Source organism: Cololabis saira, chromosome 23 (assembly GCF_033807715.1).
Source record: "Cololabis saira isolate AMF1-May2022 chromosome 23, fColSai1.1, whole genome shotgun sequence".
NCBI lineage: Eukaryota > Metazoa > Chordata > Actinopteri > Beloniformes > Belonidae > Cololabis > Cololabis saira.
In genome coordinates, this window is record NC_084609.1 from 21,573,179 (window position 1) to 21,645,267 (window position 72,089).

Here is a 72,089-nt window from a genome sequence, read left to right on the forward strand (position 1 = left end):
CACCATCTTTTATAAACCCATCTCTGTTTCCGAGCCATCTCTCTCCGTTGTGCTTTCTTTTTTTTTGCAATTGCAATTTTGAAACAACTCAACTCAGCGCTGCGTCAATCTTTCACGTGAAGGCGGGATCAGGATCAATACGATTGAATTGATGCCATAGTAACTTGAATTAATCTTCCATCAAAAATTATTAAAATCAGCAGTGGTTTATTTCCCAATTTAAAAACAAACATTTGCAAGTTCAGCATCAAATTTAATTTCAGTCAGACAACTCAACTCAACTAAGATTTGTTTACACTTTATTGTAACATATATTTGGCTTTAGCGTTTAGGCTCCATTCAAGCAAATTTTATCAGGCTTCCACATAAATACGGGGGTGTAGGACTAAACCCCCCCTTTTGAATCAGAACCCACAGGTGGAAGCCGGGGTGGAGTTGGGATTGACAGCAAGCTATGTTGAGACTTCCGAAGGCATCTAAGGCCCCGTTTACACGGAGCAAAAACGGAGGCGTTTTCATGCGTTTTGGCCGTTCGTTTACACGAAAACGGTGAAAATATAAGTGAACTGCTAAACTAAAGTCACCAAAAACAATCATTTCTGAAAACTCCGGCCAAAGTGGAGATTTTCAAAAACTCAGTTTTCACGTTTGCGTCTAAACAGAGGAAAACGGAGATTTAGGCTTCAGAACGTCACATTATGCAACAGAAACGTCACCAGCGTCATGAGTGTGACCTGTGTTTACAATTAGTTTGGCCACCGTCAATATTTTCTTGTATTTTACCTGTTTTATATTCTAAAGTCACACTTAAAAGTAACTCCACTTCTCTGTCACTCCAAACGAAAGACTCTCGTTCCGTCTTGGAAGTAAAGCCTGAATTATGGTCCCACGTTCAATTGACGCAGAGCCTACGGCGTAGGGTACGCGGCGATGCGCGCCGTACGGTGTGCGTCGCCGTGTCCCCTACGCCGTAGGCTCTGCGTTGGTGTAACGCTGAACCATAAATCAGCCTTAACTGGAAGTTACACGTGTCATTTGTTGATGTTTTTTCCAGGATTCTGATTGGCTGGCATGACGTTAACAGCGTATTTATGCGGATTCGTGTAAACGAAGAGATTTTGAAAACGATCTCGTGTAAACGATGGAATTTTTCAAAACGTAGAGGGGGAAATATCCATTTTTGTAAATACCCGGCTATGTGTAAACGGGGCCTCAGAATGCATACTTTGTTCTCCTTAAATAGGTCAAGGAACAAATTGAGTAATTGGAACAAACCATTCAGAGGGGTGAATAAGAAGGTGCACGCACTGCAGAGATGTCCTGCCTGAAATAACTCCCGGGGTCGTATCATTTTGTTTGCTGTTGATGAGTTGTCTCCATCAGGGGATAGAACTGCAGATATTTACTCTAGTCTTAACCGTGTTTTTTAGTTGTTCTCATGTCTGCATCTGAATGAAGCTTTCTCTCTGTACCGGATGGTTGTGGTGGTTGCACAGTTCTGTTCCCGAGAGCTTTAGATATCCTTCGGGGCTTCTTCTTTGTTTCATGTTTTAATGTTGCCACCATGTTGCTCTTTACCATAACACATGATAGAAACTGGTATCATCGGACTGGACGGAGCAAAGCTGGCTATTTAGCACGCTAACTAAGTAGATAGCTCAGCAGACGAATACATATAATAATTTTTGTGACCTGACTGCACCTATTTCTTCTCATTCTGTTCCTTTTTCTCGGTTACTAAGGAATATTATAACCAACAATCTTACACATTACTCCTTTAACATTGAATTACTACCTATAGACTGTTTTGAGGTGAAAATTGGACTCTGCTTATTCAAAGGATGGACGGTTGCCGTTCAGAGGTGTCAGTGGTTTCTCTGAGTGAATTACTACATATTATGGTTAATGTAATGCTAGTCAATTGTGGGTCTTCATGACCTGACAGATTTGGCAATAAGCAAAATGCAGGCTCTGGCCTGAGTGGAGCTGAGATGCTTTTTACATTTACAAGAACATGTTAGGAGTCTGTGATGCTGTGATCTTGGTACTTTTCAATAATCTGCTGTGAACTCAGTCTTAATGTCAAAATTACTGATGGTAATATCATCTTGGTGTTCACTTTTCTGTCCTCCACCTTGTTGTAAAGCTCTGATCACCTGCATGCAATGGAAATAAATCACATCCGGTCCTTATCAGAGTCAAGTCTTTCTTTTATCAGTCTCTTATAGTTTAGTCTGGAGGACATTTTTCCACAACAGTTTCATCTTTGCTTCATCTTTTTTTTTTAATCAATGCTTTACACTCAACTGTGAACTGGAGTGGTTGGAAGCCAAGTGTGAAGTAGCTGGAATGAGAATAAGCAACTCCAACCCTGAGAACGTTGTTCTCAGTTGAAAAAGGGTGGAATGCCCTCTCAGAGTCAAGTGTGAGGTAAAGCCTCAAGTGGAAGAGTTTAAGTATCTCAGGGTTTTGTTCAAGGAAGGTATTTCAGGGGAAGTCTTTGAAGCAGATCAAGGACATAGTGTAGAGCAGGGGTCGGCAACCTTTTTGACATGGAGTGCCAGTGTGAAAATTTCTTGGCAATGAATGTGCCATAATCAACAGTAGGCTAAAACAAAGTTACATTACGGTATGACACAAAATACAAAAACATTTCCAACACACCTGGAATTATATTCTATACAGGCCACATGCAAGCATATTTTACAGGCATCAGAACAGCTTGTCCTAAAAAAAGAGGAAAATTCTTGACGCGGACGAGTGAGGGCGCAACGCGCCCGAACCCTCTAGGGGGGTCCGGGGGCATGCCCCCCCGAAAAATTTTGAAAAATAGACTCAAAATGGTGCATTCTGGTGGTCTCAAAGCTCCATAATCACATCTTTTATCAATGCAAGAATACACACAAAAAATCTGAATTTTTGCAAAGAATGATGCATTTTGATAACATAATAACACGTTCATCATCATGGCTAATGCTTCATGCATGAATAAATCTTGAAATCAAGATAATCATATCTTAAACTTCTACAATGGCCAGAATCCCCCTTTCACACCTAAATTAATTGACAAAACGACAAAAGACAAGCAGCTCCTTGTCTTTCAGAACTGTGGTGTGGAACTCCGAACAGGTCTGCTCAAAGTTCAGTGCGAGGAGCTCCACTGAACTATTTGTTATAATTTTGATTATTTAATTCTTTATTGATTTCATAAAATATTCAAATTTTTTGAGATTTTTTATTTGGGGTTTTCATAAGCTGTGGGCCATAATCATTAAAATTATAACAAATAAAGGCTTGAAATATCTCACTTTGCATGTAGTGGGAAATAATATATTTGTTTCACCTTTAGTTGAATTTACTGAAACTAATTAAGTTTAGCAATATATTCTTATTTTCCGACCTTCACTTGTATATTATGACCAATAAATAAGAGCATAATATATGTCCCGTATCACACCACATCAAGCTCAGGGGATGATTCAGGTATGAAGAACTGTGCAACAGATGCCTGGTTCCTCTGGGATGTTATATTACGTTTATGGAGGTTCCTGCAGCATGCTGCCTGACACACCTCAGAGAGACCTGTTTCCTCTTTAGGACGAGGTGGGGTGTCTGGAGCCTCTGGAGACATCTTGACTTGACTTTTTTTTTTGTTTAAAGTCGCGCGTGTCTGTGCAGTTAGCAGCAGTGAGAGGTAACGGCTGATTTATGGTTCTGCGTCAGACCAACGCAGAACCTACGCCGTACATTGCGGGTCGCCGCGTACCCTACGGCGTCGATTTAACGCGGAACCGCGGAACGCAACTTTTAATTCCCAATTACGTAACAATTCCGTATTTCAAGGGGCGGGTGGCAAGCCCATACTCATCTCTGCACAGCCTACCTGCAACACTTTTTGTCCCGCTGCAAAAATGTATTTTAAACTGAGCTGCCGGCTCCTCTTCATTTCTGCTGCTGCCGCGTCCTGGCTGTCTGTCTGTGAAGGCTGATTTATGGTACTGCGTTAAATCGACGTTTTTTTCCCCACTTACAGGACCTTTTCTCTCCCTCCCGATGTTCCGGGACCTATATGATAATAGGATAGTATTTCTTTCTGCCACTTTATTGAGGTTTTTGTGCTGAAATGAGGAGGAATCATAGAGATAACTTCTCATTTCCACTAACTGGATCAGCCGTTCCTCATCATGACTGTTTCCTACAGCGCTTTCCCCCGGCTTTCAATGCGAGCGGCAGGATGAAAATAGAAGAACATTTAAATATCACAATATCAAGCTTGTTTTCTGTTTAGAAACTACAAACGTAGGAAATTACAAGTAATCCCCCATCTTTTACTTGTCTTTTTACTCTTTATTTTAGGAGTTTCTTTCATGAGCGCACGGGCGGATGGTGCGGTGAATAAAGGCTGATTTAGTGTGCCAATGATTATGCCGCCGCGTGCCAATCATGGCACGCGTGCCTGAGGTTGCCGACCCCTGGTGTAGAGAGTCCAAGCAGAGAGGACACCTTGAACCTGGATTAGGGGAAATGGATGGATGCATGGATGCATGGATGCATGGATGGATGGATGGATGGATGGATGCATGGATGCATGGATGCATGGATGGATGGATGGATGGATGGATGGATGGGGTCATGAATATTATGCTATATTTATACTGTATTACAGAACATATACTTCATACACACATGGTGTCTTAATCCATTTACTGTACACTTATATTGCATGTGATTGTACAGCTTATTTGGGGCTTAATGGATATTTCCACTCAAGGAATGTCTGTATTCCAATATAGGCCACAAACCTCCCCGCTGCAGAGAGATATGTTTAAAGCCTGTGCCTGTCGCAGAACAACCCTGTCCAAAATCAATACCTCAAAGGTCATTGCTATTCCTATCATATCCAAGCCTCGTCTCTCTTTATACTCTGTGTGCTGTCTCCGCAAAATACGCACACTTTAAGTGCTCCTTCTGTGGCACATCACATCAGTGAAAACCGGGCACAGTTTCGTAAGTAAGGTAATGCACATATTTACATATCTTCTCTTGATACAGTACATTAAAAGATCCAGAGAGAGTGAGAACAGTGTAAGGGTTTGGTGTTTATGAGGTCAGTTTCTGCTTGTGCGAAAGATTCCCTTTGTGCCCGAGCGCGGCTAAATTGAAACCCAGAATTCAACGAGCTATGTTAAGATTTTTTACAGAGTAGAGTCATCGTGTTGTCGTCAGTCAAGTCCAAACTTTCACCAACTTTTCTCCACACTTGCTTTCAGTTGTCATGGCAGTGATGGAGGAGGTGAGAACATCTGTGGTGTTGAACTGTGGGGCCTGTTTTTTTTTTCTCCTTTCCCTCTTATCTTATGATTCCTCAGGACACAGCACAAATGTCAGGCTTCAGATCCAAATCTAAAATGCTGCAGCGAGCCAGTAAAATCGCTAGGTGTCCACCATCTGTGTGCGTGACCTGCCAAGTGTCATGGCATCTTCCTCCCCATCAGTTAACTTCGCCTAAGCCTCTGTGTGATTGTGTTAGTGTGGGGCTGAAGGTGGCACCTAAGGTCTTTCTTGTGTGTCAAGTTATTACTTAATTCCACTGAGGAAACTTGTCCTTTGCTTTTGTAAGATTCATTCTCTGGCGATCCACTCCAACTTAAGTTCCTTGGTCAAAAGTGATGGCAAGTGAAAGGAGAGATGGATCGTGTCATTTTTCCCTGATAAGGTTATTGTTTTTGGACTAAAATACTTTTGGACTAATTACTTATATATCAGTTAGCAGCATCAAGCCTCACTGGAAAGCTACTCTTCTGTCATAGGTGATAGAAACAAAGAACATTCTATGGAGAAAATCCAGTAAAGTGTGGCTGCAAAATGGAGACAAACACCGATCAGGATGTTTGTTTTAACCAAATAGAGGAATATCATGGGCAAATTTCCAAGCAGAGTGTGCATTTTGTCATGATGGCTCTCTGATGGAACCATAAAGTTGTTGAAATCATACTATGAATCTTTTGATGTTCACAAAGTTGTAATGGTGATGGAAACAACCTTCTTTTAATCCATGTTTTGAAGCAAAGTATAACATTTTCAGTTGAGACTATGACTACGTTCACACTGCAGTCCTTAATGCTCAATTCCGATTTTTTCCCATATCCGATTTTGTTGTGTGCCTGTTCACATTATCTTTTAAAATGTGTCCTATATCCGACTCGAGTGTGAACGCATCGCGGCCCTGAACTGACCCGCATGCGCAGAGGCGTGTGATGATGACAATGATGGATTTGCATCCAACAGGTGCCTATGAACTGCCAATTATCCATCAAGCTCCACAATTATCATGTTAACATTAAATCAGATAGATTTGTCAAGGACGTTTCTCTTGCATCTCTATCATTGTGCGGGCATGAATTCTCAGAGTTTTGCGGGAGTGGATGTAAACACTGCGGGAGGGGCGGGAGTGGAAAACACACGTTGTGGGTGCGGGCGGTAATGGTCAGAAATGCAGCGGGAGCGGGATGAAGAAAACAGTCCCGCTATAGCAGGGCTCTAGCACCGCTCCCCGGAGTGTCAGCTCTGCTCTCCGGCGTTCAGCTGGGTTTATCACCTAACACACGGTCCAGCTCGCTGTAAAACGGGCAGGTTATGCGACCACGACCGCTTCGCTGATTTGAATCCTTAGGTTCTTTATTTAGTAATATGCTTTTTCAGCGGGTTGTCTCGTCTGATCTGAGGTCGTAGGTGAAAAAGAGGTGAGCGCGGGGGAGGGGAGGAGGAGAGGCGGAGGCGGCCCGGAGGGACCCCCGCCATCTCCCGTGTCTCCCGTGTCTCCCCCGCGGCTCGGGGCTCTGCGTGTGACGTCAAAGTCGCATTAATTCCGACCTGGCTGTTCACACTGAGGTCGCCTTGCAAAACATCAGACCTGTATCCGATTTAGAACCACATATGGAAGCGACCTGAATCTGATTTGAAAAGATCAGATTCCATGTGACTTGTGCTGTTCACACTGTCATAAACAAATCGGATCTGAGTCACATATGAGCAAAAGATCGGATTTGGGTCACTTGGGAACTGCAATGTGAACGTAGCCTATGTATAGTTTCTGCCAGATACAAACATTTTCCAGTGCTAAATCTTCATTTTTTGGGAAATAAGGTGAAGTCAGATGACCACAACTATTTACTTTCAGTTCTGTTGTGAACAAGACTTTATTCAAGGTCCAAGTAGGGTGGAGTTCATACTTGATTGGTTACATTTTTCTAAAAGCCTACCAAATAACAGAACAGTAAAATTAAGAAAAAAGCAACGCATAAAACATATTTTTTTTACGTCACATTTGAAGTTATTGTGGTTTTCTCCCCATTCTACTAGATATGAATCAAACCTTTTTCATCTACAGTAACACATTACTTTAAGTAAGTTTACTAAAGCTGCCAAGTGGTGAATGCAAATACACTAGTTGTAAAAACTGCCTTGACTTTACATGAGAAAGTGTAGTAAGACCAGTTATTTCAGAGATTGCTTGATATGAATGTTACAAAATCAGTCAGATATTATTTCCAGTTATTTGCTTGCAGATCCGCTAAAATCCAGCATGTTACTTTCTTGTTAATCTCTTTTTTGTGTCTTCAGAAATACTTTCGTTCTCTATAATGGCAGTTTTTCTACATTGTCTATTTACTGGTGTTGTATTTTTAGTGCAGGTTTTCAGTTGCGGATGAAGATGTTTTCTTCCCTTCTTTGTGTTTCAATGCGTTTCACTCTGTTGTACTGTACAAAGATAAATTATGATGTATAAATGTCATCTTTATTTGACAGGGGTGCTGTGTATGTATAGGTTTATACATGTTAGTTTTTGCTCTGTGTATGAGGGCGTACATTTTGCCTCGTGTCTGCCTCCGTGAGGAGGCTTGTGTTTGTCAGTACACGTCACCTGACCATCACACACCAGCCCATCTGTTGTGGAGGATTTCACAGGCTCAGACTGTTTGCTCTGTCAGATGGCAGATTTGATGCAGAGCTCATATCCTGCAGTCTTACATCTTCAGCATCCTCACGAATGGTGCCTGTAAGAAATACTTCTCTACCTCAGTAATGTTAAAGACCATACATTTGATTTAAACCAAACCAGAATACATGGATATGAAATCAAACACACACAGAAATGAAATATTTTGGTCAATGTCCAGATGTGTATCTTAATTACCATTAGATTTAAACTGTGAAACTCTCATTACCATGTCCTACCAACAATAAAGCCAGTATTGACACAACAGGAGAACCAGCTATAGCTAGCAAGGAGGGTGAGGGTCAATCCAATGTGTCTATTGATCCGAGCTGTCTTTGGTTAAACTTGAGGGAGCGCTGATCGGAACAAAACTGCATCTGCAAACTGGATCTCAGCACTTCTGCTCAGGGGTTTCTCCTGTAATTTGCTTTTTGAGTGAGTTTGCAGACCTATGACCTATCCAGTGGTGCATGTATATACTTAACGCAGATCTTCTTAATACTGTACACCTATGATTAAATCAGATGAAAAAGTTTAAATTCTGACATCCAGGGAAGAGTGACTTTTCATGACTAAATTAAAGTTAAGAAAGCTGCAGTTACTTGGTGGACCACTGGGGGCTGGTTCCGAAAGTGAGTCAGTCTCCATTGATCCTAAGTTTAAACTATCCAACTTAAAGTACAAAGAAACATATTTCCAACATGGCACAAAAAATGGTTTTGGTCTCCATAACTGGACTTCACATCCAAGACAACTCTATTGGGTGTGAATTTTTATATATTTAAGTATAACCAGTAGTGTGGTCTTTTAATTAAGGCTTAGTCTATGGTGTCTAAGGAGATGTTAAGCTTTCACTATAGCTACTTAAAACTTTCGGTAGCTTGAGTTCTGAGCACTTAAGACCTGACTTAGCGTCATCATTCTTGTTTTAAGATAATGTGGTTTATTGTGCTGTTAACTGCATGAAGAGTCTGCTGTAATTGGTTCTACATTGGCTTGATATGATTCTGGGTTCAAAGCTTATTGTCCTAAGTTTCGCCTTTTTGACGGCCGTTAGCCAGGATAGCTTCTACCTCTCACAGCAACTGGGTGCTCTGGTCACGTGACCTTTGCCTCACACAATTTCAGGGCCGTTTCAAGTTGACGAACCAGTTGTTCAGTAACCTGTGAGCAGCTTGCATAGCAACTGACTTAAGGTGAATCTATACTCCACTTTCATCTGCTGCAACTGTTTGCTGTTCAAGTTCATTCAAATTTAAGTAAAAACCTTACTATATACTGTATATATAATGGCCATATAAAGGGATGAGGTGGCTATGGAGGCCGTTGGAGAACAATTAACTCAATCATGTTCAATGTTTTATTTGCGCTACGTCGGAGGAAACAAAATAGCGGTGTGAATGGCGGTGGTTTAACACTGAACCAAACTGATGACAAACATTCTGCTTCATTGTGATCAGGTGGAGAGGACCATACTGAACACCTGGGAGTGAGTATAAGTGGCTTCATTGTTTTCCTGTTTTGTTTTCTCATTTTACGATTGAGTCACTCTGCTTAATACGGCACCCATGATGTCCGGTGATAATGCTCCATTTCATCTGTTATATTAAGCATCAGTACCAAAATACGGACAAAATCCACTTCTTTTTTTTATTTGTTTACACTCATCACTCATGGTTGTTAATAAGTGGTTGTGAGTGATGTCTAATTATAGACAAATGGTACATTTAAAAACACAAAACACATGTATTTTCCTTCCATGTTACTCTTCTGCTATTAAAAAACACAATTTATGTTATGTACTGTACAATTTTAATCTGATAAAAAAACAATAGATAATATTTTTGATTAAATTTATTGATATAAGTATGTTATTCACCACTGCTTACATAAAGTGCTAGAGAAGTAATGGACATCAAAAGTGCTTAAATTTGACCTGAGAAAAAGTGTGTGAACCCTGATATTGACATTATGCAAGAGGTTGTGCACAGAGAGTACTTTAAATATACTGTATGTGTAATAAGTGCTAGTGAATATGTATTTTAAGATTCACTGAGTATAAAACACTATCATGTGAAAAGTGCAAAAAGATGCTTAAACATTACTCTAACTTCAATGCTTTAAACTTAGAGTACTTATTTCCCCATTTCTTACAACAAAAAAGGGAAAAGACAAAGCAAGTTTCAGTCAGTCTTGATCAATTTGACCTTTGTTCACTGTCACATCTTATAAACGCTGTCACAAGTCTTACAGTTCAACCCCTCAGAGGTCAGTCCTCAGATTTTTAATTATGTTTGTATTGAGGGACTGTGAGGGCCATGGCAAGACCTTCAGCTGTCCTCCTCCTCAGATGGTCCATTAGGAATTCCATGCCGCTTGTTGTTAAGAACGTCCGCTTTTTATCTTCATTTTTGTTCCATAATTTCCTTGTTTGATTGAATCAATTCTGTCTTCAGTAAAACGTTGGCGCTGTTGGTAAGCCTGCCAGTCATCCTATTTATTATCATCACTGATACAAAGAATTAGTCTTGTTGCTCTGAATTTGACTCTGTTATCCAAGCTCAATATCAACGGACACAGAAGAAATTGGCTCTCAATGTCATTGGATAGGAGTATGACCAGTCAGAGAAACTAAGCATGTGACATAGGCAGAGCAACAACCACACCGGTATCGGCAGAGCTGCCTGGGAGATTTGAGAGGCCCTGTGCGAAAAGGCGGGGGGGGGCCCGCAAAATTTTTGGGTTTTTCGGGTCGGATTGAGTGTCTATATGTGCAATTTTAACTCTCCAATTAGCAAAATACTGGATACCTTCCCCTGCCTCATCATCATCTCTTGCCTCGACGCGGGGCCCCACGGCTGCTTGAGACCCGGTCGGATCGCTGATTTTTGTAACAAATTTATCAAACGAGCCTTTCCGAGAGGCATTAAACTCTTCCATTTTCTTTAGTTTTTTTCTTTTTTCATCCCCTGATGGAAATTTTCTGAATCTGTCTCGTTCTCTCGACATTGTGTGGCAGTTTGTTCCAACTCCACCCGTCTGGATCAGACTAGCTTGTGTCTGCACTTGGTCTGATCAGTTATATTGAACAACAGACATGCGCATCATTGCACATATATTTATTGATATGCACAGACTAGTACACATTTAGGTCTGTAATGGAACGTGTCTGTTGATATTTATAAGGGAAAAAACGAAAAACAAAAACGGAAAAAAAAAAAAAAAAATTGAAAAAAAAAACGCCCATAGCGCGAGGCCCCTTGGGGCGCGAGGCCCCGTGCGGTCGCACGGTTCGCACACCCCTTGCGGCGGCCCTGGTTATCGGTAACAGACACCAAAGTAATAAGAACACCTATGAAAGTCTGTTTGCAGTAAAAACTTGTTGATCCAAGGTGTTATTTATAATTCTGCAGCCATGCTGGTTGCTTTGAACAGCGGCTCTTGAACACTATTGTTTAAGTCGTAATTTTGTGCCAACGTCACAGGAGAGGATTTCTGCTATCTGAACAGCTATGGCTGCTCAGCCTAGCGGTTGGTTGCAACTCAATTCTAAGCCAAAGTCAATCCCCATGCTGAACTCTCTCTCTCTCTCTCTCTTTTTTTTCCCACCATAAAATCTAATTCTATATTGACCTCATGGCTGTCTATCTTGAAGTTTGGAAAAAGTTTTCAATCTAACTTATTTGATCAAACCAACCAACCAAAAAACTGAAGACAGGAACAGGGGGGGGGAAACACTTCACTCTATTTCTGTTTATTGATGCCACCACAGAAAACGACAACCTAGTAAATCTTCTAAATGCAAATCAAGTAAGATTCAGTCATGTATGACGTTTTCGTTTTCTACTCTGTGTTTTGATCTGATCTTTTTTATTTGTTCTTACAGAATCTGAAGTGAGTTACAGGAAGACACAGGCTGCCAGCCGGTGCAGGCAGTATTCAAAATTAATCCTTGAGCAACTCGATCATCTCAATCTATGGAGTCTTCTGTGATGAGGGTCCTGGCCTTCTGGCTCCATTATTCCATTATAGTGCAGCTCATGAAAAAAACAACTTCCTCTCTGCTCGTCCCCAAAATAAGATTTCAATTGATTAAATGCCACCGTTTGAAGGAAGCGTCATCAGATTTGACAAAAGTCTCTCAGCATGTTGCCGCTGCTCCAAATAGGTGGAGTTCTGAGGAGGTTAAAGAACAGGATGATAAATGTTTAGACAGAGAGAAGTCAATGGATGTACGGTGGAGTGGTGGGGAAATGAAAAAAAGAGAAGGCGGTGGACAGGAGAGGGAAATTCAGTGGGGAGATGGATTGTGCGAAAGATGGGCCAGAGATGGAGGGGTGCAGAAAGAAAAAGCAAGTCTGAGAGATATTTCCCTGATCTGCAGTATAATCATCGAGTATGTCTCCGTCTGGCTTGGGAAGACATCATTAAGAAAACCTGAGGTCAACACGGTTCATGGAGCAGCCAAGGCTCAGCCAAGCTCCCTTCCTTCCTGCCACTCAATTTGTTTAATTTACCTCCATTCTGAGTCTCTTTTGAAAAGGGCCTCTTTGACCTCTTATGTGGGGGAGTCAAAAAGTTGCTTCTAAATGTAATGGATGGCTGAGAGACTCCCTGTAAGTGTGAGACCAGTCAATAGCCTGCTGACGGTGATTCTGGAAGAAGGCTGCACTTGTTAAGCTATGCAGGAAGAGCAGGAGAGGGAAATGAGAGAGAGCCAGGAGAGGTGGTGATGAGAAGAAGATGAAAGGCTGAAGGGGGCCCTTCCCTGAGATAATTTGTAGATTGAGCCCCATGCTGAAGGGATGCTCAGTGGCGTTCTTGCTCGTCCAACACTTCTGCAAAAAAAAACAACAGCAACAGCCCAAAAAAGTCAGCCGTTCTGTATATGTTTTACACTCTGTCATGATGAGGTGTCGGTGGAGGATGGAGGGGCTGAGTAGTGCAGTGGAGGAATGATTACCCGCTGTGGAGCTGAGGGATGAGTGCCGAACGGGTATTTTATTTTGTCAATTGGACTGTGCAAATGGAAATGTCAGAGCGGCTGGGAAACTAATGAATCTGATGGGAGAGATGCCACCTCTCTTGCCGAACGCCTGATCAATTGCCATTGTCTTTTCTGAGCGCTGATGTTTTTCGTTGTTATTTTTTGATTGTTTTCTCCGCCTGGCCTGGCTGTTTGCGGTTAAGAGTTTGATGGTGAACTTTGAGTTGAGGAAATGAAGGAATCGATCCAAGACAGGAATCAATGGTTTCATCTGTTACTTACAAGTCAGGGCTTGTGAAAAGTAAATTTGGATTAGTGCTTTCTATTTCAATCGGCACACATAAACAAAATAGGGTGTGTCAGCCTCCAAATGATTTGGCTGCCTCTGCATGGATCGCAGTTAAAAACATCAACTTTTAGTGTTTACTGAAATTCCCCATTGGCAATAACAGAGAACAACTTGTCTCGCTTCAATTAAGCAACTAACTTCCATAGCGTTGGAGGCATTTTTTTGCATCAGTGAGACAAAGTGACAGATGTGCTTAGTTTAAATTTAGACTGACAATGATCCAGTGTGTCAGGGCTTTGTGCTTGTTCAGACACAATTTCTCATTACTTGATGAGAAGCTGCGAGCACTTGTTCTTGATGAAAAGCAAAACCCTGCATTTGCGCTCTTCTGTTTTGACAAGCAGGCTTATTTCTGCCCAAGGTCATCAATATTTCTGACACTTCAGTGTTGGCATAAATATAGAATGAATGTCCCTTTGTTGTGCTGCAGGGAGCCACATGTCTCCAAGCATCAACAAAAATCACTCAGATCTGTTTGTTAGCTCGCTAAGTTGGTTGACGAGACCGTCACTGGTCCCTCTGGAGTCTGCTTGTTTTTGGTATAACACATTATAAGCAATTTCCACTTTGGACGATTGAACTATGAAAGTAGGCTACATGAACGAGATGGGGGAGAAGACAGGAACACAGCCATCTGTGTGTGTGATGAGCAGAACATTTCAAATCTACAATGCAGTGTGATATTTATTTCCTTTGATTATTTATCTATTCTTCTATACATTATCAACTAATCCGAGTTTAGGTCGCAGTGGAAGCAGCATCAGCAGGGAGGCCCAGACCTCCGCCCCCCAGCCACCTCCACTAGCCATTCTGGGGAAATGCTTACCGTATTTTCGCGACCATAAGGCGCACATAATTTTTTTAAATTTTTTTTTTAAATGTGCCGGGCGCCTTATGAAACGGTGCGCCGTGTCTATTACCTGAATTACGGTAATGTAAGGCCGGCCACCATGAGAACGGTAAAAAGAGAAGGGGGCGGGTGAAGCCTTGAGTTGCGGTTTGAATGAGACCATCCACTGAGCTTTTTAATGCGGAAACAGAAGATGAAGACTTTTAAGGATTTGCTTGATGTGTAAAGTGAAATAAAATACAATCAAACTAAGTTTTGCTCCCGCTCTATTTAGATAAGCACACTTGTGTGTGTGGGTTGAAGCCGCGGTGATGCGCGCTGCTCCAGCCCGACTTCCTGGTTCCCCAAGCGGGGTCCGATCGACTTGGTTCCCGCCCGCTTTGGGAGCAGAGATTTCTGGGGTACGTCCCAGGTCGGATCAGCTTCACCCTCCGAGATTTCCAGCAAAATCTGTCGATTACAAACCCGGTACCGGATCTCCGACATGCGCGTGTGTGTGTGTCGCGGCGCGAAACACACACATACTTATTTATGTGGTGCTTGCCTGCCGCGCTGATGGAAAGAAACTGTATGGTGATTTTTAAAAGAAAAACTTTGCATAAGACGTTTCCAGCCGGAGTCATTATAAGGGCGAATGAAAAGGGTGACTGGATGAAGGGATGATGATCAAGTGGCTGAGACAGGTCTGGAAATTCGGACTGGCGCAGCTGAATTAGCGGAGCGGAGCTCCTGTCGGATACAACCCGGTACCGACATGCGCGTGTGTGAGAGCGGGACCGGAGCGGGACCCGGGACGCGGGACGCGGGACCCGGGACGCGGGACCCGGGACCGCCGCGGTCGGGATCCGCAGCACAACGGGGTATGAAAAGTTTATTTACTCTTGTGCTTGCCTGCCACGCTGATGGACAGAAACTGCCGGCTATGGTGATTTTTAAAAGAAAAGCGTTGCCTAAACAGACTTTTCCAGCCAGAGTGAAATGAAAAGGGCTGGTGGCTGAGACAGGTTTATGCGCGGCGACCCGGTGTTTTTTTTTAATTCTTTAATGCGGAAACAGAAGATGAACCTTTGAAGGGTTTGATTGATGTGAAAAGTGAAATAAAATATCAAACTAAGTTTTGCTCCTGCTCTACTTTTAAATAAGCACTCTTGTGTGTGTGTTCTGCAGCGCGTGTGTGTGTTTTGCAGCGCGCGTGTGTGCAGCTCCGTGTCTGTAGACGGCGCCTTTTGGGTTGATGCGCCGTATGTGTGTTTTAAAACCAAAAATGACACACAAAACTGAGGGTGCGCCTTTTCACACGGTGCGCCGTATGGTCGTGAAAATACGGTAGGTGTTCCCAGCCCAGCAGAGAGATATAATCTGTACAGAGTGTCTTCATTCTGGTTGGACATGGCGGAAACACCTCCACAGGGTGGCACCCCAACCAGATACCAGAACCACCTCAATGTGATGTAGCAGCAACTAGACTCCAAGTCCCTCCCAGATGGCTTTGCACTCCTTGTCTTAAGAAGGGTCAAGCCACTCTTTGGAATAAAGTCATTTAAGTCGCTTATATCCACAATCTTTTAGGCACAATGCACAGTTCTTGACCAAAAGTGAGGATAGGAACATAGCTTAACCAGTAAACAGAGAATATTGCCTTTTGACTCAGCTCTTCTTTTCCCACAATGGACCAGCCCTCGTGCTGATCTCCTGCTCCATTCGTCCGTCACCCATCTCTCACTTAAAGTCCTCCACTTGAGCCACCACTGCACCCCCAACCCTGATGACATTCCATCATTTCCCAGCTGAGAACCATGGTCTCAGATTTTCAACGTGCTGATTCTCGTCCCCACCATTTCACACTTACCTGTAATCTGTTCCAGTGAGAGCTGAAGGTCTTGGTTTAATGGTGCAAGCAGGACTACATCATCTGCAAAAAGAAATGATGAAACTCCCTTGATAATTTAATCTAAGAAGAATTAGTTGATGTCATCAGGAAAACCTATATAAGAGTCCTTTGGCTGCCTATCAGAACCCCAAGCCAATGTGGCTTGGTAACAGGAGGCTGAAGGTCTCCTTCTTCTAAGAATGGCCTCACTCCTTTGATTGAATCTCCCCCATTGTGTTTGATTCCCTTTCATTTCGATCAGGCTCAGCAGCTCTTTTAACATGATATATCCTTGCTAAACCTTTGTCAAAGTTGCAAACCAGGGTATTTTACCCTCCGTTTGAAGCCATTGGACCAGACTGGGCAACCAGCGTTTTCCAGCTCAAAAGGGAAAGCCAGTAATTGTGTTTCCTTTGAATGGATATCTAGAGTCATGTCTTTCCTGCTAATGGCCGGCAGGACTAAGAGAGATGAACCAGGCCCTCGTTAGCACCCATGTTCTTTTGGATGCACTTCAGAGCACAGAGGAAAGCTCTTTCTTTGACAGGGCCAACAAATAGCGCAAATCTTTATAGCTAGTCACAAAGAGAGGGCTTTTAGTCTTATTCATTTATTTTTCAGAGGTTTTTTTCATACATTTTTCTCTGCAGATCTCAAAAAATGCAGTAGTGAATCCTCACAAAACCATCAGAGAGCTTTTCATTTCCCATTGAGAGTTGGATGTTTTCATATTCCCTCTGGAAAAAAATAATTTGTAATAGGGACAATAATGAATGTGTTGGTATTCCACAGCCTGCTGCTAATTCCACAATTAAGATAATACAATTTAATAGGTCACTAAGTTTCTTTTATTTCATAGATGAACAGCTTTCAGTCAGTGGAAACGTCATTGTGGGTGCGTACATTATGGGGAAAGGCAGATTGCCTGTCTGTTATTACCCCACTTTCATTTCAGCAAATAATCTAGGCAGATAATTTGAGAAAAACACAATCATCATCAATATAAAACAGTAATTTTCCTTTGCTATGAACTAATCAACACTGGTGGATTTGTCTTATCTGGAGATGAGAAGATGAGAAAGAAAAACACAAATATTAGCAGGGAGGAAGGGGAGTGAGAGTAAAGGAAATTTATCAAAAAGATAATGAAGATCAAACATATAGCCTTGGTTACTGTTGTTGTAGTTTCCAGGGAAGCGTGTAATGAACTGAAGGAAGATGGTTGTTTTTGTATAACCTTATTTCAAGCTGCATGCAGCTCCACAGTGTATGGAATCACACAGAGCTGCCATCCACACATACCAGGGGGTTGGGGGGATGATTGATAGTAGACTGGAGCCATTTGTGTGTTCATTTCGGGAGCAGGTTTAAAATGTTGGCGTAAACAACGCTGACAGGCAGCAGGAGAACGTGCTGTCTCTTCCTTCCTCTTGCTTCATCAGCAGTAAGACTTGAGCATAAGGCAAAAGTGATGAGTATCATATGTATAAATCTGCTGTCCACTCAGTCAGCTTGCACAGGTATGAACAGTAATTTGAAACATGCTTGGCGTAAAATTCACAGTGCTGCAGTTTAGCCGCCATAGCTGCCATTGCAGACACTGGTGTCTAGGTTAAATGGTCCCCATAAGCCTTGAACGTTTTTAACAAAATCTACACCTCCATCCTCAATTGCAAACAAACCACATAACAGTAGGAGGTATTGCATCTCTATGAAATAAGTGTGAGGCAAAGTCAACTAAAATATCTTAACAGTCTTGATAGCAGTTCCACGTTACTTGGTTGGGTTTACAGATTAAAACAATTTATAAAGGGTTAGGACATGTGTCATGGATATAACTAAAGCCCATTCTTTTTTCAAAACACCAGTGGATGGATTCCATTTTGATGGTTATCTTGGTGACACAAATCATTTACAGCAATGGTATATCCTCATTCTGGTTGAGTTTAGGCAGTAAAAAAGTTTGGTCGCAATTGGAAATCAAAACTACTTAGCCAGGGTTAGATATGGACAACATTTAGATATTTAAAATGCAGTGGCTCTCATGAACCCAAGAGGTGGCATATTATTTTCAACATAACGAAGCAACTTTTTCAAGATACCCGTGGTAATAAAACCTACTCGGGAGCAGGAGTAGGATATTGTCAAAATAATTTCAAAATAAGGCCACCCTATAATGGATTAGGTTCGTCATAATATCGCAGGTAGCAATTTAAATTTTTGAGGCCACGCTGTGTAGCAGTGCTACTTTTAAGAAAGTTTTTGTGTCAGGCCCTGGCGTAAAACACGAAGTGCAGGACCGACCTTACTCAATAACAAAACATTGTAAGTGGCTTTTTCATCACCTCAGCAAATGTATATGCCCCCATGTGGTCATATATGGTATTGCTCCATGGAGTGGCTTTAAATATGGAGGTATTTAAAATACAGTATGCCCAGGACTGTCACTTAGGTAGGAGCACAGGGTAATAAAATGGGAAAAAATTGAGATAAAAATATATTTAAAAAAAGAGAAAAATACAGTATGTCAATGGTTGTTTTTGAGACAATGGGTGGATTTGATTAAGGTGGTGTAAACATTAGATTGTCAATCATAAATGACAGAAAATCAATAAATAAGTGTTATCTAAAAAAGCTACTTGTTATACCTAATTTAAGCAGTGTTATCATATTAATTTCCCAAACCTAACTGTAAGACTGTTAATTCAGTGACATCTTTTCAGTATTTAATAGATTAGATGAATAAACCTCCAGACTGTTATTGTGTGAGTTTCGCCACCAAGAAAGCTTTGTTGCACAGACATAAAACAAGCATTTCTAGCTAATCATTAGCTTACCTATATAAGGCTCATTATTCAAAAATGAATTCGGCCAGGTTTGATAAATCAAACCTTTAACTGCACTAAAAAAGAACCGAGTTATATGAGAATAAATCAAGCCATGTTGAAAACTAATCCGGAAGACAGATGAGATAAAGGTTTTGTTAGAAGCAAACACTGGCGCAGCAAATTTTAATGTGCTTTGTTCACTTTAACTGTAGTTCTTGTTTTATTTTTGCGTTCATTGCTGTCAGCTTGTGTTGACACCTCACTTACTCCTCAACAGAAGCACAAAACTAGCAATCTTAAAAACAAAGCTCTGCTTCCATGCACATTTTTTGACTGCATTTTAACATCACTGGCATTTTTGTTTTTATGCCATTCCCTGTTGGGATGAAAAAAAATGAAATTAAGCTTTTGTTTTATTTTCCTTCTTATTCTGCAGTCTGAAAGCTGCAATTTGGGGCTTTGTAATTGCTGGAAGAGAAATATTCCTTCTCTTTTTGTGCGGGTTGAGACAAAAGATCTTGTGTATTGCATGTTAGATGCATTCCCCTGAATCTTTCTCTATTGGAAACTGAATCGCACAAAAGACCAACAACATTTAAACCCATTGAGGTTAAAGTTTCAGATATCTCCATCATTTCCATCTCCTCTCCATAAATGCTATTGTGCTTACATGAAATATGGTGACATCTGGCGCAGGCGCTCTATCAATTTAGCCAGTGCATAATTACAAGAGAGTAAATTGCCTTTTATACATGCTTTGGCAAATAGCTGTTCTGTAGGTATTCATTACTTAAATTACAAATTCATGGAAACTGGTCTGCTGTACTTCAAAGCTCTGTCGTAACTCGCATGAAAAACGATTACCCCAACTTCCCTTCAAACCTTCCATCTGCATAATGGAGTACAAAAACTGCAGTTCTGACAAATGAATCCAAATGAAACGTGCGTTAAATGCACAGACGGTAGAAAGGCTTTACTTGCAGAGGGACCTTAACTGTAGGTGGCTCTTTTACCATTTCAGAACAGGACTGTAATGTTTGTGGATGAGTAATAAGGGCTACTGTAAATATTGATGTCCTCTGTAATGCTAATGAATGTGATGGGAGAGACGGCATGTCTGTGCCTTAAGGCATAAATTGCTTTATAAACCCACTTAAGAAAAAAGGATATTCCTCTAAGTCCGAGCATGTTTGTTTACGAGCGTGCTCCCTTTCCTTTTCATCCAAACCAATCCATCATTAATGTGAGGACATGCATGTGAATAACTCATTAGTTCCCGGATCGATCCGGCTCAGACACAGATGGCGTGACCACACAAAGAGGAAGCTACAGCGGGACAAAGGGAGACACTCATCAATCAGCAGCCCAGGAAAGCAATCATATGGTTGAGAAAGAGTCTTCCAATTAGGAAGAAAGCTCTCTGAGGGGGTCATTACTTTTCAATGTTCAAACCAGATTCTTTTCAGTTTTTTTTCACTTTAAAGCAGTTCCTGCTTAAATTATAATTCTATATTTATCAAAACCTTTAGTTTGCAGAGCTTCCAGAATTAAATGCACCTTTAAAAGGAAAACTATATATACTCTATTTGGAGGTGGTAAAATGCAAATGACCATGTTGTGCTTATTTTCAGCTATGTCCTTTTTTTTGATTGATTGATTGATTGATTGATGTTTTTATTCCGAAGACAAGTACAAAAAATGATATAATAAATAAAGCAGCAAAACAATAAAATCAATGAGATAAAGATTCCCCAAGTGGATGGGAGCTCCGCCTCCGCCGGCCCTCGCAGGCGCAGTGGTGCGCGGCCAGCGCGGATCCAGAGTCCCCCGGCAGCCGCGACGGCACTCCCTTTTTCCTCTCACCCCGCGGGTGAGAGCTGCTGTTTGGGGGGTGGCGGTTTTCTGCGAGGGGTGCGGAGGTCCCCGGGCGGGTCCCGCACGTCGCGACCGGGCGTCCCGACATGTCACTCACAACACTCCCCCCTTTTTCCAAACTTTATGCGAAAATGTGCGGCGATGATGCGGTGAAATCAAGCGAGCCCCGCATAATTCGCATATTCAGCGCGGACATATGCAATATTAACCCCAGTAAAAGTGATTTTTCTGCACCAGACATTGAAATCCACGGAAGGTCTGTAAATCCACGGACAGCCGTGAAATCCGCGAAAAATTCCGCGATTACGGAATCGCGGATTCCTGGAGGGTCTAATATATATATATATATATACATATACATATACATAACCCCAAAAGCTGGTTATAATTGAAGAGAAGATTTCAAGGAGAGACTCTTCATGAAAAAAAGCTGATTTTAACTTGTGTTTTCTGATTGGTCGAGCTCCTGGAGGCGCAGTGATGGGCAACGTTAACATCTCTTGAACTGGTGGTAAGCGCTGTGAAATACGGAATGAGTCGGAAAAGGTCTGCAGCGATGACAACAAATTAAGGCCATTTTGGTGTCACTATGAGATTATATTAAACTGAACTATTTTTTTCCTGCTATCTTGAAACCTAGCAAGATTGGGCAACTGTGACCACTGTACCCATGTTTGCCCTGAGAATGGACATGCAGTCCAGTTGCCAAGAAAACAGAGATCGTTACTTACCACTTTTGGGTTAGATTCAGGAGGTTCTAGCATTGGAAAAGTACTGATATTTAGCTACACTCCTGCAAATCCAGCAGTGAGTGGGCCTGGCTTTTAAAACCAGCCCACAGTAAAGTGATACGAAAAATAGTCCTTTGCTCTGCTGCTGGCCTGGGAAAAAAAATCTGTAAACACTAAACCAAGATTACTTTTATTTCCTTTTTTTGGTGGAAAGATCCTGGAGGCGTAATAAAAATCCTTCAGAACTACCAGCAGATGCAAAAGACACTCAATATTTGCTGCTCTCATGAACCTACACCTTTTTTTCTGAAGTTAGAGAAGGGAAATTCCACCCTTTATGGAAAAAGGAATAAACTCCAGAAGACAGCAACTAGTGAAAAATGTAATAATAGAAGAATAGGTAAATAATACGACCGCTTTGTCATAGATGATAAGATTACCATAAATAGATCAATCAAGTCCCAATTAATCAGTTAACAAGGGTTTGACTGCATATCCTGCTCAGTTATGTGAATTTTTCTTGCGAATGTCCCAATAAATTGGCTGATTGTCTTATGTTGTATTGTTGTGGCCATGGTGGCAATGAAGTTTCCCCTTTGGGGATTATTAAAGTTGAATCCAATTAAAGTTGAATCCAATCCTAAAACAGCGGCCTGCATCATTACCATTATGTCTTAATGCCCTATAAATCGTGTATATGACAACCAGCTTTCAGGATCTTTATTCAGTTTAGAGATTTGTAACACATTAGGTAGAATTAACTAATCTCTTCAAGAATGCTTTAGCTGTTAAGGAGGCATAACTCCAATATAAGACTTCCTAAACAAATTGAGTGTAAATTGGTTCAGAAATGTTTTCACAGTTTTGTGATGTTACTGTTTCTTGTGGCATTGAGGTTAAAAAGTCACTGAATGTTTCAGATTATATTTTTTAGGCCTTTATTCTTACACACATGTTTTTAGCTTTGTAAAAGTAATGGGTCACTGGTGAAATTAAATTTCTTCACACATTCCCTGTTAGGGACAGATCAGCACTGCAGGCAGGTCATCACATACTGCCCTCATTCAAGCACAAATTACTTTTGCATAGAGCAGCATTGCAACCCATTACCATCAAAGATCCTGACTTTTATACTTTGCTGATAAATGTCTGGATGGTCCTTTTTGTTTTTGGTCTGGAGCACATGGCACACATTTCTTTCAAAAACAATGATTAAAATCCATCCATCCATCCATCGTCCGCCACTTGTCCGTTCCCGGGTCGCGGGGGCAGCAGCCTCAACAGGGATGCCCAGACTTCCTTCACCCCAGACACTTCCGAGGGGAGTCCGAGGCGTTTCCAGGCCAGCCGAGAGACATAGTCTCTCCAGCGTGTCCTGGGTCTTCCCCGGGGTCTCCTCCTGGTGGGACATGCCTGGAACACCTCCCTAGGGAGGCGTCCAGGAGGATCCGATACAGATGCCCGAGCCACCTCAGCTGGCTCCTCTCAATGTGGAGGAGTAGCGGCTCGACACCGAGCTCCTCCCGGGTGACCGAACTCCTCACCCTATCTCTAAGGGAGCGTCCAGCCACCCTGCGGAGGAAACTCATCTCGGCCGCTTGTATCCGCGATCTTGTCCTTTTGGTCACTACCCAAAGTTCATGACCATATGTGAGGGTAGGAGCGTAGATTGACCGGTAAATCGAGAGCTTCGCCTTTCGACTCAGCTCCTTCTTCACCACGACGGTCCGGTACATCGACCGCATAACTGCGGACGCTGCACTGATCCGTCTGTCAATCTCACGCTCCATTGTTCCCTCACTCGTGAACAAGATCCCGAGATACTTGAACTCCTCCACCTGAGGCAGGACTTCTCCACCCAGAAGGCATGCCACCCTTTCCCAGTGGAGAACCATGGCCTCGGTCTTGGAGGTGCTGATTCTCATCCCTGCCGCGTCGCACTCGGCCGCAAACCGCCCCAGCACATGCTGAAGGTCCCGGTCCAATGAAACCAACAGGACAACGTCATCCGCAAAAAGCAGAGACGAAATCCTGTGGTTCCCAAACCGGATCCCCTCCGGCCCCTGGCTGCGCCTAGAAATCCTGTCCATAAAAATTATGAACAGGACCGGTGACAAAGGGCAGCCCTGCCGGAGTCCAACATGCACCGGGAACAAGTCTGACCAATGCGAACCAGACTCCTGCTCCGATCATACAGAGACCGGACAGCCCTTAATAGAGGGCCCCGGACTCCATACTCACCGAGCACCCCCCACAGAATGGCACGAGGGACACGGTCAAATGCCTTCTCCAGATCCACAAAACACATGTAGACTGGTTGGGCAAATTCCCATGAACCCTCGAGCACCCTGCGGAGGGTGTAGAGCTGGTCCAGTGTTCCACGACCGGGACGAAAACCGCATTGTTCCTCCTGAATCCGAGGTTCAACTATGTGATACTATATGATTAAAATAATAAAAGCAATTATGGAAGTGATTTATTTCACCACAGTACACATTTCCTAATTTCTGAATAGTGAGGGTCCATCCCACTGTCCTGACGTGGATGTTGCACCTGGAAAAATTTAAAGGGACCTATTATGGCATCTAATACCTATTTAAAACAGGCCTTGAATGTCTTAAAAACACGCTTTTTATTGTTTTTGCTAAATAAATTAAAAATTCAGCCTCTGAGCCATGTCTTTATCTTCCCCATTCTCTAACCTCATTATCTATGCGGGATTCTGAGTGGGCGGGGAGGCTATGATAATGAGGCTCTGTGCTGATTGGCTGCCTGAATGACTGATACACCGCTACGAAAAAATGGCGTAAGCTCCGGCCGCCAGAGTTAGTTGTGGGCGTGGTTCCACGCATTGGAGGCCAACCTATGTAAATTGCATTTTGGTTACGTAACGACGGGAGCAGAATCTGAACGGCTCGTAGATCCACATCACACTGGACGGCTCATCCGGGCGGCTGTGCAGACACTGCAGACACTTTCCTCCTTCTCTGAGTTGGCAGGCTGAGGGGAGACCACTTTATATATGTTAAAGCAAGAGAAGATATGTTTTTCACAATAGGTCACCTATAACTAACAATGCTTATTCTTGCATGCTGTATTGGCTGTTGATAAGAGATGGTTCCTGATGCAGGGCTGTCACTGTTGACAGGTAACCATTGAGGGATTGTACTGTATCCTTATATACAGTATGTATATGTATGTCTAATTCAATTAATCACACAGGCCCTCCCAGAGTTTTGGTTGGGTTTTTTGTTTGTTTTTTCCCCAGGTATGACATCAATTTTTATTTAATAGCCTCTTCACAGCAGAAAAAATAAGAAAAAAAAGAAAGAAAAGAGACCTGGCTCTCTTAAACCTAAACAAAATGAAATCCTAATGAATACTGCAGACATTTGTTTGGCCCAGAACCCTTTAAAGGAGTGAATCTGTGCTTGGTTTCAAGTACGTTCAGAACAAACTGACTTTTGCTTGCAGAGTCATGTTGTTCTGAATTTTGTCGTTTTATCCATGTGCATATTATCTTGCCGCTAACAAATTTTTGTCATAGATTATGCCCATTTTTCCAAAATGGCCCGTAATCAGCCAACCGATTAATTGACAAACATATTAATCAGTCTAGCTCTGATATTTTCACTTCCTGTTGAAGGAAGAGACTGAAAAACAAATGTGCTAAAACTTTGAAACAAGACAAGGGGCTGCCTGAGACTTTTACACAACTCTGCATATCTGTATTTTGTCATGTTCATATTCTTTGGTTCCATTATTCAGTTTTATTTGCAATTTCTGAAGTCTGTGAAAGGACTATTTAATATCTAGAGAACATTAACAAGAGCTTTTGACATAATTTGGTAATCGACATCATCATCTTGGTAAAAATCTCATACCTCTTCCCAGCTTCTCTGCCTTGAAGTGCACACAGCCTAGTTGAAGACAAACAACAATTACATTGTCTAACCTCATGAACTTTGATAATACAGTACTGGATTATTTGAAGGCTTTTTTTTCATCCCTTTTTTTCCATTTTCTGGAAAGTGACGCCTTTGCACGACAGAGCTTGCATCTGACAGCCACAATTTGCTTGTATGTGGATGTTTTCACGCTGGTGTGGTTTAACGGTAATTGCAATTCAATGCAGACCGGAGGTGAAAGCACATCAATTTTAGAAGGGACATGCTGGAAGCGCGTACAGGAATAGGTCTAGCCAAACACTCACATGAATCACTTTTAACTATTTCCTCTGACTATCCTAACCAAATCTACTGCAAGCTTCTATCTGCACTTTTCTGTAAACTCATGTTCAGAATAATGATGCAAAGGGACCCATTCTGCCTGAAACGGCTCTGCGTGTTTGAAAAATTAATTTATCGATGGCATTCACATCACCTTCACTGTAAAAACATCAACAAGACTGTGAGACACAAAACAATTTAGTCTACTGCAGCAAAACTGTCGTTTTAATTAAGAAAAGGTCACCATGATAGGCAAAAAAGTGCTCGACATGATTTTCGAGTTAAATCCATTTTTATTCCGTCATGAAAGCAATCAGTACTTTGTTATTCCTCTCTATAGGTCACCCGTTTATTTCTCCCAATAGCTGCCTATAAAGGGCCTCTTAAAAGCCAGCTTTGGCATTAAATATGTGTGTTAGCGGCAGGATTGTAAAATGCATGTTGACATTTTCAGCGGAACATGGCTGCCTGTCGGTGCGGTGGCTGACCTGCACGGAAGTTTGTAATTTTAATAACCTGATAATTCAAACATATAAAAACGCCTGTAGCAAACTGGACACTGTTTTCTGCAGCGTGTGCGGCGCTGTCACTTATGTATGTATATATGTATGTATGTATGTATATGTGTGTGTGTGTATATATATATATATATATATATATATATATATACATATATTGTATATATATACTGTATGTATGTGTGTGTGTTATATATATTTTATATTATCTCAGATAGAGGGGGAAATGGAATACTTCTTTGCAGCTTTCAAAAAATAGAAAGAGAAAAACAATCATTCAGGCTAATGTCTGAAATTGAAAGGAGATACTTTGGGAACTATTAAATAGAAAATGTTTGAGCAGTACCTTAATACTTGCATACTTCCCACAGGAAATTAATCATGGAGCTCTTGTATGCATATTAATTTAGGAGAAGATATAACTAAAGTGAATAATGCCATAAGATTTAAATAGGCTCAGAAATTCACATTTGTTAATTAAAGACAAAAATAATTTGCCGGGCCCTGGTCGCTACACGTTGAAAATGAAATGAACAAACATTGTTGAACTTTTGGCTCCCGCCAGAGGACTTTACCATAAAATTCCAGGCTGCCCGACAATGATCCTCACTAAATTAAAATTAATACATAACCAGCAGCAGGAGCCCTCATCTATAAGCCTTTACAGAGAACGCTTTAATATCTTCTTCAGCGCAGATGGCATTTTTTTTACTTTTTTTTTTAATAGAACAAGGTGGTTTTACTATTTGAAATATTTGAAGATTCAGCAAGAATCATTTCTCTTTTCCTGACTGTGGATTAAATTGTGACGGCTCCCTTGTTCTTTTCATGTGGGATTTAAAGTTAAATCCACCGGGGGTTTTTTTTCCCCCTCATATAGGGTACTTTGAATGTATAAATTCAGAAGAAAGAGGCCCATCTGTCTCACCGAACCCGTATACCTGTCAGAGGAGGAGTGACAACAGCTACACGTAGAAAGAGGCTGAGAGAAAACAAAGAGATCATGGAAATGCATGAGATTGGGACAGACAGCGGGAAAGATGAGAATCGGGAAAACACTCTGCTCATTCAGCCATGTATGTATAGTAATAAAATCATGAGCTGTGGAGGTAAACAGTAATAATGAAACACGAACAGTATGGCTAATATCTCTGAGCTGCTTTAATCTAAAAGAACATGTGGGCAGGTGAGCTAATTTAATGTCTTTGCTGGCTGTCATGTTGTGTTCCTCTGAGTGTGTACTGAAAGACCCTGAAGCTGCAACACCTCTGAGCATGAACAGTGACTTGATTTGTGATTTTGGTGTGTGTGTGTGTGTGTGTGTGTGTGTGTGTGTGTGTGTGTGTGTGTGTGTGTGTGTGTGTGTGTGTGTGTGTGTGTGTGTGTGTGTGTGTGTGTGTGTGTGTGTGTGTGTGTGTGTGTGTGTGTGTCAGAGAGAGAGATAGATTATTCAGGGTACTTTCACCCACAGGCTGCAGTTAACTTTCCTGCATTCGGTAGCGCTGCAACCCTAAAAAGTGGTAAAGAATGGTCTCAATTTTAGTCAAATGGTGAACTCTGCTGCTGTGAGAATGTATTTTGAAAGCAAAAATAATAAAAAATTTGAGACACTAAAATGAGTGATGATTTTTGTTAAATCACATAGTTTTAAAGTTCTGTTTGATTAATGCTCATAAAATCTTGTACCTTTTATATTACTGTGTATTGGATGAGATTGGTGCATTAAAATATTCTTTCCAGCCTTAACTGTCCAACATTTTGAAATGATCATAATTTGAAATATTGAGGGCGATTTCAAGTAACATACAAGAAATCACTCGTATGACTAGTCCATGTGGGTTCAATCATCTCATAGGAAAAGCAGTGTATTGTAATCTACAACACAGGATCTTCTTCATGTATTAAAATGTTCATGTTGCAGCGAAGACATCTGATCAATAAGCAGCAAGAATGTTATCGAGTGGCTTGAACTGTGATGGTAGTAAGTAGCACTGTTACAGAAATGAATAACATTTTTGCTGTAATGTCAGAATATAACACATTATGTGTAAAGTTTTGATACATTACAATCTCAGTAACACATATTACAGTTTATCTTAAACTGAAATGAAGTATTTTGGTTATTTAAGAATTCAAAAAGCTGCGAGACACCGTAAACAAACAAAACCTGTAGGTAAAAGAGTTGATTACTTCCCCTTGCTGGAATTTGATGGTTGAGATGAAAGGGTTAAATAGATTAAACATGTATCCCAGTTCTTAAAGGCTCTTTCATACCAAACAGATTTGCTAGTTGCAGAGCTCATTGACTCAGTGGCAAATTGGCACGAGGCTGCTGTTCGGGGTTGGAACTAGATCCTTAAGTATGAACAACTCAAAGACTCTTGCAAATGCATCTCAAAGCTCTTCCTGATCTTCAGCAGTAAGAGGAACCCATTTTGGGGCTATGACCAATGCAAAAATAAGCCATTGGCTGAGGGCACAGTGAGGAACGGACTCCCAAAGGAGACACACAGCCTTGGCCACATCCATTCATTACATTTCTCTCGCAGCTTGCATGTGATTACGCCTCATTTCCCACCTGTGTTTTGATAAAGTGATAAATGTGGTTTAAGAATCCATTCATATTCTGTAAAGTATGACCCTCTCTCTGCAATCAATCATAGGGACATTACTTTAAGATGACTGATTAAACTGTATAACACTGAGTCCTGTAATCTCAACAGACCAACATGTTGTTTTGAGCCATTTGAACCACAGCACCCTCCTCTGAGTATATGTTGACCTGCACTGCATTTGAAAAATGCCTAGTCATACTTCTGTAGCCACTTTGGCGAAAGTAGTAACGCAAAATATTGCAAAATATTCAATACATCACGTTTTGGAAGTAACTTATCTAACACAGGCTTTAAAGTGATCTATTTTGATACAGGTATTTTCCTCCATGTCGAAAAGTGATTCCGAGCAGAGGAAACTAAAAAGGGGGTGTGAAAGCACTTCTGGTCTCCTGAGTCTCTTCTTGTCAGTCGATTTCGATGAGAATGGTTCTTTATCTTTGAATGTGGATTTTTAACTCCTATGAACTTGTTTGCATGTGTTTGGGCCTGTGTTTGCAACAGAGAAACTAACTTGACCCGAGCATTACCTGAAGAGACCGGCATGTCAGATTTTAACTCCCTTTGTCTTTGACAGATGGCTCAGCTCTAAAAGCCTCTGTCCGTGGTGCTGAAGGCTGGCCTGATGCATGAGTGTTCGGCTCCAGTTGATAAATCCGCCATGTCACTCTGCTTCTGACAGCCATTCATCATGCCTGGCTTTCTCATGTGAATTGTTCAGTGTGCTGGATAATTCAGTGAGACAAATAAAATGCAGGTCCTGAAGCTCCGACTCGGCTTTATCCAGCTCTGCGTGACTTTTTCCTGGACTGTACTTTATCTCTGTGTCAAAGGGACGCCGTGTCCCTGTCTGAGCATGAGCTGCAGCAGCTGCAGCCGTAGCGCAGCGACAACATTCAGACCAGCTGAAGGACAAACATGTTCCTAATGAGGCGGCTAATGAGCTCCCTTCCTTTGGTGTGTGTTCTTCTTCTTCTTCTTCAGGGTTAAGATGACAGCTCAGCTCAAGTCCCTTGACTTTTCGCCCGTGTTCAGACTTAAAAGAGTTTTCTGTTCTGTACTGCTGTTGTCATTAGCACTGTTTTGTTTATTTACAGTATGGCAGTTGAAATGCCATACAGAAGTCATGACACACGACTGTTGATGACAAAAAGCATGTGTTTTATATAAAAACACAACAAAAGACAAAAAGTGGACAATCATTTGTAAAAGAAACAATGACATTTATTTTTTTCTTAGCGCTTTTCTTAATTAGTCTGTTGTGCCCATTGATCACATGTAATACAGTTAATATAAAAATGGCTTTTTAACTTTACACCCAAAGCAATAACAAAATGTTTTCTTAAAATATGTATGCTAAAAATACTGAGAAAGTATTTCCACTAAACATATTAATATGAAGTATAGCTTGTGATTCTGCAATGATGACGTGACCGTGTTTTGCTGTCGAATCCTTCCAGTTCCTTTTCCGCTTATTTCATGTAGTTCTTGTTGTAGGCACTTACCAAGTTTTAACAAACCACTTCATCAAGAGACAACACATCACTCACCTCAGTTTTAATCAACCTCTTATATTAGTTTTAGTCAAATGTATCCACGTTTCTTCCCAGACACCGTTGCAATTAGAACTACAAAGCATAAACAGCCATTTTGCAAATCTCCTCTCTAGATACCCATTTTGTAGCTGAATTTCATTAAGCTTAATGTAATGCTGTAATCAAAAGTAGTCTGCTCCTCGCCGCAATTTAAAACCCATTTAGACTGTTCACATACAGAGGATTTGTCATTACACCAACATAATAGAATATATAACAAGATTTCCAAGAAAAATCAAGAATCCATTTTTAAATAGAAAAAAGGGGCGTATAGTTCATCAAAAGGCTTACACCATAGTAACTGTTATTTGTCTACTCTACTAAATCTCCTTTCCCATAATAGACAGGTGTTATTACTGTTTCTCTAACTCGTCTATGGATGTTTGACAAAGCACAGACGGTATTGCTTGGGACCACACGGACAGTTCCACAACTCTGAACACATTTAACAGTCAATTACAAGAGAGCTGACCACCATCATCTTCTTCACGTCCTTTTCTCTGCCTGCGTTTTGGGATGAGTGGTACTGAAGAATATCTGATTGCAGTAAATATCCCTTCCTGTTGATGTAAGCTTGGTTTGATGTTTACAAAGCCGCCGATTCAACTGGGATGGCACGGAGTCTAGTTCAAAGTATTCCCTCCCAGTCACAATCATAGTTTTTCCAGTGTATCTGAGCTGGGGATTAGCAATGTGTATGCCTTTTGAAAACAGTACAGCATATCTCGCCCCAGCTTATGGCCTTGTCCATTAACTGTAGTTGGAGTGAGGTGTTCTACACAGCTGGGCTTCTTAAAGAGCATTGTCAGATACATTTATAACTGTGGCTTTAACTTCCACTCCACTCGGCAGTCCCTTACCCGAAACCCACAGCTTTGTAAAGAAAGAAGAGTGTATACCAGTAACTTCCACTGGTGTCAGCAAAGCTTTGGAGTCGCCTTTCCGTATATCCCCATAAATGTGGTGGTTCCTCAGAGACACATAAATAAACAGGCAGGACACTGAAATCACAGCCAAGAGTACTCCAAAGACTGTGATTACTGCTGCATCCCATTTTTCTGTGTCCTTGGCTGTCAGCTTTAATCCCTTAGTGGTGACATTGATGCATTTGTTGTCATGGTTGCAATGAACGCTGCGGATCTCCACACACACTTTGTACTGAGTGGCAGGACTAAGATGAGTGAGGTTGTACACCTTGACATCTGAGGGAACCCGGGTGGTAAACGCCATAGTAGGATGGTTAGCATCTGATACAGTGTACCACTTAATGCTTGGGGCCAATGTGCCAGGAGTGGTTTTCCAAGAAACGAGAATGGAGTTTGTCCCCACTGAGTTGACTGCGACATTCAGAGACCCATTCATGGGTTGGGGAAAATATCCATTCACCTCCACTGAAACTGATTTAAGATCTGCTCCCACCAGATTATGGGCAACACAGGTGTAAACGCCAGCTTCTCTTTCAGTTATATCATAGATGTCAAATGTCCCCTCTGGGTGCATGTAGAACTTGTCAGAAACGGTGTTAGGCAGGATTCTGGTGCCAGATGGGGTGATCCAGTAGATGTCAGGTTCTGGTTCTCCAAAGGCTCGGCAATGAAGCGACACAGAGCTCCCGTTCTCTGCTTTGATGTGCCCCGGCATGCTCTCAGGCGATATTAGTGGCAGACAAATCTCCATCATCTCTCTGAAGTGGACCTGACGAACATGCTGGCCCTCATACTCTGGCGGCTCTACGCAGTACAGCGAATCAGGCTCCATGAAGCGAAGGTTGGTCTTATTCATGTTCATCCAGCGGACTACACAATCGCACCGGATGGGGTTGCTATGCATGCTGACCTCTCTGAGATTTGGGAGAGATTCAACGGTAATCCTGTGGAGGGCGCTGAGAGCATTACCATTCAGCATAAGGGTTTCGAGCCGTGGTAGCTTGTAGAAAGCGTTAGGATGAATATAGGAGAGTTTGGGATTGTTGGTGGCTTCTATTTTGGTCAGTTCAGGGAGGTTATTAAGGGCAAAGCTGTCAATAGAAACCAGCTCAGGCATGCTATTGATCCCCAACTCTTTCAAATGGAGCATATCCACAAAGTCTCCTCTCTGTATCCTGGAAATGGGGTTTTTGTTAAGATCCAAAAACTTAAGATTTTTGACATTTCTCAGGGCAGAATGTGGCACCTCGGGGAAAATATTATCATAGAAAGAGATGCTTTCCAAGTTGTCAAGACCAGTCAGTGCATTGTCAGGAAGTTGAGACAGGTTCATTCTGGTAAGAACAAGACTGCGGAGGTTTCTTAGAGGTTTGAAGTTCATTTCATCAATCGAAAGAACTGGATTTTCACCAATCATGAGGATCTCCAGACTTGGCATGGGATCGAACCACTCTCTTTTAATAACTTTCAGCTTGTTGGAGTTGAGATGGAGTCGCACAAGGTTGCTGAGGCCCTGGAAAGCCAGTGGAGAGATGGATGAGATAAGGTTGTGATTCATGTAGAGCTCCTGAAGGGTAGCCATTTCTGCCAGACACTGCTCAGGCAGTTGTTTTATCCCGTTCTCCTCCATATGAAGTGATATCAGCTGAGAAAGATTGCCCAAATGGATGTCATGAAGAGAAGATATGTTGTTTTGAGATAAATCAATCTCTGTGATGTTCATCAGGTAATCCAAAGGTCTGTCGATCTTGACAATGTTGTTTGTTTGCAATAATAGTACTTGTGTGTCCAATGGAAATCTTTCTGGCAGGCTAAATAGTCCCAAGTCATTACAGTCAACTGTCTGAACCTCCATGTATGCTGAACTTGGTGAAAACCAAGGTCTGATTTCACATACGCAGAGCTTTGGGCAAAAAGGCCTCACCTCAGTGGCCACAACAAAAGAGGCCATGGCCAAGCCAAGAAAGAGACAATCCATAAATGACACGTCCTTCATATTGGACCGATTCCTTTCAATAAGAAATTGGTCTTTCGTAGATCAATGGGTCGCAACTGTTAAGTTCACAGATAATGATTCATCTGCAGCAGCTGCAAAGGCGTCTGACTCACCGCCTTTTCCACCACCACCGCACCCGCCAACCACCACCACAGGGCTCCCACGGGTGTTTTTTGTCTTGCTGTGTGGATGCCCTTGACGGTAATGGCCAATCAGTCAATGAGGCTCCAGGTTTGAGGATAAGGGGGGCACGATTGTATTCAGGCAGGGACAAAAAATAAAAAGCAAGGGTGAGGGAAAGAAAAGCGAGGGACTAATATTACACCTTAAGTGCTTCTATTAAGCACTTTTCTTATCCACGGAAAGCTTGTTTTCTTCTTAAACAAAAATGTCCTTAGTGATTGTCTTCATTAGCTTCCAGAGTCCACAGCCCAGTCCATTCCCACCTGTGTAAGACAAACATGAGAGAAAGAAGCATTGTGAGTATCACACAACAATAGCGGTGGTTAGAGAATCTCATGATAAAAGGTTTTAGGCATATTGAGATTTGTTATAGACACATTGGTGCATCCTGACTTTCATTCATGCTCCTTTCAAGACAGAGAACAAAGTATTCATTATGTATCTGCTTGACCTTCTAGACATCATATGAGAGTTAGTCCACATTTGCCCTGATAAAATGGCATTGAATTCTGACGTAAGCAGTTTTAGTCTGTTATTGGCTAATGAGAAATCTTTATTAAGATTCTTAAATGACACACATTGCAGGGCTTAAGCACCAGCCTTTAGAGGAAGCTGGCTGAAGACAATGAAAAATGTCAGTAACTATAGCAACAAGTAAATGGGCATCTATTCAAGCACAACATGTGACAGTTGGGCTGCACATGCAAACAAAGTGTTTGACCCAAATGCAGTATGCACCTGTTTTTAGTAGAGGACACAGATTTCAAAGTCATGAAATGCAGTTACGCAGTGATATTTCAGTAATAAACAAATCTGTTTTCTGATAGTCTAATGTAGTCTTAGGTAAATTATTTGAAGAAGTCAGAGCTTTGTGTTAATAACAGCTAAAAACACATTTGCTGTCTCTGATATGAATTATCTCATTTTCTCATTTACTACTATTTAAGCTTTTTTTGGCAAATTATTTTCATCACAAGAATGTCAGTAATCCTAAAAAAGTCCAAAGGAATTGTTGCACTAGCCCAGCAGCTCTTACAGGAGTGGAGGTTAAGTGCTTTGAAGATACTCATAGCCCCATAAATGTCAGGATATCTATAAGATTTAATTTTGTTTTGTCTTTGGCTCGGTCAGTCTCCCATTTTCTCTTCTGTCATTACTTCCTTGAGTCTCTTAGTCACCTCGGCCATGGTGTGAACAGTAGTACTGTGAGTTATTTTCATCGCTGTTGATGTGTGACATAGCACCATAAAGCGACTGCAAGGGGGTCCAAAGTTACCTTGGCAGCTTTTTACCAAAATAAAGGGCAGCAACGTTTTTTATTTCTTAAAAGTAACCAAAAACTACATCAGATCAAATTGAAACTAATATTTTAACATTTAAAAAATGGTGCTGTTTCAATGACAATTTGTTGGACTGTGTGTGGATATCATTCCATTGACTTTTGCACCCTTTGAAACTGTTTCACAGCTAATCCCACCAGAGTGAGCAGTTCAAGGCCCAAACTAATTCTTCACATCACTCTTATTGTTAAGGTTACCAGGCTGGCTTTTAGATATATGCCCAACTGCTTCCCTAAACAAAATAAAAAATAAAAATGAAGCCATTGTGGAAATGCCTGTAACAGCCTCTTTCAGTGCACTTCAACCAAAAAGATCTGGAACTGAAATACTCAATGCACTTTTTTTCAGATAGCTAAAATCCATAAACCCATTCTGTCCTGGATCTTTTGCAGTTGAGGTTCAAAGTGCAGACATAGTAAGTTTTTGTAAGTATGAAAGGGATGTCTACTCGCTCTTGTGGAGCTCTGCAACACTAACAGTTTGTGGACGGCACGGTGAACGTAGGAGGTGCATTCAACCAATGTGAATGCTAATAATTGGCCATTTATGCAAAATTATTACTTTTTATTTTCTCTTTCAATGTGTATCAGATGATGTAACAATCACAGTTTCAAATCGAATTCATTCAATTCATTCCTCTCTTCATTAATTCTCAAATCCTTTGGAATACTACTGCTCATTCTTCACGCTGCATCCTCCCAGCTTATTGAAGCAAAGATGAATGGCTGAAATTGAATATTGTGTTTACGCACAAAGACAACAATTTCCGTAGTTCAACAGACAGCTTTATGAATTTTTGTGAAGAGTAAATCTGAGATGAATCCGACAGAAATGTTGGAACTAAGACACTCTGAATACTTGGACAATCAGAGTTATTCAGTCATGCAAACGCCTCCCTGAAAATAGCATGGTCATTTTGAGAAGTCAAGTGTCTCGCTTGGGACTTTTTTCCTGACCAGGAAATAGAGTGGAGCCAAGGAAATGGCAATTCAAAATTCACTGGATCTTGTAAAAGGTTTTTGCACTTGAAAAGCATCTTTAAAGAGAATCCCTATAGACATCTCGCTTGGTTTGCCCAACGTCTCGGCAGAAATAAACATGTTTACAGGCTGTTTTGGTCTCCAAAGCTCTTCTTTCACTTATACATTATTTATCTACTTTCGGTGACAGGTGAGTACCAGGGTCCCTTCCCAACGGATGTGATGTCAGTGTCCAATTTTTTTTATACAAAAGTAGAATATTCTGGAGCATGCGAGGATCATCTGTTTGTTTTCTAGGCACACTTAAGGACACCTTATTTTAATAAGGTTTTAATAAGGTGTGCCCTTTACTGTCCACTTCAAAAACCCATCTTAAAACCCATTTTTATTCTTTGGCTTTCAAACTCACCGAGACTTAATTTCTTTATTTTTTTCTTAAGTATTTTAATTGGTCTTAGTGTGTTAAATTTAAATTGGTTTTTACATCTTTTTTTTAGGTCTTTTTTTAAGTCTCTTATAGTTAGTATTCACCCACGTGCAGTACTTTGTTCCAGCTGTGGTTGCTTTATAAATAAAGTTAGTTAATTTGTAATAAACTCAAACATATCTTTCTTTTTCCAAGTCTCCCTTTTTAAGTCTCAGATCATCATATTCTGAGTGTTGATGTCAGAATCTGTTCCTGACACAACCTTCCTTATTTATTTGGATTTGGGACTGGCACTGAGAACATTGGTTCCGACTTCTAAAATGTGAAATGAAACAATTATATGATTCTTTATTGCTAAAGTCAAGGTTGGACATTTGCTAATCAGACTCGTATAACATGTTTTAACTTGAATTAAAGAAATCTTTAAGATAAAGTTAAAAAGAGGACTGAAGAGGTGAATCAGTGTCTATTACAAATAACAGTGGAGCCTGTAACTTCTCTCAAACTGGGCTCCTTTAAGTAGTTTTACCTATACAGATGCAATCCCCGACAACCACAATTCTTCACAAAAGATTAGTTTCTCAAAAGAGGTTCCAAGTAGAGCCATTTTAGTCATCTGGTGAGAATCTGGTGAAAATGCTTCCTGTATTCATCAGAAACAGAAAGGATAACCACTCAGTAGCTTTAGTATTTTATATTTATTTCTGAGACATTAATTGAAAAGCCATTAAGGGACCACAATGGCAGCCATTCTTGTTTTCTGGGAATGTGAAGCCCATTTTCATTATTCATTGTTCTCAGCCCAGTAATGAGATTCAGTTCACTTCAGAATAAAAGCACAGTGAAACAGGTAAACAAAACCACCAATTTTGATTGTCTTTCATTAAGTGTATCAAGATGTTGTGCTTCTTTTGGCGCTCACATTAGAAAATATTGAATCCATTGCAGCAATGGTAATACACCGTGAAACTGCTTTCGGGAAAATGTCTGTGGTTTAATATAAATAAAAGTATGGTGCATCCTTTTCCATGTGAGTCATACATTTCTTTTTTTTCATGTCTCTCTTGTACTCCACAGTTGAAGTGTAGCATGTAATTTGTCGTATGTGGCTGCCTCTTACCGAGCAGATGGGTTTGATGGTGCTTGTGATATTTTTGGGCCTAAAAGATCAGGCGCCACATCGTGGGGAACAGTCAAAAAAGAGTCGGGGGATGAAATGGAAAGAATCAAGGGGAAGAAGTGCGACGGCGGCGGTGAGAAGTGAGAGCGAGAAAAGGGAGAAATGATTTCATTTCATCATCCGTGCTGTTTCCACCTCAGTGGCCACAGGGGAGGAGTGGAACAAATAAATAAATAAGTGAAGGAGAACTTCTGAAGGCAGCAGGAACGCCGCGGTTTGCCCCCGCTGGCGGAGCCGAGCGGAGGCTTCATTCCTCAACCTCTGCTCCAGCAGGGGCCGGAGTGTGGCTCGGATACGGGAAGCAGACGTGGAAGCAGGGAGAGAAAGATGGCAGTGGGCGGGTGGGTGGGGGGTATTGTTTTTCAAAAACACCTGGCACTTTAATAAGCTGCTACACCCAGAGCATTCTGATAAACAGGGTTTAGCCTCTCTCCCTCCGCACTGGCTCCTGAGTGCGGGTTATGCAGTTGATCCGCTCTCTGGAAGCGTGGCTCAGACTCCGTAATTCAGCCGACAGCATTTGGATCTCACCTGTGCTTGCCTTGGCTTTTCTTCTTTGTAATCACAATTACCAGCAGTGTAATGCGGTCAGGCTAATTGTTATTGCCGGGCTGCATTGTGCATTCACTGCAGGTGGCTCCATCAGGGTGTGCCGTTATTTGTTTTACAGATGACTTTACTGTAATCATGTCACCGAGGACATTTTTGGATTGATTTTCCTTTTTTTTTTGTGATCCACAATTTGCCATTGAGACTTCAAAGCACTGTGGAAATAAGCGTTTCTAAATGGGCAGCGTTGATGTGGAAAAACAGACCGTGCTGCCCTATTTTTGCAGCACAATGCATGAAATATTCCACCATCAGATATTGGCAAGGCTTAAGGACGGATATTAGGATGACATCTTGGCCACTAAAGAGCTTTAGAAATGGGGACAGATTGAGAAAGAAATTGCATTTGGTTTGTCTAATGTTAACGCTGGCGTCCCCATGCTGTTAACAAATCGAGAATGGGATTCGGAAAGCTTTAAAGGACAATGTGCCATATGGAGTGGAAAACATATTTAATGCTTATTAATGTGTAACATTTTCAATAAACCTTAATCCAACATGCGCTTCATGGGAATTTACATTTAAAAAATGGATGTGACCAGTTCATTTTAATTGTCACACTGATGCAGATTATTTAGTTGATAATTAATAAGTTGCTGAAGAAAATTTATTTATAAAAACAGACAAAATGGCAGCTTTGTAACTGTGGAATTATGGAATTATGTCATGCCTTAAACTTGTGCAATGCAAATATCTAAAATCTACATTCAGGTGCAGGCATGCTTATTTATATGATTTTATTGATACTGATGCCACTATTGATTCTGTTTATCGATCTGGCTCTTCATTTATTCCCTTATCAATTCCAGAGTTTCAATGAGGAAATAAATACGCCTACACAGGTTTTTAGCCTCAACATCACAGCTTTACTGTTTAGAAGTCCAAAAACAACACTGCCAACAGGTCGGCTGAGCAACACCACAGCAGGTAGACGTCGTATCTCCACTTCAGAAATATCTACAGGCAGGTGTGAGTCTGTAACAGCATCTTTACATGCAAAATGAAATGTGTTATGTCTCATATCTTGTTATTGATTTGCTATTTATATTTCCAGCACCCACCACAACTGATGAATAATAATTTTAGAGGTGTACGGTGCCAAATCTTCATGAAATTTAGAATTGGTTCTGACATGGAACCAGTTTTCAATTGTTTTACCTCTTTTTAAAAGATTTTACTACATTTAACTCTTGAATATTTTTTTAAAGATATAGACAATCCCTAATTTGTGTGAAATTTCTGCAGACTTGTTATAGAAATAAAAGTAATGAGCTGAAAGAAGAGTAATTCACCAGTACTGTTTTTTCTATTAAGTTAAATTAGTTTTTGCAAACCAGCTTTAAAGCAGCACGACAGAGTTTGCTTTTCTCATGTTAAAATAGCAGGTGTCTCATTAAAACTGAGTATCAGTTAACGTTGTGTTTGGCATTTATTCTTTATTCTTCTTACTACTACTACTGTCATTTAGCAGATGCTTTTATCCAAAGCGACTTACATCTGAGAGAACAACACAAGCAAGAAATCACACAGGAGGTGCAGCTGGATCAGTTCTGGTCAGACTGATCAGAGTCCAGTTGGACACAGGTGCTGCCAAGCCGGTGGTAGAATTTTTTTTTTGTTGTTGTTTGTGTCACTCTGTAACGACACCATGGTTAACGTGATAACTCACACTAGGTATGATATTTGATCTGATATCTATCAAATACCACATTCGATTAGGTGTGGTATTTATTAGCTAAAAATGGTACCCTATTCACCTGCGTCCCCTTCAACTGCAGAGGTTCATTTGCAGTTTCCTGCAAGCCAGCTGAAGTCATTGTGAGGGGATGCCTCGGGAGGACGCTGATTCAATCAGAAGTGACATCTTGTGTGACAATGTGGTCACTCCGCTGAGACTTCAGGCAGGTTTCTCATCCAACCAGAGTGGTGTCAAGTTCATCGACTGAGTTACATAATAAAATTGTTTGGAATAATGTTAACTGAGGCAGCATGGTTGTACGGTGAGAAATTCCAGTGAACCTCTAAAATCTATAAATCTAATAAAGTTAAACTCTTACAACCACTTTTTGGACTGTGAAGTTGCAGAATTTTAATACACTTGAGGTTGATGTACATTACTTTAGTACACATTCACTAATTCAAGTGGACTGTCCAAATCATCTGATATCGTAGGACTGCGTCATGCAGAGCCGAGGAAAGACGTAGTCTATATTCTAGAGGCTGTAGCCACGACTGCTGGGGCTATGGAGTCCACACAACACTTGTACAGACCTATTAGCAGAGCAAGGGGCCCCGGATAGCTCAGCTGGTTGAGCGGGCGCAACATATACGGAGTCTATCGCCCCCATGCAGGCAATGCAGGTTTGAATCCCAGCCAGCGCCTCTTTACTGTGTGTTTTACCCTCTCTCTCTCTCTACCCAAAATTACCTGTCCAGCCACTTTCAAAATAAAGACCTCTAGAGCCACAAAAACAATCTTTATAACAAAGAAATAAAAAACAAGACAGAACGAGAAGGGAGGGACTGAGGTGAGATCTGGAGGACATAATGACTTGCAGGGGAGGAACTTGTCTTAGTATCAGTATTGGTGTATTAACCTCTGGTGGCATTTAGAATGCTGTCATGGCAGGAAATATCTGTCTTAGAAAGGCTGTGAAGCAGATCAATTACCCAAAATCCAGTCAAAGATTGGAGCACAAAAAGGCTTTCACAACAAAGAACAGAAAGTGTTGTGATGTATTTTGGCATTAAGTGGCTGTGCAAGCGAGGAATGGGGTTAATGTGGCCGGAAATATTGAATCAAAGGAGGTGTGCGTGGTATATGCGCACAGAAATGCTTCAGGTAATTATGAATCCACAAATCCATAATCAGCACCTGGAAATGCAATGCAGAGAGCCTGAGATGGGATCTCCTGGAGCCTAATCTCCACCCGCAGTAACACATTAAGTCTAAACTGTGACATTTGCTGAGGGAGCCTTTTATAGGTCAGGCTAAGGTGTTCACTCATGGAGCTAACATGGGTTCCCAGGCGTCAGAAGAAGGGAGGGCAGGGGGAGGGGGGGCAATTATTGAAGCCATGGACTCCAAAGCAGCTCCATTACCGTAGAAGGCTGACAGTCTTGCCCGTGGGCTTTTTTTTTACTTTGCCCACTGTTAATCCTTCCTGTGAACATTATGGCAAACGAGGAGCTTGTATCGGGCTCGTTACAAAGCAACCCTTAACTGTGTGAAATACGGCAATGTTTTTTAACCACACCACCAAATCCCATTACTACCATCACACACTCAGCTTTTCACCAACAGCCAACTCCAGAGAAAGACATGACTTTTTACAGGTTAACTGCTCCACCACAAACCAATCAAGTTGAGTAATTAAAGCACCCATCTAATATAGTGCAGGTCCCTTAATGCTAGTAAAGCAGGTTCTACCGATCGGGGGTATGAACACAAGCCCTCTGCGGATGTCCTGCGAGGAATCAAGCCGAGAGCTGTGGTGGGTTGGCCTCATTCTGCGTATGTTGAATCAGATTTGGACCTCGGGAATTTTGAGACCAGGTCTGAGCCTTGACCTTCTCGTCTTATCCATGAGCAGTTTTCATTGTGGGTGGCATCGCTCTACTGGGAAAGGCTGCTGCTGCCTGAGATGGTAGTTGTCTTGGAAGGAAGGGGGTAGGGCGTGCTCTTTGCCTGCACCAACATTTAAAGGGGTGGTATGTGGTAAGGACTCAAGGTTTCCCACCAGAACATTGTCCTGTAACCACCAAGGTGAACAATGCTGTTCACTTTCACTGTCAGTGGTTTTAGAGATGTTGCTGACTGGTTTCTTACAAGTAGATAAAATAGCACGAATCAGTTTTGTTTGTTTCTTTTACTTAAAGGGGACCTATTATGGCATCTAATACTTATTTTAAACAGGCCTTGAAATTCAGTCTCAGCCATGTCTTTATCTTCCCAGTTTCTAACCTCCTTCTCTATGTGGGATCCTGAGGGCTATGATAATCAGGCTCTGTGCTGATTGCCTGCCTGACGCGAATGACGCGATAAACCGCTACGAAAAAATGGCGGTAGCTCCAGCCGGCGGAGTTAGTTGTGGGCGTGGTTTCACGCATCACTCCTGTCGTGACGTCACGACAGGAGCAGAATCTGAAGAAGCCACATCAGACTGGATGGCTCATCCGGGCGGCTGTACAGACACTGCAGAATTTGGTTGCTTTTCTCCTTCTCTGAGTTGCCATGCTGAGGGGAGACCACTTTATATATGTTAAAGCAAGAAAAAACTTTTTATAATGGTCCCCTTTAAAGACTTGAAAATAACTCGCTGAGTCCAAAGTATCAAAAAAACAAAACCAAATGATTGAAATATGGCTCGTATCATGTAACAGTTATGAATAGCGTTGACATCCCATCACTCCACACGGACTTGCTTGCCACTATTAATTCCAACAGAGTCACATTGTTCACTAACAGCATGGTTTAATATATTTTTCATTCTTGTCAATATTATCCACATCGGCACGGCATAAAACCTTTGGCATTATTTCGCTCCTCAGGTTCCATTTTATTCAAACAGGAGAAACACAGAAGAACAAGTGGGTGCATGTGCAGGTCTCAGATCAATTTTTCTGATTATACAAGGAGATATTTTTTCAATTTTTTCTTTTTTTTTCATTGGGAGTGACCTTCCATTACTTTTAAAGTATGGGATATACTATATTTATTCACATAGTCCGATGATGAAGCTTTTCAGAAATGTCCGTCTTTGGATCGCACTTAAAAACTACCCACTTTTTTTTTTTTCTATTTTTGTTATATGAATCTGGTTATGTCATAAGGTTTAATGTATACATTTAAACTTTATTGTGTAAATTTTAGCACAGCTTGGCGCCTATTTGCTTTCATCTTGAAATGGGATCAGCATTATTGGACAGAGGCTGCGTTTGAAAGGTTCACTCACTGTCAAGGTGAAAAGCTTTTCCATTCACATCTTGGCAACCCCTCGTCTGCTTTCCCACCAGGCCACCTCCATTACGCTACCACCGGGGCTGTTTCGGGCCGTAATGGTGCAAATAGAGTTTGATTAGAGACCAGTGAGATATGACCACTTTAAATTAATGAGTGTGCGCAGTTGGAGCTGAAAGTGTTGATCCTGGTGACTCTGCTGTTCTAATTCAGAGAAGCCTGACTCAAGTCGTCTGGGCAGCCTAACAGCCAGGCAGAACTGTTTGTTCTGTGCTGTTTATTGAAATGAGTTATAAATCCTCTCCCTCGCTTCGCAGGACTCGGATGAGGGTTTAGTGAAGCGGCGACGTAGAGGTGATTACTTTCGTGCAGGTTGGGTACTCATCAGTGCCCCGTGTCGAGAGACGTTGACCTTCCACTCATGTGAAAATAAAATAATTTATTATACACAATGTAAGATCTTAGTATTAAGAGGCGTGGATAAGAAAATGTGTGTGTAGGTTTTTTTGAGGCCCACAGGGAGCTGATTATGAGGCCTGCACAGTTTAAGTGGTAACAAAGCAGTATTGCATCTGCTGAGACATTACAATCACTGTGGTAAAACTGGGTGGAAGACATAAAGGTCAGGCATAAGTGGAAAGTAGGGCAAAGCCGAATTGCCTACTCTCAAACGAATAGCCTGTGTATTGTAGAGATGGTTCACTGGGAATTTTGATCCACTGGTAATAAGCCTTGAAAAGCTTTCTTCAAGTCCCCCACTTTCTAGCTGAGACTCTTTGGTTGTTTCTCCCTTTTCCCTCACTTGTTCGTTTTTTTCTCTCGTGATAATACAAACCCCTCATCTCTTTTTAGAAACCTGGTTCTTTTCATCCTGCTTTCCCACATTTCTCCCCACTGTTAAAGCCCTGACGGCGAACATTTCGTTTTATGTTCACCATTAGCATCATGACCCACAAAGCCAATGGGGTATGGAGAATGTGGGTTTTTCTTTGTGTTTCCCTGCATATGCAGGTCCCCTCTAGTTGTTTGTTTGCTGTCTGACTTATGACCTTCTCAGTACCTTTCACCCCCACAATGCAATGTCCAGTCTTTCTCATTCTGCTATATCTACCAATAACCATGCTTGTATTCATTACTTTTAACAAAGGCAATGTGTCAGATGTTTTCTCCAGTTCTGTTTTCATTAGAACCACAAAGTTATTATCCATGGTCTGATACGTGCTATGTGCATATTATGGTCCTAGGAGCCATTGTGCATGCCATAGTAGTGTTGTTTGGGTTTTATATCTTTTAGTCATTTTGCATTAACACATCGTTATTGCCAGTGTTCAAACTAATGCTCAAAATCATATATCATCATCATTTTTAATCACTGATGCAAAAAGCTAAGTCAATGAAAAGAAAAACACCAACAGACATCACCTGAAGCACAGAGAACAAAAAGCTCAGCTGGGATGCAACCGAGCCGTGTCTCATAGCCCGACCTGCCGCCACTGTTGGCCCATTCTCTTTGTGAACCATCTTTGAGACAGGCACAAGATGTCCTTTGACACACCGGGCGCATGTGATGCTGACAAAAACTGATGCTGAGAGCAACCAATGTTCTTTGACTGCACAAAGAAATCTGAATTAGGACAGAGAGTCGGTCGCCCATTTACAAACAAATTCTGTTCCACGAGACTGCCAGCGATTGGTATCATACGGCATTAGAATACGTGTATAAGGGTTTTACTTTTTGACAGGTTTATATTTGAACATACTGTATTAACAATTATTTTTGCTGCTTTTTAACCCACAGCTGAAGAAGAATGAGAGGATTCTGAGCAGATTGGGGTAACATCTGACATTGATAGTATTGGTTCAGTTTCATTATGAGACTTCTGTTGTCATGAGCCTTCTTTATCTCTGCATACATGAGACGGCAGCAAGGAACAGCTTTGCATATACAGTAGCTGCTTCCCCCACGTGGCAGCACCTTCTTTTTCATAGTACACAAACAAAACATTTCCTGGGGGGGGGGCCTTGTGTATTTTAGCAGCTTCCAGCAGGTTTTCGGTTAGTTGTAATCTCCAACTTTGCAGCTAGATGTCACTAAATCTTTAAAAAAATCCTCCTTGGACACACGTTTAAAAAAAAAAGAATGTTGAAAAGTGTGTTGCGATCTGACATCAAGAGGTCCTGACAAAAGCATTGATCTGTGACACGTTGGAAGTGAAAACTGGTTTGATATAAAGTCCAGGCCTCTGGAAGGCTCAACTGTCCCTCCCTCTGCCCTTCACCTCATTGATTTGCTATTATACTTCCTCCAAGGTAATGGAGAGTCCATTAAAGGAACCTCTATGTTGTATGCATAATCAACTCGCTGTATGTTTGTGTGTTTGAGTCCGTGTGCATCCATGTGGGAGCTGATGGAAACCTTACATCTGCACTTGTATGGTCATGAATCAGTGGCACGTCGGCTGTTAATGTAAAATCAATGTTCCAAATTAACCACAGGAACCCGGTCTCTTTTTTTTTTTTTTTTTACTCTTTTCTGGACAAGACATGCCCTTGGGCTGAGTGAGGGAGAACACACATGCTTCACTATTGAACGCCATTGCACACCCACCTGCCACACACGCACGGCAGACATCGGCATATGCAAATACACAAGAAGATCCATGCATCTGCGGGGACACACACAATTTAGCCCACTGAATGCGAAAAGAAAAGGGGAAAAAAAAAGAAACATGCAGCCGCTCATTGGCATAATGCATGCTTAACACAGCACACAGTGAAAGAGCACAGCACAGGTCCTCTCGTCTAATTCGCGTAGTGCTGCATCCATTAAAATTAAGCCAAGGTATCCAGCTTAAGGCTGCAGCTGATAAGGTCAAAGGCGTAGCGAACATTCCAACGCTCATTTCTCCCCCAACATAATCGGACTCACTCTTGACAAAAATCTGCATAATGTTTCATGTATAGCTGCTAGCTGGAATGAAAGAGCGAGGTGTGAGGAGGGGATGACAGGCAGGGGGAATGTGAGCCAGCGGCATATCCCTCAAAGTCAGAGCCAAATTGAATCTGCAGGTGCAAATGTGGCATGTGTGCTGCTTCTAAGATGCACCGCTATCTATATTTATATGAATAAAATATGGCTGGTCAAGGGGCCACAAGCCTGGAGGGAATAAGTTCCTACGGCAGACAGAATCAATCATTATATGCCAGTGAAATGCATTTAACGCGAGCTTGGCCCTGTTTATTATGATTTCATGGGGTTTTAGATGGCCTTTCTCTTTCTGTTTTCATTTTCTGCAATTCTTCCTCAGCCAAAACAGATGAAAGATGTGGTACACCGATTAGCTGATTTGGAAGTAGTTACAGCTTTTTTTTTTTGCACGTTTTTCTCCAAATTTACAAACACACATGCCCTCTGTGTGGATGTAACTGTATGCAAATACTTGTGCATCAGTCACAGCAGCTCCATCAGTACCTGACAACTCCTATAACCTCACCAGCCCTTTCATTATCCCACTGTCTTCCACTGTATGTTTTAGTGTTAATGCAGAACAGATGGACAGCACAGCAGTGGCCCTTTAGATGTCCTCCTCCTTCTCTGCTCGTGTTTGAAGCTGCAATATGGGCATATGTCTCCATCACGTCCAGCTCTGATACGAATCTACACAACAGCAGCCTCATAAGGGGATAATAGCTTTGATTTTAGCGTAACCATATGTTATTGTCGCCGCACGCGCTTCATTTACCTGTTTTGCATGTCATCTTTTGTAGCTTTGCTGAAGCTGCAGTGCATCAACCCACCTAAAACTCCCACTCACTCCGCAAATGTGTGCAAGCTTAATTCCTAAAACCCAAACACAAAAAAAAAAGCAAATGTCACTGGATACAAAGGCGGCATCACGTCCTGTTCTGACCTTTGATATGGACTGAATACGGCAAAATGTCAGGGATGTTGCCATCAAAGCATGTTTTGATCCTCTGCTTTCTTTTTTGTCTGATATCTTTCTCTGTCTGCGTCTTTCCAAACAGCCCCCTTCCCCCGACTCTGCTTATTCCTTTTTAATGGATCCCTGTGTTTGTCTGGGAACAGGATGCTATCATAGAGCCTATGTTTGGCTGAACACGCTGATCCCCTGCAGCAGTCTTCTGGATGTGTTTACTTGAGTTTCACTTAGAAACCTTGGTAGATCCTTGGGCGTCTCGTTACCATCACTATGATGGGGGAAACAAACAAACGACAACAAAAAAAAGAAGATCGATCTGGTAGTTATTCTAGGCTAAAGGGAGGGCTTTCCGAGTTCCACTTCCAACCAAAAGTGGTGTTTGGCACCCACACATCCTCTTGCCCCACTGGAACCTGCTGCCCTCTGCCTATAGGGAAATTAATATGGAACACCCACACTGTGCTGCCTGTCATGCTCTCAAAGCCTCCACAAAAGCCACTGCTGGCACAATACCTTTTCCACCCCAGCTCTGTTTCCTTCACACACAGATCAATAGGCAATTCGCAAAGCCACTCACAGAGAGCGTATGACTTGTTGTGAACGTGTAATATTGATTTGCTTTGAACAAATGTGGTAAAATTAATGAAGTAACCCATTACTGCATTGCTCTACTGTTTTTTATCACCGCTGAAAGGGGAAGCATAACATGGTTCATGACTATGAACTTGATTATTGGTTCCTGAAAGAGTTTGACACGACATTTTGGGACAAAATCAGAGCTGTTGCTGTTCAGTGGTCAGGAATGTTTGCTAGAAGGCATCATCTGTGGGAAAACCTGACCTGGAAATTTGGCTTGACCAGCAGGTAATCCAATAAAGTGGATGCAACACAATTCCCAGCATGTGTACGTACGTGTGTGTGTGTGCGTGTGCGTGTGCGTGTGTGTGTGTGTGTGTGTGTGTGTGTGTGTGTGTGTGTGTGTGTGTGTGTGTGTGTGTGTGTGTGTGTGTGTGTGCGTGCGTGCGTGCGTGCGTGCGTGCGTGCGTGCGTGCGTGCGTGCGTGCGTGCGTGCGTGCGTGCGTGCGTGCGTGCGTGCGTGCGTGCGTGTGTGTGTGTGCGTGCGTGTGTGCATGTGTGTGTGGCGAGGGTGCGATAGCTCTCATGTGGCATTCAACTGTGGGTTCCATATAGAAGCGCCTGCTTTCAGGGTGAGTCATTCGCACCGAGGAGGCCAAAAAACCTATTGTATCAACCGCTGGGAACAAGCGGGAGGAAAAACGCAGGCAGAACACGCCTGCACACCAGATTACAGCAATCAGATTCCACAGCCCCTCCAGCCATTATCTGCTCGGGTGCCATTGAAATATTCAGGAGAAATGCATCTGCTGTGTGGCTCAGAGTTTAGACTAAGGGGGGCTTTGAGGGGTGAAAGAAATCAGATTTAGTTAGGGGTTTAAGTGAATCCTGGATCTCCTGGATGTGTGGGAGAGGATGGCACAAGCAGGTGAAGTGATGATGCTGCTGCTTCTCAGCGGTTAATTGCGTAAAAGCTTCTCCGTTTGCAACAGGAAGGTTTAATAGTGCGTGGAGAAGGGGGGGGGGGGGGGGGGGGGGGGGGGTTATTCTGAGGATGTTTTGGAGACGTGTCTGGTGCGCGCTCACCAGCAGGTCCCGAGGACACGAGAACTGCCCGTGCGCGCCCCCGCCGGTGCGCGCCCCCGCCGCGCGTCTGGAGTTAATTTGACTAGTTTGCGCGAAACACGGCTCTTAATCTCCTGGTGGAGGCGCATCCTGACCAAATTCTGCTATTATGTATTTCCCCCCCACTGATCCGTGCAGGAAACACACATTACAGCCCCTTCATTTAATAAACGGCCAGCTTTGTGCTTCGTTAATACGACTGTGCCATGAATGTGTGCGTTTTCCCCTCAACTTGGAAAATGCGCAACCGGGAGATGTGGATGAAATGGCAGATATTCAAGAGTGAGCTGAGCAAAACTTACCATATTTGATCGTCGTTGCAAATGAAGCGGCATATCTTGTTTTTTTTTATTCCCTTCAAGTGCGCTGCTTTAGTTAGGGGGATAAATAGCGCCCGGTCAACAATAAAGAAAAAAAAAAAAACAGTCAACAATGTGTGGTCGTTTCACGCAGCTGATGGAAAATCAGTTCTCCTCCACGCAAATGGGCATCTGTATGAAGGGAAAGCAAAAAGAAAAAGAAAAGTCCAGAGGCAGATTGATGCCCTTCTCTTCCCTTCCCTCCGTGTTCACAGCGGCTGTTCGGGGCGCATCTCTTCCCTCGACCACGGAGATGCGCCGGCGTCTCCTCAGCAGTCATTAATATCAGCACCAGCCCCGGCTCTCCGCACCACAGCCAATGGCGGCACAGGAGCGGGCGAGGTGCTCGCAGCATCCCCGCTCTGATTGGCTGATAGGAGCCGTCAATCATGTCCCACAAAGCCTGCTCTCGTCCATGTCTTCTGTTGGAGGTGAAGTACACTGCAAAAAATATCCACTCGAGAGCCCCGAAACTGTTTAAAGTGACAAACACAATGGGATAGAAAGGTTTATTTAAAAAAAAAAAAAAAAAAAAAACAAACAAAGAACCCACACATCACTAAAAGTAGGGAAAACACAGATATATGAATAATAATTATAATTATAATACATTTTATTTCTAGTGCACTTTTCATTAAAAACAAATCTCAAAGTGCTACAAGTTAAAATCAACCGTGAATAAAATCAATAGGAAAAGGCTTTTTTAAAAAGGTGGGTTTTTAGGCCAAGTTTCAAAGCGTCCACAGTCTGCAAGGCCCTCAGGTGGTCTGGGAGGGGATTCCATAGGCGAGAAGCAGCAGAACTCAAGGCTCCATCACCCATTGTGCGGAGTTTAGTTTGGTTTTTAGGAGGTAGGTGGAGGAGGAACGGAGGGAGGTGAGGATGTCTGAGGAGTGAGGAGATCCATGAGGTAAGTTGGGGCAGTCCATGAACACATCGGTGGGTGAGGAGAGAGACCTTGTACTGAATCCGGAGTGATACAGAGTGGAGTAGGGGTATGTAAGTATAATATGAGTTTGAATCATTCTTTTTTTTTTAAATGTAATGTATTATTATTATTTTCTAATCTATGATGTAAAGCGCTTCCCTCTGAGGCCAGGCAGCAGAATTCTGTCAATGACCGCCCACGCTGCCTTGCAGAAGAAAAAAAATCTAGCATTTGATGTGACTGATTAGGTATGTGAGAGGTAAACTGGGGTAAACCAACCTTTTTCACAGCTGAAAGGGGTCTAGGCTGATGCTTTCAGATTTGCCAGCAGCCTTAGATTCATTTGTTTGCCGACGATATCCAGGTTTATTTTAAGTAAAACTCACTGCAACATTTTTTAACCCTTTCCCCCAGACGCACCCGGTACTGGGTCCAGCAGCTGTATGCACCCGTTCATGTGTGGAAAAAGTTATTCAACTGCTGTCAGGGTATTTTATTCCAACTGTTTCTCAAACAAGAAGCCCTAAAGCCAATATGTCAAAACTCCAAGCACGTTTTGTCAACATGTATTTCATTTATAACGACTTCAAAATACATATGCAACAAAGATGGCGCCCACCAACACGAGCAACACCCGCAACAAAATGCAACAGAACTCAAGATCCATTTTCTCCACCCCAATGTAGTGGGTATCATATGAAACTATAAAAGTTACACTTTCAGATGATACTGAACATAAACTTTTCTGGGCTGACCACTTCATGCCAATCTCAAAACAAACCAAAAGCCAAAATTCATATTTCACAACCCACACATCAGATGCGTGTTCATCACACACTACGTCAGCAAATCCCAAAACTATTCTGACCAAAAGCAGTATATTTTATTTCCTTACCATTTTGTTGTCATTTTCAGTCTAACCACACCATTCTTTGACCAGAATTCACGGCTTAATCCTTCATAGTAGTGAAGCTGCTTCATCCGCCGTCATTTCATATCCTGCCGGTCGCGGCCATTTTGTTGACTCCTCGTGGCTTTTGGGAATTTAAGTAAACTTTGTTGACATTCTACATGTTGCAAGCTTTCAAACGAGATATTACACTTGAAGGAGACTTCAACCATCAGACCTCTACCGTTGAGTGTAAACTCTGGAGCGCGGCAGCCATCTTGGATCAGTGACACAGTTGCACAGCGCAGAGAGCAACACCCGCCGAGAGACGCGCACAGAGAAGAGTTATTTCTGGATTGAGATTTTCCATTTACGAAATAATGAAATCATCAAAGTATTTTATGGCCATTTTCCATTCAAAGAGGGTAAAAAACACATTTGGCACATTTTGGCACAGTGTACTGTAGGCAAGGCAAGGGCAAGGCAAGTTTATTTATAAAGCACAATTCAACACAAGGTAATTCAAAGTGCTTTACATCAACATTAAAAGCGGCAAGACACAATTAAACAGTAAATAACAAATAAAATGAAATAAAATGATAAGAAAAGAGGTAAAATGATAAAAAGCACAAGTTGTTAAAAAGTAAGGGCAGTAGAGTACAGCAGGTAAGTATTTAATTTAAGAGTACGCTTCAGTAAACAGTAATGTTTTTAACCCTGATATTATAAGTATCCAAGTGGCCAAATAGAGAGTCTGCCTGATACTATCCACACTAAAACCGTTATAAAATCTATGTTCTTTAAACTATTCTCATGTAACTGGCTACAGCTGTAGTCAAGGAGTTGTTGAATCCAGGCAGCGGTGTCTTCATAATTATATGAATTGCTATCATGGTGTTTTCCACCTTGCAAATTCCTTGTTTTTTCCTTGGTTTATCACAATTGGCTCAGGCATGTGAACATTCACCATTTTTCTGACACTAGAAATGTAATTCTGTACAAGATAATACATATTGTCCTTATAATTGTGGAGATATTGTTGATATAATTTGGATAGGCCTGTTCAGGGGAAATCCCTGGGGTGAACAGGTTAATCAATTTCAGTGACTTTAAAATCTGGATTGAGCCTAGTTTTTAATAATCAGAATTAAAACAAGATTAAGGTCATTTGTTTTGGGAGTCTAATCTGCTTTCCAGTTTAGTTAGTAGTGTTGGTCCTTTGACTCTATTGGTCCTGTTCAGACCTTGGATAAAAATTCATTCAAAGAGATCCGATCACAAGTGGTGCAGTGATTAGCATGTGTGTTTGTTGTGTTTGTCACACAAATGTGTACCCAAATGTGTGATCAGATTTGAACTAAGCAAATAAGCAAACATGTCAAAGGCAGCAGCTGGAAATAACTGGACGTAAAGCAAAGGGAAGAGAAAGAAAAGGAAAAGCCACAAATAAGAAAAAGAAGAGCTGAGGTTTAAATAACCTTCATTCGCCAAAGGATATGGACCATTCAAGGAAAGAATTGCCACAAACTCAAAGAACAAGCTGAGAAAAGAGCTTTATTGCAGTCATTAACACTAACAGTCAAAGATGTTATCATCTGAACTGATGTCTTAAGTTCAGTGTTCGGTCCCTCAATCTATCCATCCCAGTGCAGTTTAACGGTTATCAGTCTATGAAGACAATGTGGACACAAGCGTTTCAGATTGCCTTTAAATGTGTTCTGAATGATGGGATCTGAATCTGTCATGGGATATTTAGACAAGAAAAAGAGGTTCAGCACTGCAGAAAAAAAACTCCACCGCCACCAATTGTGTGATGGTGTAACAGTGACAAGAACAACAATAAAATAGTTTAAACATCAACTATGATGTATCCTCCATACATAGGTGACATGTGCAGTTGCTTAAGTTGGATGAAGCTGTTAAATCAAACTTTGTTTCCTCTCAAAGAACTGTAAAAAAAAAGTATTTTTATCATCCTTCAATTAGATTAGATTCGATCAATACACTGTACTTGTATGTCAGTCTAGATCAGTCTTCTCTGCAAGACTTGCAAATATTTCATAACGCAACACCTCATCTCTTAACTGGCCCATAAAAGTGTGATGAAATAACTCTGGTCTCATCATCCCTTGGCAGGCCCTCCGTCTGTTTACAAACTGATTTGAAGATTTTACTGCTGACTTTTAAAGGTTTAAATGCGTTGGCGCCGTCTTTCTCATCAGAATTCCCCCATAAGAGCTCTGCGATCAACCAGACATTTGTTTCCTGATGTTCCAAGGTCCATATTAAAACCCAGAGGCGATGGAGCGTTTGCGGTGGCCGCCGTCCACATGCTCGTGGCTCAAACAGCTGACATATTCATATCCCTGCTCGGCACCTCGATTCTCCTCGGCGACACTCAGTAAGATTGTTTACAATGTAGGCAACATTTCTATTCTTATTTTGTAAAATTATTATGTTTTTATTAGCTGGGATAGCCTCCAGCAGATACCTGTAACCCTGAATTGGAACAGGCGAGTATAGATAATGCATGGATGTTTTTTACTGGTTTTAAATATCTTATTGTCCTTTATTGCCTCATTGATTTTAAACATGCCATGAAAATACATTTAATCTTAGCCATTAGACCAATAAAGTCCCCTCCAGCAGGAGCTCATCTTTAGTGCCAAGTTCTATCATCGTGTTACCTTTAGTCAGTGTATAAATTGGTAAACAATCAATCTGATAGATATTTCACAAAAGAAGAGCTATAAATATAAATATTTTAGAAAAATGTTGCCTTTACAGTGATTTATTACCTCAGTTAACTATGAAAGACAGTAATACACACTGCTTGTTGCTTTACTTCTTGTTGCCTAAGCATGCCATTTATCACGGCAGAGCTAATCTTTCAGCACTTGACAACACATGCTCTCCATTATTTAAGGATAAAATGATGAACAGACTATCACAGTGTGGCCATAAAGGCCCAAGAGCTTTCCATGACTGATATTAAGACAAATAAGAAATGCACATACTTTTTCTCCATATATATAGTTTGGGAATTTGCTCATATGATGCAACTATTTTTCTATATATATATACATATCCGCTACTACTTGTTGGGGCATTTCAAAATGAGAACATCTTTCTTGCTGCTGCAGTGTTGGAGTTGATATCAGCGCACACTCCAGGAGCCTCGGCCAGTAATTTTTATGTGCAGATCCATTTTATATGGACATTTTTTGCAGTGCACCGGGAAAAGGAAGAAAGTGCGGGCAGGGAAGAAAATGGATATCTGTACCTATTAGCTCCAGAGCTCCAGACTCGGATCCCAAGAGGATCTCTAACACAATGTTCTACAAACGGATGTTCCTGGAGGTCAGGCTGCAGGGTTATCTGCAGCGTCAGCGAAGGAAGACATACTTCTTCTGTCAGCCTAGAAGGGTCTGAGCTGGAGACATTTGTACTGGAGCCTGTTTTTACACCAGCCGGGTGTTCGTGTTCACGTCTCAGGCCGTGATGCGCACTGTTGCATTCCTGTATCCACGGTGGTGTCATCAACATACCCATACAGCTTCAGGAACTTTTGGAGGTTTATCCGGCTCAATATTCTGCCTCCATTTCACTTTGAATCTTCACTTAAAATTATTTCAATTTGATGTAAAGTGCGGAAAATTATTCATATTGAAAGTTTGCCTCATAACTGAATGACCTTTATGAATAAATAGAATGTAGTGAGAATGTTGTAGACAGTTGCCTATAATTAAATCCAGATGAATCTGCCATGCCCCGAGTGCCGCTTGCTCATAGGTATGAACATATTCAAATACTATCCATATTTTCTTCTTGCATTGACTAAGCAATGCAGGGATGCAATTTAATGCTAATTAAAATGTGTGTGTGTGAAATTTCTAGCCAAACTCCACCTGCAATCATTTTCTTTTCAAATGATCTCAGGTTGCTTAATTACGAAAGAAAAACCAGGGACTGATTTTAATTGGAAACAAATGAGAACATTCAGCCTCACTGTTTATTTGTCATATATTATGTTGTGTTCATTGATGGAGGTTAAATTAAACCTTGTTAGTTTCAGTTACATGTGATTTTTGAGCAAGTATTTTTCATTTTATTGTTTGAAATTGTTTTTGTATCTTGATAATAAATAAGGACAAACACCTGTTATCTGTGAAGGCTTAAGCACTGTAAAGAAAACAAAAAAAAAACAGTTGAAATGGAAATTAGTTTTTCGCCGTTGCTGCCAATCAGTGAGACCTTCTCCTTGGAACAGGAATACACAAAAAACCCACGTAGTTCAATGTAGTCTCTATTTCAGAGCTACAGACAAGAAAATTAAACAATCAAAACAAGTGATGTTGCTGAAAGTGAATCAAGAGTGAGTGTTATTGTGGCTTTACTAAGGCAACACAAGGGACGGAGGAGGGATGCCATGCTGGGTGGAGTTTTGCACTGGAATATCATTTATGGCAGTGAAACACAACAGATAAGATTGAATTTGAAGCTGGGCTTTAGAACATGAAGTAGTTTTGTTTAGTTTTTTGCACTATGGTCATCCTCTGAGGTCAAACCGTACACTCACATGGCAACGCTTGACGGTGGGTGTGTTTGACTCTTTGAATTACTCCTTGCCAATGTCTTTGTCATATCAGTATACAACCACTGAAACGTCTTCCCACGACGTACATAAGTCCCAGACCAGGCCAGCGGCGGGATGAGTAGCTGCAATTTGATTGCTTAACCTTTGTGCTGATGCAGGAAAAGTCTAACTTTCCTCAACTCCTGAAGAGGCCGATGCTCCCGGTGCGTTTGCAATGGTGGATTTCATCCCTTTTAAATGGGACGGGCGGCAATGCTGTTGCTTGCAGTTTGTTTTTTTTTTCACTTTTTCTAATGTGTACTTACTTAGCCCTTTGTGTTGTTAATGTGTTTAGGTGGAATAGTCTCTATAGACTCAAAACTGAGTTTTTTTCCTGTTTCCTCAATGTGATGCTTATGTATATTATTTTATGCTTTGTATGATTAAAAACAGCTTTAACGTCCTTTTCATCATCTGATGCTGGACTGGCACTTGTTTTTTAGAGGATATGAACCGCATACCTAGTGTAAAGCATGGTGGTGGACAAGTTATGGTACGGGCCTTTACTATATATCTGATTGGTCGAAAAACTAAATAAGGAACTTTTTTGGCTCAGAATATCAAGAGCTATCGCCTGCTAGAACAACAGCAGCAACAACAACTTTGTTAGAACAAAGAAAATTCTGGTCTAGTGCTCCAATAATGGCAAAAAAAGGAAGAAAAAGGCACATTTTAGTTTTTAACATGATTTGGTTGGAGATTTTTTCCAGGCTGGACCCTTCTACTGCTCCTTCAATCTATCCACTTCAGTTTTAAGATGACAGGCTACGAGACAAAATAGATGTGAGGGTTAAAAAGTGACTGAAAACTACATTACCAGGCTTTGAGCCGAGTCAGCGTTCTTGCATTGTTTTACCTCTGTAGACCAGACCTTTCCTGTGTAAGCTGACCGCTGCGACTTCACACCTCATGAAGCCAGTCAAGGGCACCGTCGGTGCATCATAAATGCCCCTCTCCAAAAATGCCCGCCCGAGTCTAGGAGGATTCAAGCTTTTTCATTGACAGGAAACATAACACCCTCATGGAAAAATATGCATTAAATTTAAAATGAGTAAGCATTATTTTGTGGAATAGAGCTTCCTGTATAAAATAAACAAAAAAAAAGGCCTGAGGTGTTTACAGTGTGAGTAATTCTCTCAGTCATTTCTTGGCTGTGGCAGAGCTTTAGGAACATTGAGAAGGCATCTTTTGCTGGCATTTTGTGACATGTTTTACAGAAAAAAGAAAGGCTGTGGAGGCCAGTGGAGTTTATTGACCGAATTTCACAGTTATAAACGAGACTTTTCACAAGTGATATAAAGAAAATCATCAACTCGTTGCTGAGATGTGTGAGCCCGTTCTGCCTACTGTGACCACCCGTGGCAACACTTCGACTATTATTCTCAGAAGACTGACAATATTTTAGATAAACACTGAGCGATAGATGGGAAAAAAAACATGATAAACTATGTGAAACATCTGAACAGGAACCCGTAGCTGTTACTTTATTTTTCGAAGCAATAAGTTAATTCTCCTTAGGCAAAGTGCGAACAGCCCATATTTGCATTTTTTGTGTTCACTGCTATGTTCAATATCACAGCCTTATGTGTTTTGTAAAAACCTCAGATTCCTTTCATTACTGAAGAAAGTCTCTGGGGAGATTGTAGGAAGAATAATAATCTCTTTAGACAAAAAAAGGTCTGCATGGTCTTAGTTAAACAATCCATATCGCCCACAAAAACCGGCCCCTGGACCTTAATATCTCTCTTTAGCCAGCTGCATTCTGTTAATACAAAAAACAAAAAAGTAAACGCTATTATACAGCACACTGTGCAGATAAACTGTTGAGAACACGAGCAATTTTCTAGTGAAAATGGAGCTTTAAAAGGTAACTTTTTAACAAACTTAGTTAAAGGTATCAACCTGCCAGTGCAGTTGTATGACACTATAAAGGGAAACTGCCCTTGGATGAGACATGAAAGTGAAGTCTTCTCTTTATAACAAAGACCTGCCTCTGTCAATCATGGTTGTTATGTAGATGAGACACAATATTATCAACTCTATGATTTTTTTTTTTACTGTTGTTGCAGGAGCTTTATATTAAATGATCCACAAAGGAAAACTGTACGGTGTTAAAACTAGTTATGTGGCAGTACCTTTTCTGACCACATGGGGGCATTTACTGTAGGTCTGCTGTGTTGATAAAAGAGCCCCTGACAAAACTGTGCTAATGAGTGGGGATGACCCGGGACATCTTGTAACAACACTTTGTTCCAGTAGACCTGCACTTCATTGTGTTTTATGGCAGGGTTTGACTCTATTTTATGAATATAGTTTACCAAACTTTTTCTTGTTTGAGTCAGAGATATCACTTTTTCTTTTGTGTGGTTTAGGTATTTTTTCTGGCTGTTCCCCAGCCTTTATTCAAAAGTCAATAAGCTCTTGTTAAAAAAAAAAAACAGGAATCCCTTTTTGCCAGGAAAAACCTGCCAGACTGATTAAAACAGGAAATTGAAACCCAAAAGACTGAAACATTGTTTTCTTCACTGTGTTATTTCAGAACAAATCAGGACAAAGAAAATATGAAGTGAAATGCTGCAAAAACACAAAGGTACTTCATCAGTATTCTCCTGTGACTTCTGTTTTCAGATCTGCTTTTAGCTGCTGTTACTCCACTACGACCACATCTGCTCACATTGGTGCTTCTTCACACTTTGCTGTTCTGATTTGGGTTACTGTTTCTAGGCAAGCTTTGCTTTCACTTTCAGATACTTTTTAGATTAAAAAAACAATATATTTGCACACTTTTCTTACTGTATATTTCAAGTGTTTTTAATGGTGTTTGTAGAAGGTGGTTGCGACTTTGTTACCATGTTCGATCACGTGATGAACCCTGATTAGGATGAGCTGGTGTTTGTGTGTGGATCAAAGTTATTCACAATTTTTAGGAGAAAAAGAACCAGGGTTTGCTGTGACAATCACACGTAAAATACGCTCTTGAGCAGAGACGCAGTAGACTTGCAAGCCAGCCTAATTCTATTCCTCTTTCATACAAAGAATTTGTCCAATCCCTCTGGATGTGATTTTGATTTCCAGTGGGCGGTACCAACAGAGGCGGAAGAAACATCCAACCGCAGCCTCTTGGCTCGTTTAAATGGTGGCTTTTGGATGCTCCTATATGAGTTACAGCGTAAAACCTAATCCTACCTACCCCTGTCCTACTGTGATTGCTCTGTTATGTTCTATACGTGGAAATGGCAATTACAGGGGTACCAGACCCATTTCACAAAAGGGAATTTTCCCAACGTGGATGCAAAAAGCTGGCCAGACTAGTGTTTGGATTCAGACCATGATTGTGCAGACAAAGCTGATCACAAGACCATTTTACTCTAATCAGACTCGGCCTGATCCAACAAAAGTTACCCTGCTTTAGCTCCAGGTCAGAGGGAAAACATCATCACCGCCTGCTGTTTTGTTTTTGTTTTCAGGATCTGGAGGAGTTTTTGTCTAAGCGATCGTCTTCCATGCTTGCTCAGATTGCTTCAGAACATCTTTCCAAAGGTGTCAAACTCAAACCTGACTGTACATTTAATGCAGTGCCCTAGCCCAAGTGTCATTACTACAGATTAAACTCGGTGCCCTTTAAGGATGTCTGAGAGGAAATATGTAGTCTTCCTGGTAATTATACTCAAGCGATGGATGATATAAGAATCTCAACTGACGAGCCTGAGTGAGTTCAAAAGCAGCATGCTATCATATTATGCTTAATCATTTCCATGTTGGAACTAATTAAAAGATCTTATCTGCTGTAAATAAAAACATCCATGTTGTGATGTAAGCTTGAAAATAAACCAATTTTTTCTTGACTCCTTAGGATTAACAAAAACATTGCATACATTAAAACCTGAAAGTCTGCAAAGCCTTCAATCTTTTTTTTTTAATTTCATCACAAATAACATCCAATTCTATAGATAATGGAAACTCTGAGAGAAGACCATTTCACTTTATTGAAATTAAGGGTATTTGAACTTATTTTACTCAACGAGAAGACACTGTTGCATTTATCAATTCATCCATTTTCAACTCCTACTTCATCCTAAACAGGGTCAAGGGGGTCTGCTGGATGCTATTCCACCTCATTACAGGTAAACGGCAGGGATACAACCTGGACAGGTCGCCAGCCCCTCACAGGGCCACATATAGACAAATAATCGCACTCACGCCTACTGTCAGTTTAGAATCATCAATCAACCTAATGTACATGCTTCTGAACTGTGGGAGGAAGCCAGAGTACCCAGTCACAACCCACGCAAGCACGAGAACATGCAAACTCCACACTAAGGGCCTTATTTACTAAAGGTTTGCGTGTGTAAAAACGTGTGCAAACTTGACATCACCCGCAAACCAATGTGCAAGCTGATATACTAACAGCCTGCAAAGAGGACTGCGCCTCTCAAATGCGCAAAATAGCACACGCTGTTCATTTAGTACTTTTGCCCTGATGAATAAGCAATATGGGGCGTACCTGCCAGAAAGCGCTAAATACTGGGAGGGGAAAATGCAAATAGGTTAATTTACCACGCGCAATGAGATTTACCAAGCCTGAAAGTAATTGCGCGTGTTGTTTGTTTCTGTATTTAATACGTTTGAAAGGAAGGTGCTAATCTGCTGCTGCTGTTATTGTGGCAAGGAGGCGACATCCAAAATCAAAGAATACGCAGAGAGAGAGTCTTTATTCTGCTGCATGCTATTTTAAAAAAGGTTGCACAAGTTTTATTAAAGGCCACTTTTTCTTTAGTTCTTCGCCTTATATCTTGCCACCTTCTCTTAATGTGCCCCCCTCCACTCGCCCACAAGCAGGCCAAGCCTTTGTGCCAAACTTTGTATTTTATTGATTACTTATCTTATTGAACGTGAAATCATCATTCGTAAATTACATTTAATTAAAACCCGTGCTTATTCATCACAAAACACAGGTTAAACATCATGACCAAATCCGCTCCGACCCGGTGTGTCAGGATCAGCGCAGAGACTGCAGCTTCGCCTGAATTATGGTTCCGCGTTAAATCGACGGCGTAGGGACGCGGTGCGGTGTGCGTCGCCGCGTACCCTACGCCGTTGTTTCTGCGTTGGTGTGACGCGGAACCATAAATCAGCCAATCAGGGAGCAAGGGGTTGGGGGAGCTGGGTTGATGTTGATCCAGGACCAAACTTGTTAAGGAGCATCAAACTCACTCTTATCTACGCGGAAATAACGCTTAAATATAAAGAAGGCTTCCTGTGAGGGACCCAGCAGTCGACACAGGGACGCAGACTCAAAAAGGTTTATCAAAAATAGTTAAATTTATTTTCTTTCACAAAATCTCAAAAAGATACAATTTAGGGCCTTTTAAAGTTTACCAAAACCCAAAAGACAGGACATAAAACCAAACACTCTCTCAACCTCTCTTCTCATCTGCAGGACATAAGACACAACATCCACAGGTTCTTCACCTCCCCGGCCCTGCTCCCAGAGCTCTCTAAGCAGAGTCAGAGGCCCCCTCACCTCCCTGCCATAGAGCAACTCAAAAGGAGAGAAGCCAGTGGAGGACTGCGGCACCTCTCGATATGCAAAAAGAAGGTATGGTAACCACTGATCCCAATCGGAACCCGTCTCATTGACAAACTTCCTGAGCATATGCTTGATGGTTTGGTTGAATCTTTCAGTCAAGCCGTCAGTCTGGGGGTGATACGGGGTTGTGCGGAGGCTCTTAATGCCCAACAGATGGTAAACTTGCTTCACCAGAGTGGACATGAAGTTCGAACCTTGATCTGTTAGGATCTCACAAGGGAAACCCACTCTGGAGAACAGTTGGACCAAGCACGCTGCCACATATCTTGCCTTCACAGACTTCAGGGGAAACACTTCTGGATATTTTGTTGCATAGTCAGTAATGACCAGCATAAAGCGGTTACCTGCTTTGGTTTTCTCAACTGGCCCCACAACATCCATCCCGAGCCGTTGGAAAGGGACGCCGATGATGGGCAGGGGTTGAAGGGGGGCTCTGGGAGGCCCTCTCACTGGAGCCTGCTGGCATTCAGGGCAGCTCCTACAAAACTGAGCAACAGCACCCCCTATCCCTGGCCAGAAGAAGTGACGCTTGATGCGTGCTACAGTCTTGTTCTTCCCCAAGTGTCCAGCCCCAGACTGACGGCTTGACTGAAAGATTCAACCAAACCATCAAGCATATGCTCAGGAAGTTTGTCAATGAGACGGGTTCCGATTGGGATCAGTGGTTACCATACCTTCTTTTTGCATATCGAGAGGTGCCGCAGTCCTCCACTGGCTTCTCTCCTTTTGAGTTGCTCTATGGCAGAGAGGTGAGGGGGCCTCTGACTCTGCTTAGAGAGCTCTGGGAGCAGGGCCGGGGAGGTGAAGAACCTGTGGATGTTGTGTCTTATGTCCTGCAGATGAGAGAGAGGCTGGAGAAGATGAGCGCTCTGGCTGAGGCACACATGGCAGAGGTTCAAAAGCAGCAGATGACCTGGTACGACCAGACAGCCCGACAGCGGATCTTCAGCCCTGGACAGAAAGTCCTGGTGTTGCTGCCTAGCCAGGAAAGTAAGTTGCTGGTGAAGTGGCAGGGGCCATACGAGGTGCAGAAGAAACTCGGGCCCACCACCTACAAGATCGCTACTCCGGGTCGCGGTCGTTCTACAAAGGTGCTGCATGTTAATCTCCTCAAGGAGTGGATCTCTAGACCTGATGGGAAAGAGGTGATGTTGATCAGGAAGATTGATGAAGAGGAGGATATGGATGACCAATACTTACCGGTGGCAGCACCAGTGGCTTTGGACTTGGAGCATCTGTCTGATGAACAACAGTCCCAGGTGAGAGCCTTGTGCAACCCTCTCCTATTTTCTGAAAATCCTGGCAGAACTAACCTGGTGGAACACAATATCACACTGAAATCTGATGCTGTTGTGAGACGCATGAGTTACAGGATCCCAGAGCGACTCCTGGAGCCCCTGAAGAAAGAGGTGGACCTCATGCTGTCGTCTGGAGTGATCGAGCGCTCTCAGAGTGAGTGGTGCCATCCAGTGGTGTTGGTACCAAAGAAAGACGGTAGTGTGAGATTCTGCATTGATTTCCGCTACTTGAATTCTGTGTCAAAATTCGATTCCTATCCAACCCCAAGAATCGATGACCTCATAGAGCGTCTCGGCAAATCAAAGTTTCTGACAACTATTGATCTATGTAAAGGATACTGGCAAATTCCACTCACCAAGAATTCCTGCGAGTTGACTGCTTTCCGCACCCCTTGGGGCTTGTTCCACTTCACTGTACTCCCATTTGGCTTGCACGGCGCCCCAGCGTCATTCCAAAGAATGATGGATGAAGTACTGTATGGATTGTCTGATTTTGCTTCTGCCTATCTGGATGACATAGTGATCCACAGCTCCACCTGGGATGATCACTTGGAACACCTGAAGGAGGTTTTGGACCGTCTGCAGTCTGCAGGCCTAACAATTAACACCTCCAAATGTGTGTTTGCCCATGCTGAAACTGAATACCTGGGATTCACCATTGGTAACGGTACTGTTAAACCTCAGCTTCAAAAGGTACACGCTATTAAAAATTGTCCTCTGCCCCAAACCAGGAAACAGCTGAGGTCCTTTATTGGCATGGCTGGATTCTACCAGCGGTTTATACCCCACTTCTCAGCAAGAGCAGCCCCCCTCACGGACCGAGTTGGATCGAGATGTCCCAGCAGAGTCCAGTGGTCAGACGAGGCTATAGCAGCCTTCCACGACCTCCGCCAAGCACTGAGTAAGAGCGCTGTATTACGCAGCCCAGACTTTGAGAAACCCTTTGTCTTGCAGACAGACTCGTCGGATAGAGGTCTCGGAGGTGTTCTCCTGCAGGGGCCGCCAGAGGACAGACATCCTGTGGCGTACATCAGTAGAAAGATGGTGCCCCGGGAGGTTCGATACTCCACGGTGGAGAAAGAAGCGTTGGCAATAAAGTGGGCTCTTGACTCCTTCAAATATTATCTCCTTGGAAGAGAATTCATTCTGGAAACTGACCATCGAGCACTCCAGTGGCTGCAACGGATGAAGGACACAAATGGACGCATCACGAGATGGTATCTCGCACTGCAGCCCTACCGGTTTATTGTGGCTCACATCCCAGGGAGGTCCAATGCCACAGCTGACTTCCTGTCTCGCTCCCATGGCGAGTCTCCAGAAGAGGGGGAGTGTGTGATGGTCGCAGACGCGCCCACACCACGGCAACCACCAACACAGTCTGCCTGTCGGTAACCCCTCCCCTTCACACTCAGTTTGATTTATCTATTAGTTTAATTTAACATTTGAGTTTACTTTTGCTCATTATTAGTATTAGGATCTGCACACATCACAACATGAACATCAAACAAATAAACACATGACACATATTCTTTTGATTTCATACGTCATACAGACTTTATTTTAAGCACATGGTCATGCATTTGCTAGTGCACTCATTTGTGTTGACTATGGTTTGCTTTTGTTAATAATTTCTGTTTGTTTATTTATTTACCATGCCCGCTTTGGGGGTCCTGAGTCTGGCCAACTCGGCATCCCAGTGAGGTGTGCGTCAGCGACTGGTGTCCGGGCGGAAACGGCAAAGGAGGGGCAAAAAGGTTCCTCCTGCTTAAGACCTGCTCGGCATGATCCATCTGCTCTCCAGTCGTGGGGGGGATTTAAGATTTTGTTAGGGTTTTGTTAAGTTTAATTTAAGTTGGATAAGTTTGTGTATATATGTAAATATTAGTTTGAATACGTTATTTCTGTAGAAATATTTAGTTTGTCTTTTCCACAAGTTTTGTTCCTTTGTAAGCTTAATTGATTTGTTAATTATCCTGTAATTTATTTTGGTTTGGTCTGATTGTATAAAAGGGAGTTTCTTTGTCTCATTTGGAGAGAAGAGAGGTTGAGAGTGTTTGGTTTTATGTCCTGTCTTTTGAGTTTTGGTAAACTTTAAAAGGCCCTAAATCGTATCTTTTTGAGATTTTGTGAAAGAAAAATAAATTTAACTATTTTTGATAAACCTTTTTGAGTCTGCGTCCCTGTGTCGACTGCTGGGTCCCTCACATATGGTGGGATATAGCCAGTAAAGGGGCACAGACTTGCATTTTTTTTTCCCTCAAATTTTTCTCTCCCTTTTTTCATTGAGTTTTTTCCCCTCTCCATTTTGTGAGTGCAACCTCCTACGAGATGCAGCGTGACGGCAGAGGACGTGGCCGTGGTGTCCATAGAGGAGGAGCAGGAGCAGGAGCGACAGGCTTTGAGGATAGCAGTGGCGAGGAAGAAGACAATGCCAGCAATCCAGGAGAGCCAACTCTCAAAGAACTGGCAGACCTGCTACGCACACACATCGTGGCTCAGGAGGCACGGGAAGTTCAACGCACCCAAGAGTTGGTGGAGCAGGACCGGCGGTATGAGGCCCTCCAACAACAATTTGGCATGTTACGGCAAGACGTGGCGGAGCAACAGCCTCCAGCACCACTCGGGGGAGCCCGAGGTGGTCCAGCGCATGAGGTATGCAATGACGACCCTAGGGGTGAAGCGGATCTAAACGAGCTGCCTCCACATGGTCCCGTGCCAGGCCGCTACGCCGAGCCAAAGCTACAGAAGTTGTCTGACTCAGATGATGTGGAACATTTTTTAATAACCTTTGAACGTGTGGCAGCTGCTTGCCAGTGGCCGAGAGGGGACTGGGCTCTGCACCTTGTTCCCTTGCTGACTGGGAAGGCCAGAGGTGCGTATGTCCATATGGATGGAGATGAAGCCCTCACCTATGACAGAGTTAAAGCAGCTATTCTCAGAAAATATAACATTAACCCTGAAACATACCGTCAGAGGTTCAGATCTCTTGATGTCGGGCCAGAAGAGAGCCCTAGGGAGCTCTATGTGAGATTAAAAGAAAATTACGTCAAATGGATTCAACCAAGAGGTAAAACTATCGCAGAAATTAACGAACTTCTTATTCTTGAGCAATATTTGCGTATGTTGTCCCCTGAGTTACAGGTCTGGGTCAAAGAACATAACCCAGAGTCGGCAGTTGAGGCTGCAGAGCTTGCTGATGTCTTTGTGGCGGCAAGGAGGAAAAATCAGCAGTGGACCTATAATGCCTGGAAGACCTCCAGAGAGCCACGTAAGCCTCAGAGCCAGCATACGCAACGGTACCCCCAGGGGTCTGGTAAGTCTTCCCTTCAGGAAACTTCTACCTCGGAGCAAAGGCCCTCTAGCAGAGTGCCTGTTTGTTATCAGTGTGGAGAAGAGGGCCATGTGAAGCCAAATTGTCCAAGGAGGGCGAAGATTACTCAAGTGTGTCATGTTCCTAGACCACAGACGAAGGAAGATCGGACAGTCCAGCAAATGCCTCATATGATTAATGTGCAAGTGCATGGCACCGATTTTCAAGCACTTATTGACTCTGGGAGTGACCAAACATTGGTGCATCCTAAATGTATATCATATGATCTTGTTCAGAGTGCTAACTGTATTCCAGTACGTTGTGTGCATGGGGATGAGAAGCTAATACCAACTGCTGATGTCTATCTTAAAGTACAGGACCAAACTTACCTCATGACTGTGGGTGTAGCAGATGACCTCCCGTTCCCCGTGGTACTGGGCCGAGACCTGCCAGTACTGCCGGACCTTTTGCAGCGGAAGCAGACGTGCAATGTTGCAACAACAAGGTCCCAATCCAAGAAGGGTGAGGAGTCTCCCCCATGGGTGAGTGTTTTGCCTTGTTATGATGCTGACTTGGAGAATGCACCCGGGAGATCTCGAAAGTCACGCAGCCATAAAAGACAAGATAAGTTCCAGTACACCGTCAACAATCAGTCTTATGAATCTCCCCTAACACCACCATTACAATTCGAACTTCCTGTGAATATCGTTGAGATGCAGAATGATGACCCAACCCTGGCAAGCTTGATACAGAAAGCTAAGGAACAGAGGAAGCTGAAGCCTGATCAGGATGCTGGAGAGTGGCATTTCCTGAAAGATGGCGTGCTCTATCGCCAGTGTGGGCCAGCTACTCAGTTGGTGGTTCCTCAGGGTGCTACAGAGACAGTCATCGCCTTGGGTCATTCCATACCCTGGGCCTGGGACCCTGGGACACAACGGATAGAGGTGTTCTCCTGCAGTGGCCGCCAGAGGATGGACATCCAGTGGCGTATCAGTAGAAAGATGGTGCCCCGGGAGGTTCGATACTCCACGGTGGAGAAAGAAGCCTTTACAATCAAGTGGGCTCTTGACTCCTTCAAATATTATCTCCTTGGAAGAGAATTCATTCCGGAAACTGACTATCGAGCACTCCAGTGGCTGCAACGGATGAAGAACACAAATGGACGCATCACGAGATGGTATCTCGCACTGCAGCCCTACAGTTTCATTGTGGCTCACATCCCAGGGAGGTCCAATGCCACAGCTGACTTCCTGTCTCGCTCCCATGCCGAGTCTCCAGAAGGGGGGGAGTGTGTGATGGTCGCAGACGCGCCCACACCACGGCAACCACCAATACAGTCTGCCTGTCGGTAACCCCTCCCCTTCACACTCATTCAGTTTGCTTTGTTTATTAGTTTAATTTAACATTTAAGTTTACTTTTGAACATTAGTATTATTAGGACCTGCACACATCACAACATGAACATCAAACAAATAAACACATGACACATAGTTTTGATTTCATACGTCATACAGACTTTATTTTAAGCACATGGTCATGCATTTGCTAGTGCACTCATTTGTGTTGACTATGGTTTGCTTTTGTTAATAATTTCTGTTTGTTTATTTATTTACCATGCCCGCTTTGGGGGTCCTGAGTCTGGCCAACTCGGCATCCCAGTGAGGTGTGCGTCAGCGACTGGTGTCCGGGCGGAAACGGCAAAGGAGGGGCAAAAAGGTTCCTCCTGCTTAAGACCTGCTCGGCATGATCCATCTGCTCTCCAGTCGTGGGGGGGGTTTAAGATTTTGTTGGGGTTTTGTTAAGTTTAATTTAAGTTGGATAAGTTTGTGTAGATATGTAAATATTAGTTTGAATACGTTATTTATGTAGAAATATATAGTTTGTCTTTTCCACAAGTTTTGCTCCTTTGTAAGCTTAATTGATTTGTTAATTATCCTGTAATTTATTTTGGTTTGGTCTGATTGTATAAAAGGGAGTTTCTTTGTTTCATTTAGGGAGAAGAGAGGTTGAGGTTGGTTTTATGTCCTGTCTTTTGGGTTTTGGTAACTTTAAAAGGCCCTAAATCTTGTCATCTTTTTGAGATTTTGTGAAAGAAAAATAAATTTAACTATTTTTGATAAACCTTTTTGAGTCTGCGTCCCTGTGTCGACTGCTGGGTCCCTCACATATGTGTGATGGTCGCAGACGCGCCCACACCACGGCAACCACCAACACTGTCTGCCTGTCGGTAACCCCTCCCCTTCACACTCATTCAGTTTGCTTTATTTATTAGTTTAATTTAACATTTAAGTTTACTTTTGAACATTATTAGTATTATTAGGACCTGCACACATCACAGCATGAACATCAAACTAATAAACACATGACACATAGTTTTGATTTCATACGTCATATAGACTTTATTTTAAGCACATGGTCACGCATTTGCTAGTGCACACATTTGTGTTGACTATGGGTTTGCTTTTGTTAATAATTTCTGTTTGTTTATTTATTTACCATGCCCGCTGTGGGGGTCCTGAGTCTGGCCAACTCGGCATCCCAGTGAGGTGTGCGTCAGCGACTGGTGTCCGGGCGGAAACGGCAAAGGAGGGGCAGAAAGGTTCCTCCTGTTTAAGACCTGCTCGGCATGATCCATCTGCTCTCCAGTCGTGGGGGGGATTTAAGAGTTTGTTGGGGTTTTGTTATGTTTAATCTAAGTTGGATAAGTTTGTGTATATATGTAAATATTAGTTGGAGTAGTTTATTTATGTAGAAATATATAGTTTGTCTTTTGCACAAGTTTGGTTCCTTTGTAAGCTTAATTGATTTCATAATTATCCTGTAATTTATTTTGGTTTGGTCTGATTGTATATAAGGCAGTTTCTTTGTTTCATTTGGGAGAGGAGAAGAGAGGTTGAGAGTGTTTGGTTTTATGTCCTGTCTTTTGGGTTTTGGCAAACTTTAAAAGGCCCTAAATCTTATCTTTTTGAGTTTTGTGAAAGAAAAAATAAATTTAACTATTTTTGATAAACCTTTTTGAGTCTGCGTCCCTGTGTCGACTGCTGGGTCCCTCACATATGGTGGCAGTGGTGGGATATAGCCAGTAAAGAGGGCGCAGACTTGCATTTTTTTTCCCCTCAAATTTTTCTCTCAATTTTTTTTCATTGAGTTTTTTCCCCTCCATTTTGTGAGTGCAACCTCCTACGAGATGCAGCGTGACGGCAGAGGACGTGGCCGTGGTGTCCATAGAGGAGGAGCAGGAGCAGGAGCGACAGGCTTTGAGGATAGCAGTGGCGAGGAAGAAGACAATGCCAGCAATCCAGGAGAGCCAACTCTCAAAGAACTGGCAGACCTGCTACGCACACACATCGTGGCTCAGGAGGCACGGGAAATTCAACGCACCCAAGAGTTGGTGGAGCAGGACCGGCGGTTTGAGGCCCTCCGACAACAATTTGGCATGTTGCGGCAAGACGTGGCGGAGCAACAGCCTCCAGCACCACTCGGGGGAGCCCGAGGTGGTCCAGCGCATGAGGTAGGCAATGACGACCCTAGGGGTGAAGCGGATCTAAACGAACTGCCTCCACGTGGTCCCCGGCCAGGCCGCTACGCCGAGCCAAAGCTACAGAAGTTGTCCGACTCAGATGATGTGGAACATTTTTTAATAACCTTTGAACGTGTGGCAGCTGCTTGCCAGTGGCCGAGAGGGGACTGGGCTCTGCACCTTGTTCCCTTGCTGACTGGGAAGGCCAGAGGTGCGTATGTCCATATGGATGGAGATGAAGCCCTCAACTATGAAAGAGTTAAAGCAGCTATTCTCAGAAAATACAACATTAACCCTGAAGCATACCGTCAGAGGTTCAGATCTCTTGATGTCGGGCCAGAAGAGAGCCCTAGGGAGCTCTATGTGAGATTAAAAGAAAATTACGTCAAATGGATTCAACCAAGAGGTAAAACTATTGCAGAAATTAACGAACTTCTTATTCTTGAGCAATATTTGCGTATGTTGTCCCCTGAGTTACAGGTCTGGGTCAAAGAACATAACCCAGACTCGGCAGTTGAGGCTGCTGAGCTGGCTGACGTCTTCGTGGCGGCAAGGAGGAAAAATCAGCAGTGGACCTATAATGCCTGGAAGACCCCCAGAGAGCCACGTAAGCCTCAGAGCCAGCATACGCAACGGTACCCCCAGGGGTCTGGTAAGCCTTCCCTTCAGGAAACTTCTACCTCGGAGCAAAGGCCCTCTAGCAGAGTGCCTGTTTGTTATCAATGTGGAGAAGAGGGCCATGTGAAGCCAAATTGTCCAAGGAGGGCGAAGATTACTCAAGTGTGTCATGTTCCTAGACAACAGACGAAGGAAAATCGGACAGTCCAGCAAATGCCTCATATGATTAATGTGCAAGTGCATGGCACCGATTTTCAAGCACTTATTGACTCTGGGAGTGACCAAACATTGGTGCATCCTAAATGTGTATCACACGATCTTGTTCAGAGTGCTAACTGTATTCCAGTACGTTGTGTGCATGGGGATGAGAAGCTAATACCAACTGCTGATGTCTATCTTAAAGTACAGGACCAAACTTACCTCATGACTGTGGGTGTAGCAGATGACCTCCCGTTCCCCGTGGTACTGGGCCGAGACCTGCCAGTACTGCCGGACCTTTTGCAGCGGAAGCAGACGTGCAATGTTGCAACAACAAGGTCCCAAAACAAGAAGGGTGAGGAGTCTCCCCCATGGGTGAGTGTTTTGCCTTTTTATGATGCTGACTTGGAGAATGCACCCGGGAGATCTCGAAAGTCACGCAGCCATAAAAGACAAGATAAGTTCCAGTACACAGTCAACAATCAGTCTTCTGAATCTCCCCTAACACCACCGCTACAATTTAATCTTCCTGTGAATATCATTGAGATGCAGAATGATGACCCAACCCTGGCAAGCTTGATGCAGAAAGCTAAGGAACAAGAGAAGAAGCTGAAGCCTGATCAGGATGCTGGAGAGAGGTATTTCCTGAAAGATGGTGTGCTCTATCGCCAGTGTGGGCCTGCTACTCAGTTGGTGGTTCCTCATGGTGCTAGAGAGACAGTCCTCGCCTTGGGTCATTCGATACCCTGGGCTGGACACTTGGGGAAGAACAAGACTGTAGCACGCATCAAGCGTCACTTCTTCTGGCCAGGGATAGGGGGTGCTGTTGCTCAGTTTTGTAGGAGCTGCCCTGAATGCCAGCAGGCTCCAGTGAGAGGGCCTCCCAGAGCCCCCCTTCAACCCCTGCCCATCATCGGCGTCCCTTTCCAACGGCTCGGGATGGATGTTGTGGGGCCAGTTGAGAAAACCAAAGCAGGTAACCGCTTTATGCTGGTCATTACTGACTATGCAACAAAATATCCAGAAGTGTTTCCCCTGAAGTCTGTGAAGGCAAGATATGTGGCAGCGTGCTTGGTCCAACTGTTCTCCAGAGTGGGTTTCCCTTGTGAGATCCTAACAGATCAAGGTTCGAACTTCATGTCCACTCTGGTGAAGCAAGTTTACCATCTGTTGGGCATTAAGAGCCTCCGCACAACCCCGTATCACCCCCAGACTGACGGCTTGACTGAAAGATTCAACCAAACCATCAAGCATATGCTCAGGAAGTTTGTCAATGAGACGGGTTCCGATTGGGATCAGTGGTTACCATACCTTCTTTTTGCATATCGAGAGGTGCCGCAGTCCTCCACTGGCTTCTCTCCTTTTGAGTTGCTCTATGGCAGGGAGGTGAGGGGGCCTCTGACTCTGCTTAGAGAGCTCTGGGAGCAGGGCCGGGGAGGTGAAGAACCTGTGGATGTTGTGTCTTATGTCCTGCAGAAGAGAAGAGAGGTTGAGAGTGTTTGGTTTTATGTCCTGTCTTTTGAGTTTTGGTAAACTTTAAAAGGCCCTAAATCGTATCTTTTTGAGATTTTGTGAAAGAAAAATAAATTTAACTATTTTTGATAAACCTTTTTGAGTCTGCGTCCCTGTGTCGACTGCTGGGTCCCTCACATAGGGAGGTGAAGAACCTGTGGATGTTGTGTCTTATGTCCTGCAGAAGAGAAGAGAGGTTGAGAGTGTTTGGTTTTATGTCCTGTCTTTTGAGTTTTGGTAAACTTTAAAAGGCCCTAAATCGTATCTTTTTGAGATTTTGTGAAAGAAAAATAAATTTAACTATTTTTGATAAACCTTTTTGAGTCTGCGTCCCTGTGTCGACTGCTGGGTCCCTCACATATGGTGGCAGTGGTGGGATATAGCCAGTAAGGGGCGCAGACTTGCATTTTTTTTTCCCCTCAAATTTTTCTCTCAATTTTTTCATTGAGTTTTTTCCCCTTTCCATTTTTGTGAGTGCAACCTCCTACGAGATGCAGCGTGATGGCCGAGGACGTGGCCGTGGTGTCCATAGAGGAGGAGCAGGT

The 72,089-nt window shown here is 42.4% G+C and overlaps 1 protein-coding gene across 1 annotated transcript; it reads right to left on the bottom strand.

Annotated features, from left to right (window-relative positions):
• Positions 1-29,997: 29,997 nt before the first annotated feature.
• Positions 29,998-49,301, bottom strand: LOC133424252 (leucine-rich repeat neuronal protein 3). The gene is made up of 2 exons (XM_061714742.1): positions 48,989-49,301; positions 29,998-33,811 (listed from the first exon to the last, which is right to left on the bottom strand). The coding sequence occupies exon 2, from the start codon at positions 33,363-33,365 to the stop codon at positions 31,236-31,238; it is 2,130 nt and encodes a 709-aa protein (XP_061570726.1). The 5' UTR covers positions 33,366-33,811; positions 48,989-49,301; the 3' UTR covers positions 29,998-31,235.
• Between the last annotated feature and the right edge of the window lie 22,788 nt (positions 49,302-72,089).

Bases quoted from the DNA above. Each gene is read 5' to 3' on its own strand.
- LOC133424252 (XM_061714742.1), bottom strand. From the start codon at position 33,365: ATGAAGGACGTGTCATTTATGGATTGTCTCTTTCTTGGCTTGGCCATG.